The sequence below is a fragment of the Grampus griseus genome (assembly GCF_964374135.1).
Source record: "Grampus griseus genome assembly, chromosome: 16".
Classification (NCBI taxonomy): domain Eukaryota; kingdom Metazoa; phylum Chordata; class Mammalia; order Artiodactyla; family Delphinidae; genus Grampus; species Grampus griseus.
The window spans coordinates 38,969,612-39,040,026 of NC_139010.1; the positions used below are offsets into that span (position 1 = coordinate 38,969,612).

General features: G+C 50.5%; 4 protein-coding genes across 4 annotated transcripts in view; 1 reads left to right on the forward strand and 3 right to left on the reverse strand.

The window, feature by feature from the left end:
- Positions 1-15,279: 15,279 nt before the first annotated feature.
- ZNF488 (zinc finger protein 488) lies at positions 15,280-16,254 on the forward strand (the record flags this gene model as incomplete). The annotated part of the gene is made up of 1 exon (XM_082673548.1): positions 15,280-16,254. The coding sequence occupies one exon, from the start codon at positions 15,280-15,282 to the stop codon at positions 16,252-16,254; it is 975 nt and encodes a 324-aa protein (XP_082529674.1).
- An 8,719-nt stretch (positions 16,255-24,973) lies between these two features.
- Positions 24,974-45,879, reverse strand: RBP3 (retinol binding protein 3; the record flags this gene model as incomplete). The annotated part of the gene is made up of 6 exons (XM_082672940.1): positions 24,974-25,229; positions 26,158-26,632; positions 28,126-28,268; positions 30,131-30,321; positions 32,565-35,738; positions 45,643-45,879. The coding sequence occupies 6 exons, from the start codon at positions 45,877-45,879 to the stop codon at positions 24,974-24,976; spliced, it is 4,476 nt and encodes a 1,491-aa protein (XP_082529066.1).
- Positions 45,880-47,891: 2,012 nt separating this feature from the next.
- GDF2 (growth differentiation factor 2) lies at positions 47,892-53,694 on the reverse strand. The gene is made up of 2 exons (XM_082673696.1): positions 53,329-53,694; positions 47,892-50,391 (listed from the first exon to the last, which is right to left on the reverse strand). The coding sequence occupies exons 1-2, from the start codon at positions 53,672-53,674 to the stop codon at positions 49,442-49,444; spliced, it is 1,296 nt and encodes a 431-aa protein (XP_082529822.1). The 5' UTR covers positions 53,675-53,694; the 3' UTR covers positions 47,892-49,441.
- Positions 53,695-62,455: 8,761 nt separating this feature from the next.
- Positions 62,456-70,415, reverse strand: part of GDF10 (growth differentiation factor 10) — a gene marked incomplete at its 5' end in the record, with an annotated part of 12,361 nt that continues 4,401 nt past the window's right edge. The window contains 2 exons of the mRNA XM_082673753.1: positions 62,456-62,655; positions 64,584-65,509. Coding sequence (XP_082529879.1) covers positions 62,464-62,655; positions 64,584-65,509 — 1,118 coding nt within the window. The 3' untranslated portion in view covers positions 62,456-62,463. The remainder of the gene's footprint in view (positions 62,656-64,583; positions 65,510-70,415) is intronic.

Sequence of the window (70,415 nt, forward strand, 5' to 3'; positions counted from 1 at the left end):
AGAACAAGGACTTTTTCAAGTTTTGTTTGCTGCCTTATCCCCACTGCCCCAAACAGTGACTGGCATATAGAATTTTTCCAGTAATTATTTCAGTGAGTGGATGAACAAGGGAATGAGAGAATGGATAAGACTGCTCACCAATGGATGAAAGATCCAGAGAACCTTGGGAGTGCCACCAGCAGAGGTGTCTGACCCACATCCCACCTCCCCACAAAGGGCACATGCGGAGAGAGCGAGCCAAGCAGTAAGGGCTGGATCAGGGGCCCCTGCAGTGCTGGGGAGTTCCCAGGGTGTGTGACTCTGCCTTCCCTGGAAGTTTATTTTATGCTCCTCCTCCACGACTGCATCTGACACATGCTGGGCAAACCATATAAGCTCCCCTTCATCCCCATCACAACCTGGTAAGGTGGGTGTGAAGGCTCCATTGTACAGATGGGGACACTGAGGCAGACAGAGGTGAGGCGACTTGCCCTAGGCCGCATGACTGATGAGTGGAGTCTGCCTGACTGCAAAGCTGGGGCTGCCTCCTCAGTGGTCATTATTCCCCCCTCCCCAAGAGTAGCAGGGGACATCAGGAGGGAATTTGTCCTCAACCTCCAAATATTCTCATCAAGATGGTTTCGAAGACAGCAAGGCTTTCTATAACCAGACTGAATGAGCACAGTTCCCAGAGAGACAATGTTATTTCTCTGGAACTGAGGAATTTGCTGTGGCTTCAGACAAGCCTAGCCTGGCCCACTATGGCCGTGCTGTAGGCCTACTCTTCTCTGATGGCCTGGGGCTGGGAAATGGGTGTGTAGGTCCCTTCCCTGGACACCCTCAGCTCCTCCTCCCACTTGCAGCTCCTCCTCCCACTTGCAGAATCCAGCTCCTCCTCCCACTTGCAGAATCCAGCAGGATTCAGTCCTGTCACCCCCACCAGCTTCTGTCATACCTCATCCAACCTCTAGGAGTCTGTTCCCCTTTCCAGGTGATTGCATATGCATATATCTTCCCACTTTACTTCCCAGGATTGTTTTGAGGATAACAGATGTGCAGTGATGGACTTTGGAAATCATAAAATAGGTCAATGATATTAGAGTCATGCCACTGTTACTACTAAATAAGTAAACTTTATCCTCAGCCCCACAGAGGAGTTGAAAATGGAACCAAGGCAATCTCTCCAGCCTGAGGATTCACCCCTCCCTTTCCTTCTTTGAGGGCCAGAAGGTAGTTAATGCACAGCACAGGTTTCCCAGGGCCACACTCAGACAGACCAAACTGTTCTGAAAGTGCACACAAATTGTAACGTGGGTCTCCAAGTTGTCAAAGAAAGCAGCAAAGCAAAGGACTTTCTAAGCAGTGACACTGTGAGAATGCCTAACAGATGACATACCAATCTCTCTGGGGCCCAGTAAAAACAGAGGTTATTTGGGTAAAAAAAAAAAAAAAAAATAGAAAGAAAGAAAGAAAAGAAACCCAAATGCACTGTGAGCTTCTCACAACTGCTGAGAAGGCAGCTCCTAGCAATTGCCTGCCCCTCCAGCTGTTTAAGGGGCATGCAGGTCACAGATCCAGGCCAAGTTGATGGAGAGACTGAGAACCATTGAGAAACCTTATGGTGACCTTTTTCCTTTCCAGAAGTAAGAGCCCCAGGAAATAAATGCCTGGGGCTTTCTTTCTGTCCAGGAACAAGGAGGCCACAGAGGTCTGTTCCTTGGGTCTGACCAAGACTGTCCTTGCCTCCCCTCTCTCAGAGCCTGGGATCCCCCTGGACCACTTCTTGCCATCAGTAACCTTGGTGACAGTGGTGCCTTGAGAAGCATGGGGGCCAGATGGGGAAGCCACTCACGCATCCAAGACGAAGTAGAGATCGAAGACACCATTGCAGTCATGCAACTTTTTTGCTTTGCTCTTGTGATGATTGGTGCCCCTGTGGAAGCTTCTCCAGTCTGGGCTGAGGTAGCGGTGAATGGTTCTCCAGCCAAGGTCAAGGTGGTGTAAATTTCTCCAGTTCGGGATGCTATGCTGGAAGCTCCTTCCACTCAGCAGTGGAGGGGGCAGCAACAGCAACAGGAAGAGCCCAGGGCTGGGCATCCAGGGCCCGCCACTCTCCATTTACCTGGCTGTACCAACAGTCCCGTTGGACCCTCGCTACTCCAGGCCACCTCAGGCCGCAGCCTCCACCCCTCCAGCCCTCTAACGATGGGGCACTGTGAGCCTCCTCTTGTACCTGCCCTGAGGGCGGAAAAGGCAAAGATGGCTGGCCTTGGGGGATGGCCCACTACCTGCTCGGCCTGCCCCCAGACCCAAGGAGGCAGAATTCCCTGTGATGTCCCTTATGATGGACAGGAAGGTTGGCATGGTGACTTTGTGACCTGCAGCTCTGCTCAGTGTCCTGCCTGTTGACAATCCCAGGGGGGAGTCAGGGGCTCTTTGGAGGGGCAGTAAGATGAGGCCTCCGTTTGTTCCTCATCCCAGACCCTCTCAGGTGGCCATTAAAATCCTGGAGAAATCCTGCCTTTTTGTCAGCTGAAAGAGGGCAGCTGAGGTGGCTTAGATGAGGACATCGCTGTGGGGGAGGAGGTCCAGGAACTCGGAGTGTAGAGTGTTGCAGTCATTCGTGTGACCCAGTGGATGGAAGGATCTAGAAGGGGAAGAAGGTCCTGCAAGGATGTCAAAGTCCCTTGTGAATGAAGGGCATGCCAGTTATCTACTGCTGCTTAACAAACCACCACAAACTGAGTGACATAGAACAAGAACTTTTATATTATGCCCACAAATTCTGTGACTAGAAATCAGAAAGGGCTGAGCGGGGATGGCCTCTCTCTTCTCCATGGATCAACATTGGGCATTAACAACTTTAAGTCAAAAGTGTTTCAAAAACTCGGGCTGTGAATGTAAAAATTTTTAGAAATACTTTAACCAATTTATTTTGTTTTCTTTTGTATGCACAAAAGAAGAGTGATATATGCTAAAGGTCATTTGTAATAAGTCTAAAATAGATCTTTCAATATGTATAATGAAAATACAAAAATTACAAATGGTAAAATGCACTGTGTTGGTGATTTTTGTAGTTCTTGTTGTTTGAGTGATATTTTAAATAATGGAATATCTTAAATAAGTGATATTTGGAATTGATGGAATCTGGTGTACTTCTCCCTTAGAGGCTATTAGGTTTTCCTTGCTTCACATCCTTCATGACACTTGCTATTGTCATATTTTTATATATTTTTCTACTGATTCAACGTCTGTTTTGGTCTTAATTTGCATTCCCCTCATTACTGATGGGATTGGTCTTCTATTCAACAGATTTCAGGTCATTCATTTTCCCTCCTTTGTGAAATGCCTGTTTCTGCCTGTATCCATTCTCCAATTCAGTTGTTTTTCTTTCATATTGATTCCTTAGCATTCCTTGTATATTTAGGATATTAATCTTTTATCAATTGTTGCAAAGATCTTCTTCAGTGTGTGGCTCTTTTTTCACTCTATTTAATGCCTTTTAATAAAACAGAAGTTCTTAATTTTTTTATTGAAGTATAGTTGACACAGTGTTGTGTCAGTTTCAGGTGTACAGCAAAGTGATTCAGGAATACATATATTTACATATATGTATTTACATATATGTATTCCTGAATACATATATATATATGTATTCCTGAATACATATATATATGTATGTTCTTGTATTCTATGTATATATATGTATTATTTTACAAGTTCTTAATTTTAATGACAAATGTTGAATTTGTCACTTTTAAGTGAAACTGTTAAGATTTGCACTGTTTGTATCTTATTTAAGAAATCCTTCCCTGTTAAGCTGAAACAGATTTTATCTTAAAAGTTTTAAAGATTTAAAACTTAAAAGTTTTAAAGTTTTAAAAGATTTAAAGATTTTATCTTAAAAGTTTTAAAGAGTTCACACTGATGTCTTGAATCCATCTGGAATTAATTTATAAGTCTGATTCTTGCCAGGGATCTGATTTCATGTTTCCCATATTTAGAGTAAATTGTCCCAGCATCATTTGTTGTCTATTCCATGTTTTCCTTCATGATTTCTATGTCACCTCTGATGTGTTTCAAATTCCATATAGTTGTGGGCCTGGGTCTGTGCTCTCTGTTCCATTGTCTTTATCCGTCTATTGGTTTATACTGAAAGTGTCGAAACCTCACTGTCTAAATTATTGTGTATTGTGAACGATTGTATTACTGCTCCTCGCTGTCCCTTCCTCTTGCAGAGGAGGACTGCTTCCCTGCCACATTCATGGCAGGCTTGCCCTTGATTCCACCAAAGAAACGTTAATAGAAGTTACACGTGCCACTTCTGGACAGAATCTTCAAGAATCCAGGTGTGACTCAGGTGAATCCAACACCCTGGTAGCTGAGTAACTGTGATGTGCTGCTCCCTCTTGGGAACCTGGGATGGACATGTACATGTGGGACACTGAGATATACGAGTGGGAAATAAAGTTTGTGCTTTCAGCTGATTAGATTTGGTGGGTTTTGTTACAGAAGATAACCCACTAGAACCTGATACACACGGCGTTCAGTTACCTAACCTAACATACGCAGAGTGCTACAGCAAGCCTTGATAGTACAGGGTAAATCACCCCACCTAACTCTTCTTAGGGTAATTGTTGGCCATTTGCTCGTTCATGCAAATTTTAGAATCAACTCTTCAAGTCTCCACTCCACCAAAACCCTCTTGATGTTTGTTTATGATATCAACATATATACAGATACATTTGGAGGGATGTGAATCTGCAATCAGGACTCCTCCTATCAGTGAACATGGCATTGTCTTCATTTATTTAGGTCTTTTTCAATGCTTTTCATTTATATTTCCCTATGAAGATCTTCACTTCTTTTGTAAGTGCCTTCTCTAAATACCTTATATTTTTGCTGCTAGTGTAAATGGCATTTTGAAATAGAGTTTTAAACTGTTTATTGGTATTGTGAAGAAATGTATTTATTGGTTGATATATTCACTCAACTTGCTAAGCTCTCTCATTCTAAAAATTTAACTGTAAAATCCATTGGGTCAGTATAAAAATAAAAAAAACAACCACTGTCTTGATTATTTCTTCAACGAGTAGAGCTATGATGGAGGCATTTTTGATTTTAAAGAGAATGCCTCTAACACATCACCATTAAGAATGATATTTATTGGGCTTCCCTGGTGGTGCAGTGGTTGAGCGTCCGCCTGCCGATGCAGGGGACACGGGTTCGTGCCCCGGTCAGGGAAGATCCCACATGCAGCGGAGCGGCTGGGCCCGTGAGCCATGGCCGCTGAGCCTGCGTGTCCGGAGCCTGTGCTCCGCAACGGGAGAGGCCATGACAGTTGAGAGGCCTGCGTACCGCAAAAATAAATAAATAAATAAAAATTAAAAGAATGATATTTATTGAAAGCTTTTGGTAGAAATCCTTTATCAGATAACGGTATTTCACTAATATTCTTGGTGTGCTAGATATCATGAACAAGTCCTGGATTTTATCTAAAATTTTCTGTATATTTTGTGAGAAGTATATATTTTTCTCCAGTAATCTATTAATATGGCTAATTAAATTAATGCATCTGAAACAATATTAACATATTGTAAATAGACCCAGATTGGCCATGATATTTTTTAAACACTGCTGATTGAATTTAGTATTAGTTTAGATTTTTTTTGCCTATGCTCAGGAGAGAGGTTGGCCTGTAATTTCCTATTTTTGTGCTGCTCTTATCTGGATTTGATATTACATAAGTCTAGCCTCCTGAAATGCACTTGGGAGTGTTTTATGTTGTCTTTGGGAAGACTTTGAATGTGATCACAATCGTCTGCTTCTTGAATATTTGGTATGATATCTCCTATATCTGGTGTTTTCTTTGTGTAAAGTCTTTAAACTACTGATACAATTATTTAATATTTACTGAATGCTATGGACTGAATTGTGCCCTTCCTCCCAAATTCATATATTGAGCCCTAATCCTTAACGTCAGGCCTTTCAGGATATGATTAAGGTTAAGTGAGGTCATAAGTATTAGGCCCTAATCCTATAGGTCTAGTGTCCTCATAAGAAAAGGAAGAGACACCAGTGCTGTCCTTCACACAGTCACAGTGAAAAGGCAGTGGGTGACACAGAAGGAAGGTGGCCACCTGAAATCCAGGAAGAGAGGTCTCATCAGAAACCAACCCCGCTGACACCTTGATCTTGGACTTCCAGTCATGGTTTCTTGACTCTCTGTCCTTTCATCTGGGTTCAGTTTCCTTGCTTCTGAAATACATTCTTTAGTGGTTCCTTCACCAAGCTTGTAAGGGTGTTCAACTTAGGCTTTGTACCTCGAAAATATCTCTGTTCTGTGTTCACTCTTGAACAACAGTTCAGTTAGATACAGGATTCTAAGTGGACAGATTATTTCCAAGGTTTGTCCTAAACATCTATAATTTCACTAAGGCTGAGTGAGCGGCACATTTGGGATTTGATCTCTCATGTCCATATTCATTAATGGGTTCTCTTCACAGAAGAAAATTTTTGTTTTGGGGACCGTTACTCAGAGCTTTACCGTCTGTTCTGAATCTCACTTTGCCCACCTCAGACTCATCATAATTTTGTTCCTTTACAATCTTATCTGTGTGATATATGCTCCCAACCCTTTGGGAAAAGCACAGAGCTTTGTCTGCTTATGTCTCCACACCCTCTCCTCTCAGGGGCATCCGGAACAGTTACTGAGTGACTGAAGGAAGGAAGGAAGGAGCGGGGACTCAGGGCTCCCTCTCAGTCCCTCAAGGATTCTCTCTTCCCCTATCTAGCCTGCTCTGCCCCTCTTCTGGGCTCAAACAATGTGACTCATACACCTGGCTGCCACTGCAACAATTCTGGTTACTTGAGACCACCCCCCCCCACTCCTATCTCCTCTCACCCTCACTACAGGGAAATGTCCTAGGTAGTCCAAGACCTGGCATGAATGTAGTCACTTAGAAGGCATTCCCTCCTGTCCCCACGCTTTAGGCCCTGACCTGTCCCACCCTCCATGGGTAGTTAAGTTCCCTTACACCTTTGCATTCTGTGAAGTCACAGAACTCACCATTATTTGGCACAATGCTGCCATTTCAGAACTGAGGAGGCTCAGGAAAGGCTGAGAGGCCGAGGATCAGCTCCAGTGAAGTCTGGAAGTTTCTCAGTGCGCCACAAAGCTGGAGCTTTCGTGGCCGCTCAGCCTGGAGGCGGAAGGAGAGTCCAACGCGCTGATGGGGTCTCTGGGCTGCACGGAGGATCCGCAGTCGCAGGACACGGAACACCTGCACTGACAACCAGGCTGTTGCCCGGGTCCCCGAGACCCAAGAGGGTAGAAGTCGCGGCGCACAGGGCGAGTGAGCAGCGGTAAGTGCAGCCTCCGCCGTGGCCCGAGGGCCACCTCCAAAGGCAGGTCCGCGCCAGGGCACCCTCCTCAGTCCCGCACCTGGGAGGCGCGGGTCAAGGCCTGAACCAGCGGGGACGGCGGGCCGGGGTTTGCGGAGCTGGACTCGCGGGAGGGCTGGGCCCAGCCGAGTGGGCGCGGAGCCGGCGTGCATTCCGGCGTCCAGATCTGCTCCGGGTGGTGCCTGGGAAGCGGGTTTCCTAGGCGCCCCTTTCTGCGGGTTCAGCCCACTCACAGGCCCCTCCCCTAAGGCCCGCGGACCCCTAGGAACGGGGCGGTGCCCGAGGCCCCGCCCCAGAGGCGGGGGCAGCTCGGGAAGGCGGGGTCTGACCGGCCCCGCAGGGCTCGCGCGCTAAGTTCCGACCCGCGTGTCACTGCCCCGACCTGGAGGCGGCCGGGGCTGCCAGCGCGTCCCCAGCGCCCAGCGCCGCGCGAGAGCCGAGGTGAGACGCGCTGTCCTGCCCCCGGGACGGACCCGCGAGTGGGCGTGGGGGTCGGGAGTCATCTCATTTCTACTGGCTTTTCCCCAGGGCAGGTTCTCAGTTCTGCCCTCGACTGCCCGGTTCTTCTCTTTCCTCTGTCATCAGCTTTCTCCATCGCTCCTTCTTTTTTTTTTTCCTCCCGTGCTACTCCGGTCCCTGCCCTCTGCCTCTGTCTTTTGTCTCCTTGCCTCTTCTGTATTTTTCTCTCATCTGTCTCACTTTTTCCTACCAATCTTTTTATTACTTGTGTCCCCTGTCTTTCCCTTTCTCTGTTTTTTCTTCTTCTTCTCTCCCTCTCTCTCTCTCTCCTCCCCACTTCTTCCCTTTTTCCTTCCCCCCATCAAGAATTCCACCTTGGATTTTTGTTTTTTCTGCTAGGTCAACTTTTTTGGGCTGCAATTCTTTTAATTCTTCCATTCACCCACCCTGTGCCGCTCCATTATTCTCAGCCAGGGCTTGTACTGGGCACGAGGGTAATAATGATGCATTTGCCCCAGATCCTTTCTCCAACAGATTATATCCAAAGATCTGGGCATGTAACCTGTTCAGTGCCTGTTGTGGGAAAAATACATGAAGGATCAAGTTGTAAATCTCTGAGTTTTCAGGGTGAGCTGAAAGAAATACTTGGCTTTAGAGACAAGGCTTTGAATGAATCCTTTTCTTGGCATTTTGCCTTTAGTTACAGACACAGACAGCACCAGGAAGCTAAATCTTGCAGGATCATTTAGGGAACATGGGGCCCCACACCATCCTTCTGTGGAGGCAGTGCAAGGCTAGGTTGGTGGGGAGAATGAGGGTGGGACTCAGAGAGCAGTTGTGGGAAGACAATAGGCCAGGGCTTTGCATGTGAAACATTTGGGTGAGAGTTGAAATAAGAAATTAACTATAAATTTCTAAAGTATATACTTGTCAATGCTGGTGGTGTGCAAAAGTTAGGTTCCATAATTACTGTTAACTGATTCAGACTTTTTATAACAATTATTGTGGTATTTGGAAATTAATGTTTTTGTGTACACAGTGAAAATATTTCATCATCATATCAAAGATTGTCTTAGATACATACTAAGTGAAGAAATACAGAAAAACAAATCTGGTTCATTTGTGAGAAATAAAGTAGAAAGTATTAAATAGCAAAGCAATTTTTTGCTTCTTAAAAATATAATCTTATCAGAGAGACATGATTTCATTATTTGATGATATTCTTATGTCATGTATAACTGTATGTTCAAACACGCACATACATAATATATATATATTAAGCTGGAAAAAGAAAACTTGTTTGGTTTTAAAGCTGCTAATTACTGCTCAACACTTGAAGCTTTTTGTTCTTATAATTAATCTAACCTGTCCTTTGAGTTGGTTATGATTTTTAGTGATAATTCAGCTTATTTAACTTTTTGGTTGATATGCAAAAGGAAATTTGTCAATGGATAAATCACACAGAATTGAACAAAAATTAAAAATGATGGAAGAGGATTTCAGTGTGTTTATTGAAAGAAATTTTTTTCCACTTTGTATCAAAGAACGTTGGACACATTCATAGGTATAAGCATGATTTGGGAGACTGTTCTCTGGATTGAAGAGTTAAATTGTCTTTCACATCATTTAACCACTGACTTCCCATGTATTAGAATTTTGGGAGGGGAGGGGGAGGGAATGCTTTTCCAATGATTTAGAACCATCATGCCTGCTTTGCTTAGCAGATATCTTTTTCAAAAAATAGGTGACAACTTTTCTTTAAAACAGATGCTCACATCTTTTTTCTTTTTTTTTGGATTCAAGGCTAAGTCTTGAGCTGCAGTGCTTTTAGATTTTTTTTTCCTTCTTCAATAGGCTGCATCTCTTCTTTCTAGCTAATGATGCTATTGTAGAGTCTGGCTGAGTAGTCTATTGTACAAACCATGGCCTTTTCCTCTGAAGGCTGCCACAGGAATTGGTCCATGTGGCCAAGTGGTGTTAGGGCCACAGCTGACCCCACAGTGGGCCTGGGAGCTGGTTACATCCTGAGAATCCTGCATTTGGTTTTGCTTGGACATAGCAGGCATTGCTGCTAGGGGGATGTGGGCATAGATGAACATGGAGCCTTCGAGGGCTGCCTGGGAAGTCCTCTTTCCCACCTCGTGGCACCACCAGCCAGCCTCCAGGAAGGCCTGGACAACTCTGCAATTTTTCGTTTTCTCAGGGTTCTAGGGCTAGGAGGATGTCTAGAAAACATGTGTGTTTTCCTTTTCAGGAAAACACAGCACCTCACAGTCCACATGTAGAAGAGGTAGATGGATGATTAATTATCCTTAGAAATCTTCCAAAAAGGTGTGAGAAGCATCTCCAGAGTCTGGGGAAACCAAAGAATTGGGGCACAGGAGATTTTTTTCTGTTCTCACTTGTTTTAGCTGAAGAGGAAGGCAGTGCAGGAAGGCACTGTTGGTGTAGATGGTGTCACTAAATAAGACCTAATTTCTGAGCTGCAGCTTGGGACAGCTGGAGGCTGACCAGCTGACTTGGGGTGGTAAGTATCTGCAGACATCTCAGTAACATACTGTCGTTCAGTTGTTTGCAAAGAGTTCTTCTGTAAAGGGAGGGGGAAGGAGAAAACTGCCCAGGCCATTTGGTCACTTGTTAAACACTCTTGTGCACTGGTCCCTGGAGGGGCATGAATGGAGGGTAGGCAACCCTGAGGCTGTCTCTAACCTTCAGAACTAGTGCGATAATAAATTGATGCTACCTGTCATTTATTGAGCCAGGCTCTTTAGCACTCTAGACATGTTAATCCATTTAATCTTCACAAACACCTGATGAGGTGGGCACCAAGGTGATCCATGATGAGAAAACAGAGGCAGGGAGAAGATCAGCACCTTGCCCAAGGTCATGTGATTGGTAAGAGCAGAGCTGTATTTGATCCAGGCATTCTGACCCTAGAACCCACACACTTAACCTCGATGTGGATGTGAGGCTGGAAGGTTCCTGGGACGGCCTGGTTAGAACATGAACAGGAAGGTAGAATGTGGCCCGTGCTTCTCAGATGAAGCAATGATTCCTGTTTTCTAGGAATAGATAATAAACAGAGAAACAAGTGCTTTTATGCTATGGGGTGGGTGAGGTATCATTTCTCAGAGAACTTCATGTTTTGGTCAGTAGAATCATGGTTGGTGGCCCAGGAGGACTGAACCCCGAGGCGGAAGTATCCCCATCGACAGGGAAGATGGGACATGGTCAGACACCCTGTTGGCTTGGGGAGCTCAGTTTCAGAAGGTTGCCAAGATCATCTGAGGGCTGGGAAAAGGCTCAGAGCCTGGAATTGAAATCAGGTTCTTTCAATAGGAAGACTGTGGGTGGTACTGAAGGATGTCTGTGTGACTCAGAGGGTTGTCTTGCTGAGCTCAGACTGAAAGAACCAAGGAAGACAAGAAGAGTCCCTTCTCAGGACACACACAATAGAGCGACAAGGATGAGTAAATCGTGTCAGGGGGTGAGAGCCCAGAATGAACTGAGGCTATTGAGGGGACTGGAGGACAGCAAAGGTCTTTTAATACTGGATGGGAGCAAAAGAACAAGGGCTGCATAGATCCACTCGCTGCCAGAACCGCTGGTGTCTGTGGAGGGAGAAAGAGGAGGGAGCAGCTCTGCTTTGCCCAGCGATTGTCTGGACAGAGAACCAGCCTCCAGTTGCAAAGGGCGTTGGTAGGTCCATGTAGGAAAGGGGGACAGAGGCAGCCCTGAGCAGCTGTGCATGTGGTCTCCTGACCCAGAACTCACTGTCCAGGGCCAGGAGTGACCCACACATCTGCAGAGGTCACCTGAGAGGAGTTGAGGACCATGGCAGAGGTGCATGTAGCCTGGAGCTGGATGAGGCTCAAAGTCGGATGTTGACCCTGGGAGAGAGCCTGCGATCTCTCGACAAGAGGAGATGAGCATTAAGAGCTGGCAGGGCGGGGCTTCCCTGGTGGCGCAGTGGTTGAGAGTCCGTCTGCCGATGCAGGGGACACGGGTTCGTGCCCCGGTCCGGGAAGACCCCACATGCTGTGGAGTGGCTGGGCCCGTGGGCCATGGCCGCTGAGCCTGCGCGTCCAGAGCCTGCGCTCCACACGGGAGAGGCCACAACAGTGAGAGGCCCGCGTACCGCAAAAAAAAAAAAAAAAAGAGCTGGCAGGGCTCCCCAGGAACAAGCCACGGCAGACTCACATCATCTTCCACTGAAAGACTTCCATCTGGTGATGGCCGCAGATGGAGTGGACTGAGGTTAGATGGGGCCCCAGATGGAGTTTGGTAGGACATTCTTTGCGTTTGCCTGAGTGACCTTACCCAGCAGCGCTGGTGCATGTGAGAGTGGTGGCCCTCAGGGAGCGTGGGCAGCATGCTGGGGTCCCCTGGCAGGCCAGTACCTCGGTGTCCTCCTTTTCTTCCTCCTCCTCCTTGTTCTCATTATCATTATTAAGATTTGGACGGTAGCATTGACAGAAGCGATTTGGGGCGGATTCGGCAGTTGGCCAGATCTGCAACAAGCTGGAGGAGCACAGCGTTTAGCACTATAGCACTTGCAGGTTGGAGATGAACACATTTGGGTTGAGACCTGCAAATTTCCTCACGTGGTTGTTGTGAAAACTCCATGAAATAAGATGCGTTAAGCTCTTGGCATCTCTGGCATGTAGACGCTTACATAGTCAATAAGTGGTGAGTTGCATATTTATATCATGAAGCATCCTTTATAAATGAAGCAAACATTCCATCCTGAAGTAAGACCACATGTTCCAAATTTTGCCCCTGAGAAGGTTGTCCCATCTGTGGCTCAGGGCACTCTGGACGGTTCTGTCAATGGGGTCTACATGGCTGTGGTTGGACAAGGTTGCCTAAGCTGTGAGGGTAGTGCAGCGGGGCTGTGTGCAGAGGGCTGCAGGGGTGCAGCCGGACCAGGGTCAGCAGGGCAGCCTCCTGCCTGGGCGTGGGATACATCAGGTGGTTCTAAACTGTTATCTGGAGAGCAGTGAGAGACAGAGAGTGAGAGAGCGAGAGAAAGGGGGAGTTTGTGTGATGGTGTATGTGCATTTGAGTGTGTGATAGTATGTGTATGTGTTTGAGTGTGTGTGACTGTATGTATGTGAGTGTATGTGTATATGAGATTGTGAGTGTGTATGTGTTGTGAAAGTGTGTGAGGGTATGAGTGTGCCTGTGTGTGTGTGTGTCTTTGTGAGCTCAGCATTAGGGCTTCAAGCAGACCAGTTATTCTTTGACAAAGGGGGAGAAGTGGCTTCATCCTAGCTGGAGTCATACACTGGTACATCTGGAAAGGACTGTGGAGATAATTAAGCCCAATCCCAGGTGATGGGAATTCGAGGCTGAGAGAGGTGGGAAGGACATCTCAGGGTCAGCTGGTGGAGTGATGTGACTGCCTCTTCCTCTTCAAGGAACATTGGTGGGCACTGATCTCTGATGTCATTGGCATCCCCTTTGAGGACTCAGTTTGGAAAGGATGTTACAAGAGGCTCAGCTCTCCCTGGTGGCCAGTCTTGTAAGTCCTTACAGGTTGACAAAGCTCGAGACCAGGCTCACATAGGAATGGGCTGAAAGGTAGGTCTGGCATGTGTTTCCTCAGGAGCTGTTTAAAGCTCAGAGGTTAGACAAAGAATTTGACTTTTTGATGGGGTAAAAGCTTGGGAGAAGTCGGAGAGGAGGCAGGAAAAGGAGACCTAAACCCTCAACATGCCCTCATTTGGTGTTTGGGTCACATGGTTGACTTGGTGTTCACCTCTGGGGGCTCTGGGAGGGCGACATGGCCAGTGCAACCAAAGCAGGCTTGGCGACACACACTTGGGTTTCAATCCCAGCTGCGCCTCATCCTTGCAGGCGACATGGGGCAGGATGCTTAGTATTGCAGGACTTGGGTCCTCTTCATCTGTGAAAGAGGGTGATGACCCTCCATGTGTGCTGAAGATGGAAGGAGGTGACATATGCAAAACATGTGTCACAGACTCCTGTTGCCAAGATAGTGAGAAGGAGGGCAGGCACCTGTGCTTCCTTTTCCAGGTGGGGCAGGAGGCAGGGCAAGAGGAAGGAGCTAAGATGAACTCAAGTGATGTTCCTGTGAGGAAGGAGCAGAGCTGTCCCCTCCTCACGGTCCTCCTGGGCTCAGGAGACATATTTGTTAATGATGACAACTCGGAACACTCAGCTGAGTGTGGTCCAGCAAACCTCTCACAAGCTGAGGGAGCGCTTGAAGATGGGCTTGCAAGCCTTAAGAACTTGCTGGTGGAGCAGATCAGGGAAGGGCAGGGATGAATGTCTTCCCAGAAGGGCTGATGGCTCCCTTTCCTCCTGGGTACCACCCTCACTTATGGCCATTGTGTGTCTCCCCTGCAGCCGTGAGCGCCTCAAGGGCAAAGCAGAAGCTGATTCACCTGTTAGTGCCCAACAGGTGGTCACAAGAGGGCATTTGACAGTTGACAGGTGAGCAGAGGAGAAGCAAGTGGATGAATGTGTGAAGAACAGTTGTGGTCACTTCAGGAGAGTGGAGAGGGAGACCCACACTTGGTGCAGGGGCAGGGCCTGGTGGAGAGATGGCTGCCCCCAGGTGTGGGAGCAGGGAACAGGAACAGCTCCAGACCCAACCCGCCATGTCTGGATGTTACTGTCCAGCTTTTACCTTCTGGTCACCTGTGCTGCAGCAGCTCCCGTGTCCAGGGGTTTAAAGTGTCCAAGCACATGTGAGGATTTGTGAGGAAAGCTGGCATGCAGAGCAGCAAGGAAAATAATCTGCTGTGAATCAGGGTGCAAGCGTATTAGAGTTGTCAACCAAGTCAAAACTAACTGGTGGAAGCCTTGTGCCGCTGTTAAAAGATAGCAGCTGCTGCCTGGAGGTTGACAGATGGGGGGCAGTACTGAGCCTGGCCTCTGGGTGGGAGCATTGCGCGCTGTGGTCTTTCCCCCCCCCCGCCCCCCGATGGAGTCCTGGAGGTGAAAGCGTTGTCCTCTGAGTCAGGGTGAGTTGCTGCATCTGTAGTAGTCAGGGTTCTTTGGATGCAAAGGACAAAAACTGTCTCTTGCCAAGTTAGCCAAGAAGATTAATTAGAAGGGCTGCTTGTCTAATATCACACAGCTGAGGACTGGCCGAGCCTGGACTCACAGGGACACTTGTCTGCCCCGAGTTCATGCTCCTACCAGCACTTGCCCTGAGACACCAAGGTCCCAGGTGAGAGAAGGCTTTCTATAAGTTCCTACAACGTGCGTGCTCCTCCCTGAGTGGAGAGCACACTTCTCACTGCCTTTTGCTTCCTCTCTCTGCAGAGCCCTGTGGTCCGAGTGTGCCGACCCAAGCACCAGGGGAGCCCTTCAATCTCACGGCCCCTCTCCGGGCCCAGAAGCCTCAGAGACTGACAGCTGTTGGAGCATCCACCTGGCTCAGCCGGTCCAGGCCCTGCGGTCCCCATGGCTGCCGGGAAGGGAGCTCTGCGGAGCCCTTCAGCTGAAAACAGATGGCGGCTTAGTGAACCCGAGCAGGGCTGGGGCCGCAAGCCAGTGCTGCTGGAGAAAACAAACTGCCTGGGCTCTGAGGCTGCCCCGGGCAGCGGTGGCCGGGATGCGGCCTGTGCCGAGATGGCGCAGTCAGCAGCCCCGGGCAAGTTCAGGCTGGGAAAGCTGAGGCCCCGGAAGGCTTGCTGGGAACAGGGGCAGAGCGCCTTCATGGAGGTGCCTCGGCTCAAGAAGAGGCTTGGGGGCAGGCAGGCCCAGGAGAGGGTGCACAGTGGCCCTGCAGGCCAGCCGGGCCCCCAGCAGCTGACCCTGGACAACCCCAGGGACCCGGCTAGCATCACCTGCTTCTCAGTGGGGCCCAGTGGGGCCCATGGGGAGCAGAGAAGTGCCTTCAGCAAGCCAACCAGGAGTCCAGCAGGGAGACCGGGGCCAGCCTCCGTCTTCCAGGCAGGCGGACCCGTAGACACCCTGGGGGAGCTGCTGGGACTCATCAACACAGTGGATGTCAGTTGCTGGGGTCGACTTTCCAACTCCAAGCTTTTGGTGGGTGATTTCTGGAGCCTGCAAAGGGTGGCACCAAATGCTCCTCTCTGCGGCACTTTCCTGGGTGACCCCATGCTGTGGCTCAAGCATGCCACGGCCCAGGTGCCCACACCTCCGTCGTGCTCCTCCACCGCCTCTTGGGCCCTGCTGCCCCCCACGCTCACCTCCCTGGGTCTGTCCACCCAGAACTGGTGCGCCAAGTGCAACCTCTCCTTCCGCCTGACCTCCGACCTGGTCTTCCACATGCGGTCCCACCACAAAAAGGAGCACGTGGGGCCCGACCTGCATTCTAAGAGGCTGAGAGAAGAGGCCCTCACGTGCCCCGTTTGCCACGAGTACTTCCGCGAGCGCCACCATCTCTCCCGGCACATGACTTCTCACAGTTAACAGGTGGTTTGGAACAAAGGCGTCCAGCACGCGGTCCTGAGGCTGAGATGGCTCACGGGGCCTTCCCCCGAAAAGACTGGTCACAGTTGTCCGCAGGGCCGTCTCCTTGGGCGTTTGAGGATGAACAGCTCAGTCATAATTGGAAAAAGTCAACCCGCCCCCGGGACGTGCTTAAAGGAAGTAATGTCGTGAAATGATGTGCTTTGCTAATGGCAGGGTATGGTGACGAATGGCATCAAGTGCTTCTGACGTTTTCAAGAGTGAGGGCTCTGCTCCCGTCACCGTAACTCTCGCTCCATGTGGAAGCAAGGCTGGCACCCAGCACGGGCTTTGGAGGCAGACAGACCTGGACTGGGATCTTGGCCCTTTCACATACTGGCCCTGAGCCTGGGCAAATTGCTCTAGCTATCTGAGTCCCAGCGTACTTCTCTGCAAACATGGAGATGGTGACACCTGTGTCTGAGGGATGTTGTCAGGATTGTATGGGAAGACGTGTGGGAAATGGCCAGCATGTGCCCGGCAGTGTCATCACAGAGTAAACAGTACTATTAGCATGATCCAGATTAGTCAACTATTGTTAAGTGACAAAGTTTCAGTGGCCAACAATGCAGAGCCCCTGTGTCTCAGTCATGGGCCTGCGGGTTGCCTGGGGTTGAGCTGGGCTTGACTCCAAGGTTGCTTTCTCTCTCAGGACTGTTGGGCTGCCCGGTCATGCTTCTCTCATGGTTACGCCAAGAGCACAGCAGGACAAGTCCAAATATCCAAGCACAGCTCAAGCCTCTGCTTGGCTTGCTTCCGCTAATGTCCCCTCGGCCAATACAAGTAGGCGGCCAAGCCCAAAGTTAAGGGGTGAGGTGTGCATATGGCCAACGGGGAGGTCATGAGTGAGTGTATAATCCTACAGGGGCCGGCGGAATTGGGACCAATAATTCAACCAACACCTGGTCCCTGGTTCTTCATGTTCTGAATACGTGAAAATGGGAAAACGAAACAACGCATACATGCACACATACACGCACACACACCCCTTAACTCTCAGGAAGTGAGCGTGCACAAAACCTTAAGGCTTGAGACATTGTGAAGACTGGGAGAGTTCTGGGTACCGTTTACTATCTGATGCATGTTGAGTTTCAGTACCTATGCTGTTTATCCACATTTGTCCTTATTCCTAACAATGCAAACCTCAGGTCATACACTCTGCTGTAACACAAGCCAGTCTGTGTGAAAGCCCTTTGTTGGAATTTCTTTCAAGTCACTGCAGTTCTTTTGAGTGGTTTCCACCTCACTTTCAAGATTTGTTCACTTGACCTGCAGTTTCCAACCCCTCCTCTGGGGCCTCGGTCACAGAGTTCAGACTTGTGGGTGGGAAGGAGCTGGTGGGGGTCTCAGCCAGCAGCGAGCCAGCCATCCAAACACCCGCAGACTCCGCATCCCCTCTCCATCTCCACGGCAGGCTCCCACCTTGCCCGAGGCAGCTGCATGTCCCCCCTGGCCCAGCCCACACCTGTCCCTCTCTCTCCCACTCCCCCCACCTCCCACCCATTCTCCACAGCCAGAGGTATATTCATTCATTTCTTGGCCTCCCTGGGCACCTGTGCTGTGCCAGATTGTGTGCCAGGCCCTGCTGGGGGCACAGTGAGTTCGACCCACTGTGTGAGTCGAACATAGTCCTTGTTCAGGGTGTGAGATGATTAGGGTGCAGTGCGACAGATGCAGAACAGAGGCCTGTGCCGGGGTGCTGGGCACGTCGGGGGGCATGCCCAAGTCAGACCTGTGGGTAGGGGAGGAGGGTACCCCTGGAGGCCTCCTGGGGGGTGGGGATGTGAGCTGAGCCTCAGAGTCCAACAGGAGCTGGTGATTCAGACAGGGAGGGCAGTGCTGGGGAGAAGGTGGTCCTGAGCTGTAGTGTCCGAGGCTGCTCCAAGGCCCAGGTGGGGCAGACTTAGTGGGGAGGTGGGCCTCTGAGATGGAGACATAGGAAGGCATTGAAGGAAAGGAGTTCAGACCAGGGCCCTGGAGGGCCGGCTCCAAGAAACCCTTCCAGGGGGCCTCTGGCTGCAGCAGGAAAAGTGGGCTGGAGGAGAGGAGATGGACCCTCTGAGCCGTTTCCTCTGCATCTGGAAGGAAGCAGCAGTGCTCCACAGAGGCAACAAAGAAGCACCCCCATTTCTACAGTGAGGCTTGGAGGCCCCACCCTCCGTGAAGGAGGTCAGGAGCCCTGCAGGCCGGGCCCCTTTGGGAGCTGCGTGGGGCTACAATTTGCCCACCGGGAGGCTGTGCCCAGAAGGGGGCTGAAGCTTTGGGGAGCCTCCCTCTCCTGCCGTCCCACGTGGGGAAGAAGATTAATTAGAAGGGCTGCCGTCCCATGTGGGACAGGAGAGGGCACCTCATGGGCTTGGAATCTGAGACTCCACACCATGCAATGATGTATGTTATGTTATTTAATCCACATGATATGCCCAGGAGGTAGATACTTTTAAAAATTAATTAATTAATTGATTGATTTTTAAATTTTGGCTGTGTTGGGTCTTCATTGCGCGCAGGCTTTCTCTAGTTGCGGCGAGCGGGGCCTACTCTTTGTTGCAGTGCGCGGGCTTCTCACTGCAGTGGCTTCTCTTGTTGTGGAGCACAGGCTCTATGCGCACGGGCTTCAGTAGTTGTGGTGTGTGGGCTCAGTAGTTGCAGCACGTGGGCTCTAGAGCACAGGCTCAGTAGTTGTGGCACACGGGCTTAGTTGCTCCACGGCAGGTGGGATCTTCCCAGACCAGGGCTCGAACCCGTGTCCCCTGCATTGGCAGGCAGACTCCCAACCACTGCGCCACCAGAGAAGTCCCACAGGAGGTAGATACTTAATTCCCATTTTACTACAGAAGAAACTGAACTCCAAGAGGTCAGCTGACTTTCCTAAGACCATGGGTTCTGGAGAAGCAGTACAAGAATAAGACCCCAGGACTGCCCCACTTGTGCTCAGATCCTTCCCAGCTTGCCATGCGTCTGCTCAGCCCAGCCAGGTTGTGTGGCATTGTGGACGATGAAAAAACTGGGACTTAAGACAGGCATTGACTCCCTGTCTACAATTGCAACTTGCACCCTTCCTCCCCTCCCCAACATTTTCTATTGCCCTTCTCTTGAGCACTTTGCACCGTTTTGCTTACTCTTTTTTACTGATTTGTCTTGTTTCTTGTATTTCCCATCACTAGAAGGTAAGTTCCATAAGGGATCTTTGCTGTTTTGTTCGCTGCTGTATCCCCAGCAGCTAGAGCAATGTGGGCAAATAGCAGGCATTCGACAGACCTTCGTGGGAGGAATGAACGAAACGCCCGGTTCTGGCTTCATTCCTGACAGACCAGCTTCGCACAAGGGTTTCGACATCTGTTAAAATGGATGCACAGCTGTTCTCCTCTGACTTGTCGGATTGCTCTATAATTTCTTTGGAATCAGTTTGACAGGCATAAGTGCACTATACTAAAACAATAGAAATTTAGAATTGAAAGGGATTCTACATTTCTAGTCCATCCCCTGACTTTATGGCAGTGAGCATTGAGGTCCATGATGAGCTGATGTGCAAAGCGATGCAGGGCAAGAGGTGGTGAGGTCAAGCCTAGGACCCCTGGGATGTCTACACTGGTGTGTCTTCCCTGGCCCACCCACACTTCTCTGGGAACCTCGGCTATGGCCGCAAACAGAATGATTACTGATAGTGAGCACGTTGTTCATAAGCAAGAGAGACATTTTGAAAAAAAATTAGAGTTAATTAATTTTATGAAGAAGCACAAGAAAACATCTCCCAAGTCAACTTTTTAAGATGGAGTTCATTTTGGTAAAAATCGATGTAGATGCAAGTTGCTTTGTAGCCATTCAAATTGACAGACGCCAAGATGACTTATGGAGGTGACGACTTACAGTTTATTAATGTGGCAGTTCCTGCTTGTCACCAGGCCACGTTCCCAAAGTCCCCATGGCAGTTGAAGCCTGTCTCGTCCCTTTTCTCTCCTACTCTCCTATATCGACTTGAGATCAGTCACTTTTAATCATGACTTTGCCCACGTTCTCTCTGCCACCTTCCATCCCAGTTAAGAGCTGGCAGATAATGTTGCCACAGAACATCACATCAGCAGGTATGAATTTTACTCGACAATTCTGGGGTAAGAATCATCACATTCCTTAAATTCTCTATATCTAATTTAATCTGTTCTCTACCGTAATCCTATTCTGGTAGGACAGGCAGTCTGTCTTTTTAAAATCCCTCCCCTGTCTGTCCAGTTTACAGAACATTCCCCAGCACCTCCCACCTAGGAATACCCTCTCTTAGCATCAAGCAGCGTCCGCATGCCGTGTCGGTGTCTTCGCCTCTATCCTCCAACGTGCTCTGGATCTTCTCCCAGGATCTCAGCCCTGGTGGTTTTCTGGCAATACCATCATTAGGCAGGTAACACAGGAGCCACTGAGCCAATAAACAGAAAGTCTTGGCTTGCTTTTTGGACAATGGAAGAGAAAATACCTATAGTGGCTGGAAAAATAGCAAATTATATCTCAATATATGACCTCCCAGACAGCAGCCATTCCATTAAGGTTTCTAAAAGTCCCCCAAATGTGCTCATGCGGCTAAAATGAGACATTCTGATTTCAGATCCATTTGAGTTCTCAATTTTTACCGAGATTTGCTCTTCTTTCTGCTTTTATCTGGAGGAGAAGTAAAACCTTAACAAGGCCAGGGTCCTAGGTCCATATCTACGTCTGGCCAATTTCTGAATCTTAGACCGCAGATTCTACTCAAAAGACTATATAATTATGTTAATGAAAGTGTGTGTAGCCCACTGGGCTTGGGGAGAGCGGAGGGAAGGGGAGGTGAGGATCAACCTGACACCTGGAGCTCGTGTGTCCTAGGTGAAGGTTCCTTAGTGCCAGGCCAAGTGCAGCTCTCAAGAGAGGCCAGAAATCAGGACCGTATGTGGAATTGTCTCTCTAAAAAACTGATGACCAAAATGGCATGGACTTAAGGAAGCACGTTAGTGGTGGTGGCGTGGGGAGGGGCAGGAACCACCAGCTGGAGACCCCTAACTCTGTTATGCTCCCAGCCTTTGAACCAACTGGGTGGTGGGCCTGGCCCTGCTAACCTCACAGTACTGCCCTGTTACTCTAGGCACAGGGAGAGACCCTATAGAGGGGTGAAAGTCAGCAGGCGTTGTCCTAAGGTAAACCTCCCAGCCTTTCTTTCCTTGGGAGGTGCTGCCGCCCCCTGGTGGCAGCATGCCTTCCCTGCAGGCCGCTTCTCTTCAGAGAAGGCGTTTTACATGCCCTGCCTATATGTATAATTTTGTTTTTATTTTTTGTAGTAGAAGTCATGTGTGAGGTCTAAACATCATATAGTAAGATATGAAATCCATAGAATAAAACTTTTATTTTAAAAACAAATTATTCTCCAATGTGTTTTGATTTGTGCCGCGTCCTAGAAAAGAAGAATTTTTGGAAAGCAATTTTGTTTTTGTTTTTGTTTTTTTTGCGGTACGCGGGCCTCTCACTGTTGTGGCCTCTCCCGTTGCGGAGCACAGGCTCCGGACGCGCAGGCTCAGCGGCCATGGCTCACGGGCCCAGCCGCTGCACGGCATGTAGGATCTTCCCGAACCGGGGCACGAACGCGTGTCCCCTGCATCGGCAGGCGGACTCTCAACCACTGCGCCACCAGGGAAGCCCAGGAAAGCGATTTTGAATGGGCGTTGGGGAGACAGTGCCTTCTGGAAGGAGGGTAGCCGTTCTTGTTCTTTAAATGTAACTTTTTCTTCCCCGGTCACCTTATGTTTTCCTGGCGCAGGAGACAGGAAGCCAGTAGCCTCTGATACCCTTGCTATTCTAAGCTGCCTGGATTAGTAGGCTATTTTCACCGCCAGCCACCCTGATCTGCAAGGTAGCAAGGAGGTCCTTAGGCAGCTAATCCTATAGAAACCAGGAAGTGTGAGTTGAGCGCTCTCCACTAGGGACCTTGGAGGCAGGTTTCTTTGCCCACAGATGTGATTCGGGCTGTATCCTTTTTCTTTCGAAGTTGTATCCTTTCATTGCATTAAAGCTGTGTGGGTGGCCATGACCCTCACTGACACACAGACGGGGCATCTGCTTCGTGTTGGGCTGTTTGGCAAATGGAGGCACACAGGAAGCAGGAGGGTGAGTGAGATGGGAGAAGAGCTGGGGTCCTACCCTCTGGTGCTCCAGCATGGTGCCTGAGAGCTGGGTCAAGTCTCCAGCAACGATCCTGATGGTGAAGGTCCAGCCTGTCTGTGGCTGGGGCTACCCTGGGAAAGGGGGTGGAAGGCCTGGTCCAGCCCCTCTCACAGCACATCAGTGGGTGCCTTGAGGGGTCCTCAAGCAGGGGGACATGGGAGGAGGTTGCATGGCAGAGCAGTGGCCCTGGCTACAGGCCGGAACACAGAAATGGGGCAGGAGGCTGTGGTGGGGATTTAGGTACCGAGCCAGGACCTCAGGACAAGGCAGGGGGGATGGACGGTGCAGTTCATTGTAAGAAAGCAAAGTCTGTGGCTGGTTGAAGCGGAAAAGGATATCTTGAGAGGAGCCAGGGCTGCACCCAGTGTTGGGTGGGCAAGCAGGGGGCCCAGGCTGAATAGTAGGCAGAAGCAAGGAGCTACTCGGCAGGACCTCAGCTGTGGTCAGGCAGGGGAACCGCCTCTGGAAGGTGCTGCTTCTGCCCCTGATAAGTCGGGGCATGGCCATGCTGCCCTGCACGCTGGACATCTGGTCATTGCTGCTACCAAGCTTCCCTGGGTCACTTGCTCCATAAAAAAAAAAAAAAATGTCCTGCATAGGGGCCTCTGGTTGGCCCAGGCAGGACCACATGTCCCATGTCCATACCCCACAGCCAGAGAGCTGGAAAAGTGAGCGTCCAGGACATCTGGTTTCATGGTGGGGGAATGGTTACAGCTGACATTGGCCAAGTACTAGATTAATCATTCAATCTACACAGCCCCAAAAGTGCTATTATCTCGTCCATCGCATGGATGAGGAAACTGAGGCACAGAGATGTGAAGTAAGTTGCCCAGAGTCACACAGCCTGCAAGTGGCAGGGCTGGCCTTCCTATCTGGGCAGGCTCAAGCTGGAACCTGAGCTCCTAACCACCTCTCTGCTTCTGAGTAAGTCTGTTTCCCACAGGTTCATATGGGGAGCAATTCTCTGAACATCCAAAGGGGGTGCAAATGCTGGTGGCCTAAAGGAGGGCAAACATCCACTGTGTTAGGTGTGTGACCGCCAGTGAATAACTGATCCTGTCTAAGGCTCTGGGCGGAGCTGACTCTGGTGGAGGTGGTAACAATGGATGTCCATGTGGTGTGAAGCTCCGAAGAGAGATCTGTGTATGTCACCCACTCTAAACCGCTCCGCCCCTTCCCCTGTTTAAGACCCACCAGGGTATTTGCCATCTGTGACCCCACAGTGCCTGTGGGACACCTTAAACAAATTAAGCTGCAGGAAACACCAGTGGTGCAAATCAAGGAAATCCAAAAGATGTGAAAGGAAAACCCATAAAAAAATGAACAACCACTAATGATCACTAAGGTATAGATAGTGAGTCAGTTATATAATTTATGTTATCTTATTTATTATATTTTTGGAATAATGATGGCTGCATTTGAAAATAATGATATATGCTAATTATAAGGATTTAAGAAAAAGAGAAAGTATAAATAAGAAAGTTAGAACATCACCCCAGGGCTTCCCTGGTGGCGCAGTGGTTGAGAGTCCGCCTGCCGATGCAGGGGACACGGGTTCGTGCCCCGGTTCGGGAAGATCCCACATGCCGCGGAGCGGCTGGGCCCATGAGTCATGGCCGCTGAGCCTGCGCGTCCGGAGCCTGTGCTCCGCAACGGGAGAGGCCACAGCAGTGAGAGGCCCGCGTACCGCAAAAAAAAAAAAAAAAAAAAAAAAAAAAATCACCCCAAATGCTACCATCTAGAAGAAACCATTGTTTGATTTAGGTAATCATCTCATAGCTGTGTGTATATATATATTATATATATATATATATTATATATATTATATATTATATATATATATACACACACACACATACATATATATGCATGTATATATATGTATGTATCTCTTTGTGGGTGTATGTGAGAGAGAGAGAAAGAGGGAGGAGAGAGAGTCCTAGAGTGTAAGCATATAATGTGGTCACACATTTGCCTGGGTAGCAGTAGGTTTAATGAAGAAAACTGTGAGATCACAGTATGTATGATAACTACTAAAATACGATCATGCCATGAATCTTACTGGAATTTAGCAGGAGGAAAAGGAGCTGGAGAGAAATCTTGCTTTCCATCAGGGCTTTCCAGTTTAGACAGGGTTGTTTCGAGGTGTCCTAGTGGAGAAACCCCTACGGATGGTGGTGGCCCAGATTCCCCAGATCTCTGAGGTCTAGGGAGGGGGCTGATGAAGTCTAGGCCATGCCTGGTGCCCTGGGGAGTCGCCTGTGGCAGCTGCAGCCTGGACTCACCAGAGGGCCGGGCCAGACAGGACCAGAACTTCATCCTCACCCCGGCAGTCCTGGAGCCTGGAGCTCTGGGAGCAGGGATTGTGCGCTGGGATCTCACTGCCCTCCTGGGCTCGCCCCACCATGACTTTGGGCAGAGCCTCAGAGGTCTCTCATTTTTGGGTCCCTGTGACTCTAGCAGAGCAGAGTTGCATGGGCCCAGGGCACAAACCGGGGGCCTCTCATTCCCCCAGGTTACCCCCGGGCTCCAGGTCTCCTCCCAGGGCTGGCCCAACTCTGCGGGAGGTCTTGGGCTCTGCCTGTCTCAAACTGCTCACCCTGTTAGGAGTCAGCTTGGTCGCCAGAGCTGGCACAGTGACAGGCTGCACTTGGATGAGCAGGGCAGGTCCCCAGGCCACCACGCAGGGCCACTCTCCCCTCTGGTAGCAACGCTGCATGGCGGGATTCTGCGTGGCACCAGAGCTCACTTTTGGGTCCCTGGCAGAAGCAGGAGAACAAGGTCATGGAAGGAACGTGAAGGAAAGATAGACTTGCTGTGTAGAATTGGATTGCGAGGGTTTAGGGCAGGGAGGAGAGGGTTCTAAGTGAAACTGAACTTGTCTCCATGTGTCTGAGGGCTGCCACTTGGAGGAAAACATAGTTTTGCAGCTTCATAAGCATGAGTGTTTACTGTGTATCCACTGCCTGTGTCAGGTGCCATGCCAAGTGCTGGGCAGCAGGAGACGAGGATGCGTAGGACGGTTTCCACCCCTGAGGACTACACAGCGTGGCGGGGACAGAAATGATCCCGGGGCAGAGCGGGAGAGGTACACTACTGGGGAAGATGCAGGTGCAGGGAGGACAGAATGGGGACAGTGCAGTGGGGGAGTAGGGCTCCTGACCTCTGGGCCTGCACTGTCCCACATGGGAGCCACCAGCTGCAGCGTGGTTGCTGTGTGCTAGACACGTGACATGTGCCAATGGAGATGTACTGTAAGCGCGGGACACACACCGGATCTCAAAGACTTGGTGCAAAAGCATCTCATTCATAACAATTTTTATATTGAATGTGCACTGAAATGATACTACTGTGAATATAGTGCGTTAAATGAAGTATACTATTAAAATTAACTTCACCTGCTTCTTTATACTTTCCTTAAAAATGTAAAGTGACACGTGTGCCTGGCCTCCGTGGCTCACGTTATGACGTTATTGGACAGAGACGCTCTAGTTGACAGCATGAGGACCAGGGGTTGGTGATTAAGAAGCGTCGGTGGAGATAGATATGGACTTCACTTCCCAGGAGGGGTTTGACCTTGAAGGGGGTGAGCTTCCTGTCCTGAGGTGTTCCAACAGAGAGGATGTTGGCCATTGGGAAGAGACCAGGTATATGAGCTCCAAGGGTACCTCTGATTCTCAAGCCTACCCAGAGGGCAGCAGGCCCCTTTGCTGCCCTTTGGGGGCCTCAGTCGGGACCTCGTGCCTGGGTGCCCCTTGGACGTGTCCCGGAGGTCCCGGCCTTTTCTGGCTCTGACTGCGGTGGCCCTTGCGGCGGCCCTGCAGGCGTGGGCTCCGCCTCGCCCTTGGCAGAGTGTGCTGGAGCATCTCCTTGGCTCTGGCGAGGGCTGCCTCTGCAGGGACAGCCACGTCAGGCACCACGCCCACCCCTTCCCAGGAGCTGCCGTCTGCAGCCCCCACTGAGCGGGCAGTGGGGATGGTGATGTACAGGTCGGTGTCATCCACGTGGTAGGTTTGCGGCAGCTGGCAGCCCCCACTGGTCACTTCCCCGATGACCAGTGCCCGGCCCAGCCTCTTCAAGATGTAGGTAAATTCCTCTGCGGCGCCAGCTGTCAAACTGCTGGTCAGAATGACCATACTCTTCCTGGAGCCGTAGCGTTCACCTGCAGGATACAAGGCCCTTCAAAATAGGGAGTCAAGTCCCCACCCTGGGCACCTGCCTTCTCCATACTGCTTAGACTCCAGAGAGGAGGGCCAGGGATTTAGTTCTGTGTCCTTGTGTCCACAGGCAAGTCACCACCTTTCTGAGCCCCAGTTTCTGCATCTGCAAAATGGGGATAAGGATGTGTGCTGTATCCCGAGCATGCCAGTGCTTGAGAGATTTTATCACCAGTGATGGGAAGAGGCTGGACGGAGTTACACGAGAAAAGGGCTAACCTGACCAGACTCTCTTCACTTTGGACCCTCAGAAGAGCCAAGTTTGTGACTTAATGACGACAGCCCTCTAGGACAGTGATGTCCAATAGAAAAGCAACATGAGCCCGAATGCAAGCCACATACGTCATTTCAAGTTTTCTAGAAGCCACATTAAACAAGTTAAACAAAATTGATAAAAGGAATTTTAATACTGTTTTATCTAACTCAATAAATCCAAAATTTGTTCCTCTCAAAATGTCATCAATAAAATTATTGAGATATTTTACATCCTTTTTTTTCATAAAAAGTCTTCAAAATCTGGTGGGCACTGAACACTTTATGCCTCTCAATCCACGTGTGGCATGTGGCTTCCGTACTGGACATCGCAATTCCAAGACCCCATGATCTGCAGATCTGTTTTTAACGACTGGTCTTGAATGTCTATTTGAATTGAGAATTCATCTGGTCCTGTTTTATTTACATTTTGCAATATTATTGAATGTATATCTTGGAAGATTCCCTCCAAATGCTTGTGTGATAAGGACGTGTGCAAACGAAAATTGCAGGGTGCTTTTCTGATCGGATGAGGCACACCCCCCATTTGTTTCCCAACCTCCTCTTTTCAGATGGATGTGCAGGTTCCTTGGTTTTGCAAGCTAGGCAAGGGAGATGGAGCAAGGCTATCCACCTGGGATGTGGCTGGAGAGCCGTGGCTCTGTAAAGCGCGGGGCCTGTACTGCTTCCTCTCCCACTGCTCTGGGCCCAGGGCAGTTAACAGAAGCCCCATCAGAGTTATGAACTTCCTTTAGGTAGGTGTGCTGGGAAACTGCTGAGAGTTCAGGTGAGATGGAAAACCACTGGAAACGCTGTGGGATTTGGCGATGGCCCGAGGACCCTTCTAGTTTTACATTTGTCTTGCAGGCTGATGGTTGCTGTGGCAGGAATGGCAGGCATTTTGGTTTTAGACAAACCAGTGTTTGAGTTTGGGAGCTATCACTTATTAGCTGAGTGACCTTAGGCAAGCTATTTGACCTAGTTGGGACTCATTTTTCTCATCTAGAGAATATGTATAATGGTACATGTTTTGCAGGGATTAAAGGTCTTATGTACAGAGTACATGGCATAGGACGAGGGCTTTATATTCTAGCTACAGTTACTTTTACCCGAACGCAAACTGTCTTTCCTTGATTTCCCAGAAGCTTCCAGAATGATAATAGGAAGGAAAGGCTCCTGTACCCACCTTCGAGCTGTGCGTGGGTCCAGAGCTCGCTGACAGAGTCATTGGGCCGGTTATAGATTTTGTCCAGCAGAATAGGTGGGCCTTCGTCGAAAAAGTAGGAGCATATGGCGGAGATGGAGGAGGTGGGACCACCGATGTTGAACCTGAGGGAAGGGAAATGTTGCCCACTGAGGGGCGGAGCCCACAGGGAAGCCCTCGGTGCCCCTCTGGGTGCCCCAATCCTTGCCCTGTGGAGGGTTCTAATTCCAGGCAGCCTCAATCTGGTGTCCTTTCTTCCTCCTACAGAATTCTTTGGTTGGCATTTCCCAGAATACAAGATTCTTGAGAACCAGAGACTTTGTGGTCAAATTCATTTAGAAAATACTGCATAACTTACCCACCCCTTCTGTTCACACATTAATACATTATGTGGTACATATTGTATATGTTATATTAAAGGCCCTAAGTCCTGCAGCCTGGAACTTGTTGATAAATTTCCCCAGCTTACTGACCGTGGACTGTTCCCATGCACCCATGCTGCCTGCACATTTTGAGAGCACTGTCTTGCCTAGTTTCATGCTTGATAATTTCACAAAACCCACTAGGTATCTTAGTTGAGGTGTCCTAACACGGCTCTTAGTGTGGTGGAGTGTTCAGAGTTGTGGAACTGCATTGGGGGTGGGGGATCCTGTGATCATTCCAGGCTATTTGGATTTGTCCTGCTGTGTGACCTCGCTGGGCCCCTGTCTCCTTATTTGTGAAACGAGGAATCCTGGGCTGGCAGTGTATTAGGAGTCTCTTCCAGTTGATGGTCTAGGATGGGTTCAGGGCCCATGACTTCGGCATCTGAACCTCCAAACCTTGGCTTGGAAGGATCTTTAAGCAAAGCACCCCTATGGGCTGGGTCTCCTCTTTAGAAAAATGTGGATGACACAGTTAAGCAGAAAGGGACTTAGCATGAGGGCCATTTGGATGGTCAATAGAGCGTTTGAAGAATAAAGTCATCAGAGGTGCCACAGGAGTCCCCAAGCTCAAGTTCTGTGTATACCCAAACCCAAGCCCTGGGAGATGGTTCATCTTCCAGGGAGGAGAGTCCGCCTCTGGGATCCGGTGCCACCTAGTGACGACTACGAATCACAAGAGTTTTGCAGGCCAGAAGCCAGAGCTCCCTCTCAGTCAATCCAGCAGCTGGGGATGGGGGGCGGGGGGGAAAGTGTCCAATTCCCAGGGGAACTGGCTCCCCCCTTCCCAGTGCCCATGGAAGGTGCCCAGGGCACGTCTGCTGATGGCCCCGCGAGTGACAAGAGGTCTGGTTACTGAAGGACGTCCTTCTACCCATTACCCTCCCAAGTCCCCTTCCCCAGCTCTCGGAAGGAAACTCAACCTGTGTGAGGCATGCCTTCACAGAAGCAGATGAGAGGTCTAGCTGAAAGCATCCCCCCAACAATCATTTTGTAGTGTAAAGAGTTCTTTTTGCAACAATAGTGGCTAATTCGCAAATTCTCTCTGGGCCACTGGCTTTATGATTCTCATGACCAGGGCTGTCCTGGGCTGATTTCGTGAGATGTGAGACACAAGCACAGGTGGAAGCCTAGCTGTCGCAAACACGGCTGATCATCAGAGTCACCTGGACCATCCTGTTAAATATACAGTCCACTGGACCTCACTCCTGGGGCTCTGGATTCAGCAGGGAGGGGTCCTGGAATCAGTGTGTTCAAGGTCACCCTTCCCCTCTCTCCTCACTGAATCCTGTGACTAGGTAAGTTTGGGGACCACTGGATTAGCTCAGTGGTTCTCAGCCTTGGTCACCTGAGCTTAAAAAAACCAACAGTGGTGGGGCCCCACCTGGCTAATTAAACCAGAACCCCAGAATAGCTGGCCAGAGCCCTGAGAGCCAGGCGAGCTATTCCACTTGGGTTCTTCCCGGAGTCCCAAGGTCCTTTCATCCCTACTAGACTCATGGCTTTGACTGTCTTCCAGCAGCTGCCCCAGCCTCGCTGGGAACTGCTGAGCCCCGCCCACTGACCTCATGTCGACAATCAGGGCGTCCGTGTGTACAATCTTCTTCCAGACATGCTCCACCAGCAGCTCGGAGACCTGGGTGAGCAGCTCACAGTCCCCAAACATATCAAACCTCAAGTAGCCAACGTTGCCCTCAAGCACATTAGTGTGGAAGGAAAACTTGATCAGGTCTTCAAAGACTTCAGGGGAAGGGATCTGAAAGAGTGGGAGGTTGGCTCCGTGTCAGGAGAGGAGAGATTTGAAAGCTCAATTTTTTTTTTTTTTAAGGTTCTGAGTATCTTTATTTCATTATTGACCATAGTACTTAAATGGACAATTAGCTCCGCTAAAGAAGAAAGTCCAGGTCAAACTCTCCCATAGCCACGTTTCCCTGTTCTCCTGCCAAACCGTGCCCAGCATCCACCCACTGTCACTTCTGCCAGATACAGTGAAAGGTCAGATTTGAAAGTGGGTGTCACGGAGGTCCTTTATATCATGAGATATATTGAGCCCACGGGAAGGGAGCTAACATTTCCTAAGGAGGTTGTAGGTGCCAGGGACTTTCCTGATGGTATCCAGGAGGTTACATGGGTAGTGGGCCTGGGATATGAACCCCAATGAGTGGTCTGCAGCCTCCTTACAGGGAATGCTCATGGGTGCCAACCTCTCACCCTGGCGTCAGAGCTGAAAGGCCCAGGCACGGTCTCCCCTGAGCTCCCCTGAGCTCCCCAGACACTTTTTGTCTCTGAACTCATCATCTAAAGACATCATCATCTGAAGACATGAACTACTGGGCCCTTGAGTCTTTACCAGGGATCTGGCCCTGTGCTGAGCATGTTGTAGCAGTTACTGTAGAGAAGACACTATTATCCCCATCTTTTTACTGAAAAAAATGGAAGCACAGAGTGATTAAGTAACTTGCCCAAGGGCACACAGCCAGTAAGTGGAAGAGCCAGAATATGAATCCACACCAGGTGACTGCAAACCAGGAACACCCCTGCTGACTAGGACACCCGGCCTCCAGGCCTTGTGCTGACCTCAGTCACAAGCCCTTTGGCCACGGGCCGCTCTCCTCTGTATCCCTCCGGGCCTCAGTTCCTCTTTTTGTAAAATGGGATAACAATTCGGCAGTAGATGCTTTTGGTGCCCTCAGCCCTCCTCTGATTTCAGCCACAGCTTGACCCAGGCTGACAGGGCTTTGCCTCTAGCATACCCTTGTTTTTTACTCTCTACTTCAGGACCTTCTCCAAGCTGCCCCAGAATCTGAGAGCGTTCATGTCCCCAGGGGGACCTTCAGCTAACGGAGAGCGGGAGCCGCGGGGTCACGTCTGCAGAGGCATTCCTCACACTCGTCAGGGTGCTGTTGCAGTCTTCAGAGGCAACAGGCTCCATGATGCGCCCACACTTCCTGTCCCACTTTCCCCGCTCCCTCACTGCTGCTTCAGTGACCACCTCCCACATCAACGGACCGCACCTAAGCCCCTGTCTCAGGTCCTGGCTTCGAGGGAACCAGGACAAATGCTTCCCTGCCTACTTGTTGTGACTACGCAGTTATATCATAGACGATAAACACCATGGAGAGGTGTTGGAAAGGTGCTTTAGATCCAGCTCTTTGCTGATGGGAGTGCTTGGTGAGTCCTGCGGTGTGCTTTGGCCCTTGGTCGGGAGAACTCTTCCCTCATCTACCCTGCAGCAAAACTCCTCAGCCTTGATTTACCTTTTCAGTGTTCCCCAGACCTGCAGGGCTGGCTTCAACTATCTTGACCACACAGCCTGGCCCAGAATTTCCCATTCAGTTGGCCCTTGTATTGTGGTGCACGCCCACCCGGCGCAACTCCTTTGGGAGACAGTACTTGGCATTGCGGGAGGGGAGGAGAAGGCAATCGGCGCCTAACCAAGGCAGCCTCACTGCAGGGGTTGTTCAGGCTGTGCGTGGACGCTCCTGGACCTGTCCCCAGGCTCCATGCTCTAGATCCAAGGCAACTGTGATGCCAGGACCTGTGCTGATTCCCTGTCTCCATCCCCCGACTCATTCACACAAACTGCAAACCCCTGAGGCAGGCAGGTGACGTGGGTACACACACACCCCACGTTTCCAGAACAGGAAATCACGGGGACCCATGTGACTTACCAACCTCTTTCTCCAACACTGACAACGAGAAGCCCTACAAACCCTTGCATTCAACCCAACCAAGAGTGAAGCTCCTGCTATACTAGCACTTTTCAAACTGAGCTCCTGTGGGTACCGATGTTCTGCTGAGGTGCTTAGGGACCTCGTGGGCATATGAGGGACTGGAGGACAGGGTGAGAGAGAGGAAAAGGTGTGACTGGTGAAAAATTTAACATGAAAACACGTCTGGAAGCCGTTGCTTTGCACCCTGCACAGAGCCCTGGATGTGCGGACCGTTGGTTGACTCTCTCCTGGGACTGTGCTGGACCAAGTCTCCCTTGTAACTCACCTGCATGGGTACAATCCCAGGAATGCGGTCCTTGGCATCCTCAGGGATATGGGCTGTCTTCAGGTGTGGGTCCCCGGACAGCACCTGCAGGTCAGCCTCCAGCATCTCGGCCAGGGCAGCTTCTGAGGTCACCCTGGCATAGCGGCTCTGCAGACGGCTCAGTTTGGATGCCATCTTGGCTCCCAGCTCGGGGGAGGCGTAGTTATCTGCCACGAGCTTCCCAGCTGTCTGCAGCACAGTGGGCACCTTGGCACGCAGGGCCACTATGTCCTGGGCTGTGGAGAGGGCCACGCTCATGGGCACGGTGATGTCTGGCTCCACCCCAGCCAGGTCCCAGGCCTCGCCGGTGCTGGCGCTCAGGGCCATCTGCGTGGGCATGGAGGCATATAAGGGGCTGCTGCCCACCTGGTAGATGCCCACAGAGAGCGCCCCTCCAGCCGTGGGCTCCCCGATGATGGTGGCGCGCTGCAGGTCCTGCATGGTGTGGGCGAAAGCCTCAGCCGCCGACCCGCTGGTGTGGCTCACCAGGATGTAGAGGTCCTTGTGGGAGCCGTAGCGCTGGCCTGCCACCTGGGGCAGGGTCCACACCTCTGTGACCCTCGACGTGGCCCTGTCAAAGACGGAGTAGAGGTGCTGGCGGGGCTCTGCCTCGAAGAAGTAGGAGCAGAGCAGCGGCACGGCCGTGGAGTAGCTGCCAGGGTTGTAGCGCAGGTCGACCACAAGCGCGGGCGTGTCTACCAGCTTCTGCCACACCAACTGTACCAGCTGCGGCCCGATGGCCCTCACCGTCTCCAGCTCAGCCATGGCGTCGAAACGCAGGTAGCCCAGCCGGCCCGGCAGCACCTCTGTCTTGAACAGGGCCTCGATGAGGTAGGAGAGCTCCTCTGGGGAGGGGACGATGGGAGGTGGTAGGGGCACTTCCTCAGCCACCATCTCGCCGGGGCTGTGGAACACCAGCAGACGGTGGTCTCCAGACATCTCCTGCAGGTCTGCCGTGAGCTGGGAGGCCAGCGACTCCAGGTCCACTGCTGTGCGGTAGGCCCCCTGGGCCAGCTTGGCTTGCAACACGGCGCCTGTCTGCCCCACGACCTCTGGCCGAGCATAGTGGGCCTCCAGCAGGTGCCCCGTGCCCTCCACCAGCTCCCCCAGGCTTCGGTGGAACTCCAGCACCTCCTGGGCTCTGTCCAGGGCTTCCTCAGCCAGTACGATGGCATCGGGGACCACGCCGCCCCCCAGCCAGCACTCGCCATGGTTGTCGATGAAGGTGAGCACGGGCACTGTGAGCGCCAGGCCGCCCTCGGGCGTCTCCAGCAGGGGCACCGTGTGCGTGTGCAGCAGGCTGCCCGCCGTGATCTCGCCCACCAGCGTGGCCCAGCCGAGCGACTGCATGAAGAAGGCCAGCTCCTCGGCTGCGGTGGCGGTACGGTGGCTGGTGAGCAGGTACACCCCGCGCTGGGTGCCGTATGGCTGGCCCAGCAGCTCGGTCTGGCTGAAGTGCTCCTGCGTGACATTGGTGCGCCGGTCGTAGGTGGTGAAGAGACGCACGGGGCCGGCGTCGGGTCCCTGGAAATAGGAGAGCAGCAGGGGCACGGCGGAGGACGGCCCCCCAGGGTTCTGCCGCAGGTCCATGATGAGGTGCTCCGTGTCCTGCAGGGGCTCCCACACCTGGCGCAAGATGTACGGGGCCAGCACTCCCAGCACTGAGGCGTCAGCAAACCTGTCAAAGCGCAGGTAGCCCACGTTGCCCGGCAGCACGGACACCTGGAACACGGAGTCCACCAGGGCCCGCCGGGCAGCCTCGTCCTCAGGCACTTCGGAGACCATCTCCGGGGGGTCTTCAGCTTCGTCCTCGGGCCCAGAAGAGGTTTCCTTGGACCTGACCACCTGCACCAGGAGCCTGGGGTCCTCGGACACGGCCTGCAGGCCGGTGTTGAGCTTAGTGACCAGATCCTCCTCGGAGACCACCGAGGACAGGTCCATGTTGGCCAGGTGGTGCAGCAGGGCGGGCACGCGGTCCACCAGCGTGTAGTATTCCCGCAGGGCCTCCTGCAGGCGCTGGATGACCCCCGGCAGGGCGCGGCGCAGCGTGAGGATGGCCAGGGCCTTCTCCAGGGCCTGCTCGGCCGGTGTCCCCACACAAGGCAGCACCCCGCTGCCCTCCCAAGTCTGGCTGCCCTTGCCCAGGGGCCCCAGGGACCTGGACACGGGCACTGTGAGAAAGAAGTCAGACTGGCCTATCCTCAGCTTCTGGAGGTCCAAGGCCCCCCCCACAGTCCGCTCGCCCACCACGATGGCCCTGCGCATCTGTTTGAGGATATAAGCGATGTCCTCAGCCACACCCCCCGTGCGACCACTGGTGAGGACCACCACATCCTTATCGGCACCGTAGTTGTCTCCTAGGACTTCGGGGAGGGTCCAGATCTCAGTGGTCGTATTAGAGGGGCGATCGTAGATGGTATCCACATGCAGGACTGTGTTCCCTGGGTGCAGGTAGGAGATGACATAGGGGATGCCGGAAATGTGGCCCCCAGTGCAGTGGCGGAGGTCCAGCACCAAGGCAGAGGTGCCCATGAGCTTCCTCCAGACGTTGGCCGCCAGGAAGCTCCTCAGCTTGCTCATCACCTCCTGGCCCGGGATGTCGTCCACCCGCAGGTAGCCCACATTGCCTTCCAGAACCTCATGGCGGAAGCCGTTCTGCAGTCCCGCAATGAGTTCCTCTAGCGTGAGGTTCTTGAGTGCTGGGGCTTGCCGGGGAGCCTCGAGGGTGCTGGGCTCGTAGGAGATGACCAGGCGAGGGTCGTTCAGGGAGCTCTGCACGCCAGCTGTCAGCACATGGGCCAGCGTCTGAGGGTCTGAGATGGCCAGGATCTCACGACTCTTGATGGCCTGCTCGATGGCTTCCTGCATCCCCATCAGGTTCTCTGGGAAGCAGTAGTTATCCAGGAGGACCTTGGCCATGTCCAGCACCAGGCTCGGCTGGAATAGGTGTGTAGGGCCAGCCAGGCTGCAGAGCAGCATGGGCAGGAGCAGGGCCCATTTTCTTGACATGGGGATCCAGAGGGAGGGCTGGCTCCTGCACAAAAGCTCTCGACACCGTGCGCCAGGCAACAGCACTGCCCCGCGCGGCTGCCTTTCTCCTGCGTCCTTCTCAGCCAGCGGACAGAAGGTCTGGGGCTAAACACGGGAGTTGGGGTGCAGCTTCCAGCTCCGGTAAGCCTTTAATCCTGTCTAATTCAAGCGCATCAGCCCTGGGGACTGGGGAGAAGCAGCGGAAGTGGTTTGACTCAGAAGGTATGTGGGGTCTCATCTTGCTGCGCCACCTCTGGTAGACTAACGTGAGTAACTACCGTTTGAGTTCCTGCCACGTGCCACGCACTGTGTTCCATGCTTTACAGGCTGACAGTCTCCACCTTGCAAAGCAGAGTTATTAACCTGCAAGTAAATAGCATTTCCCCACTGCACTGGGCGACACACCCCTCTGGAATTAGGGAGAACTTGGGGGCCTGGTGTTGCCACACTTTACTCTGTGGCCTTAGGGAAGTGTCTTACTTATTGTGTAGATTAAGTGACAAAATATGGGCAAGGCATTGACAGCATCAGGGAAGAAGGAAGCACTCAATTACTGATAAGTTCTCCGTGTCAGATAGTTGCTCTGTTTTGTAGCTGAAGAAACAGAGTTCAGTAGCTAACGGAAGCCCACCATCCTAGGTGGGGGGATGTGAGGGCAGCCAGAAGAAGCCTGTGGGGTCATCGTCACTTAGACGGTGCCAAGGTTGAGTCTGAGGCTCCATCTACTTCACGGCTTGAAGTTTATTCCCCTGTCTTGCTAATGCATCCAGGTAACCGAAGTGGCTCCCCCCGACAGCTTTCAGATGATAGGAGAGAAATGTCTGAACTGCATTGTGGGGCATGATGAACGGGATTGGTGATTCCAGGGCAGATGAAGTTAGCGCTGAGATCTAACAAGCACCCATTATCCTGGCTAAAGAAGACCCTCGCCGGTTGAGGGCTCGGCCCCTGGCCCACTGCTTGCAAGGAGAACTGAGTTGGAGGACTTAGGTGTCTGTGGTCCAGACCCCACAGGTTTCCAGATCACCAGTCCCCAGAGAACTGCTGGACGCCTGCTCCTTCACATAGAAGTGACGTGGGTCCAGCTGCTGACTGATTTGGCACAGATTTCCAAGAATACCTACCACGGAGCCTAGACCCTAGAACCCCTGCTTTGTCTCCCCGTCCCTCTGGGAGTGGGCATTGCCCTCACTTAACAGATGAGACAGCTATGGCTCAGAGTGTGGTCACATAGCCAGGGATGAGCGCTGGGAGAGCCGCCTGGCTGCCCTCTTTTCCCTTCGCCCCGTTACCGCCAGTGCACGCTCCTGGGACCGGGTGGCCACAGGCAGGCGCGCACGTGTGCCTCAGCCGGCAGCCGGAGGAGGTGGTCTTGGGGCCGGGGGACCTTCTCAGCACGCTAGACAGCCACAATCCGCTCTCTGGAAATCATTATCTGAGGATGTTTACCAAGTGGTTGATGAAGGCCAAAGAGGTCAATTAGCTAAAACAAACATATTCTTAGCTCATTAGGATTTGTTTAATGCCCAAGTGACATATGGTCACATCACTCCACCGTTTGCAGCCAATCAAGTGAGACTGATTTATTATAATAGTAAGGCCTCCTTAGTCCCCACTGGGAAGGCTGAGCCCTCTGCTCCACCGCCGCTCGGGGAATCACAACTCGGGACATGCCAGTCTCATCCTCTGAGGGCACTTTTCCATCATCGCTTGAGCCCAGGCAAAGCCTCTGGACCAGGAAAGGTGCAGATGAAGATGAGCAGGAATAAGTATCTCTCTGGGGAAAGTGTTTCCCCTGGACTCATTAAAATGCAGCCTCAGGATGCGATGCCTGGAGCTGGTGTGGGGCTTTGATTTCTGTGGATGGCCCAGAGCCTCAGGGAGGATGTAGAAGCAGGCCTGGCGTCTGTTGCAAGTCCCCGAGGTGCCCAGGTTAGTGCCTGCAAGGGGAGATGATGTGTCCTCCTGTGGGTGTGGCCTGAGGCCAGTGGGAGGAGATTCTGTCCCCAGAGTTCCCCAAGCTCTCCAGGAGGAAGGGGTGTCCTGGCCCCCAGATGAGGGGGGCATAAGCAGGTGGCAGCTGTCTAAGGTGAGCACGTTCTGGGCAAGTCCCATTGCGGGAGCCAGGAGGAGCTTCCACGCAGCCTCGGCCAGCTGTCGGCCCGGGGCTACAGAGAGTCCCATTGTGATCTTGGGCGTTGAGTTTGGAGTTGGGATGCAGTCAAAGCCCCTGCCTCCCCCTCACTTGTACAAGCAGCCATGTGGGCAGAGGTGTTAAGAGCACGGGCTCAGGAGCCGTCCCCAAACCCTACTGCTTTCTAAAGTACAGACCCAGATTAAGTGACATGACTGCTCCGTGCCTTGGCTTCCTCAAAAGGGAAACAGGATAAGGAGAAGAGCCTCACAGTATTGTTGTGACAGTGTCAGTAGGTATGATGAAGAAGCCGAGGTCACAGTAGCAGCTGACGAGTGGCAGACAGCCTGTGATCAGAGCTCCCTGGTGGGGTTGGGGAGAGATAACCCAAGAGGCAGGGGTTGTCTTAGGGACCCTGGGGGTACCAAGTGCTTCTGAAGACCCAAACCTTCCATGGGCTTCTGTGTATCTGGAGAGTCTGTACACCTGAGAAAGGTCCTGACACAGTGTTCACTCCAGAGCACACTCCAGGGAGATTAAAAGGGGGACAGTGGCACAGATGGTGTGCTACTGAGAGTCAAATGGAGCACACCTGGAGCCTGGGCAATCCCAGAAAAAGCTAATCTCCTGCTACATTACGGATTCCCTTTTTGCAGTGGTCAGAGGCCTTGTCTGTCTGGTTATTTATCCATTCATCTTCCTATCTATCTATCTACATACCTACCTATCTATTGTTTTATGTTAGTTTTCCCCTCAGTGTTCATTATGGTCATTTTCAAGTGGCACAGCAAATATCCATGACCTATTCTCCTAGATTCTACCATTGACATTTTATTACCCTTCCTTTCTCTCACCTCTGTCTCTCTGGTCCCCTCTCTAACCCTCAAGCCAACATATTTTGGGGATGTATTTCAAAGCAAGTTGAATCTTGACTTTATTTTAATCCTTTTTCTTTTTACTTTTCTAAAAATAAAAAGAAAACATACTCATATTTGCAAGTTAAATAATTCATAAACGTATGAACAATCTTCTCCCAAAGCCTTTCTCATCCAGCCAATAATAACAGTTTAATGTGTAGCTGTCCTCACTTCACTTTTCTCTGTGTTCATATGTGGAAGCACATATGTAGGAGATCTATCTGTCCATCCATCCATGGATCTGCCCATCTATGATGCTCATCTCTCCGTCCGTCTACCTAGTGTCACCTCATAATAGCACACAGGATAATTTGCATTTTGTTTTACTCACTTAAGCATACAGCAGAAACAACCTTCCAAGTTGAAGCATAAAGTTTGTTCTTTTAATGGCTGCATAATTGTCCTTGACAATTTACTGATCCGTTTCCCTAGCAAAAGATATTTTAAGTTGTTTCTGTTTTTGCTTCTATAAACAATACTGTGATAAGTGTTCTCAAATACATGTTCTTAGGACTAGTACTTCTTGCTTCTGTAGAAAAATTTCCAAACCTGGGCTTGCTGAATCAAATGGTTGGACACTTGTTTATTTATTTTTTCTTTATTATATTTTTAGTAACTTTACAATTATATAATAAATGTCTATTTTTTCTTTTTATATTTTTACAACTTTGTTATGTACGATTGACATACAATAAACTGCCCATCTTTGAAATGTACAATTTGGTGAGTGTTGACATGTGTATACACCCATGAAACTATCACCACAGGAAGGTAATGTATCTTGCCCTCATCCTCAAATTTTCCTCATGCCCCTTTGTTATCCATCCCCTTGCGTCTCCATCTCCAGGCAAACACTGACAAACAGACATGCTGCTGAGTGTACCATTGGGTCACTTATTTTATTGCTGAGTAGTGTTCCATTGTATAGATATACCACAATTTACTATCCACTCACATGTTGATAGAACTACAGTTTGCTTCCAGAGTGTAACTATTACAAATACAGCTGCTGTGAATATTTGAGTATAAGTTTCTGCGTGGATGTATGTTTTTATTTTCACTAGGACAAGAATGCATGTTTAACATTTTAAGAAACAATCTAAATGTTTTCCAAACTTGAAATTTCTACCAGCAACATATGAGACTTTCAATTCCCCCACATTAATGCCAGCAATTTGTATGCATGGTTAGACTTTTAAATTTTGACTATTATAATGGGTATATAGTACCTTCTCATTGTGATTTTAATTGGGACTTCCTTGATGACTAATTGTGTTGAGCATCTGTTTGTATATTTATTGACCATTTGTATATATTCTGTAGTAAAATGTCTGTTTAAACCTTTTTCCCATTTGTAGGGGGTAGGGAGAGGAGGCTGTTTTTGTCTTACTATTGATCAAGTAAGAATTATTTGTACATTTTAGATATGAGTCGTTTGCCTGATGTATGTATTGCAAATATTTTTTCGCAATCTGTGGCTTGTCTTTTCATGTCCTTAACAGTGTCTTTTGAAGATTAAAAGTTCTTGATGAATTCCAATTTATCATTTTTTTCTTTTATGATTCATACTCTTGGTGCTATATCTAAGAAATCTTTGCCTATTCCAAGGTCACCAAGCTTTTCTTTAATATTTTGTTCTAGAAGTTCCATAGTTTTAGTTTTTACATTTATAATCCATTTTGAGTTAATTTTTGTGTATGTGTGTATTTATTTTATTGTACGAGGAAGGGGTCAAGATTTTCTTTTTCCATGTCAATATCCAGTTGCCAGCACTAGTTGTTGAAAAAACTTTCCTGTCCCATTGAATTGCCTTGGCATTAGGTCAAAAAGTGATTAACCACATTAATTGAGTGGGTCTATTTCTCTACTCTCTGTTCTGCTGTATTCTGTCTGTTTTTTCACCAATACCACACTGTTTTGGTTACTATAGTTTATAGTATGTCTTGAAATCATGTAGTGTAATCCCTTGAACTTAGTTATTCTTCATCAAAATTATTTTGGTTATTCTAGTTCCTTTGGATTTATATGGATTTATCTAAAGCCATGTACATTTCAGATACCAATAATTGATTTTAGAATCAGACAATTGATTTGGATTGAATTGAAGCTATAGATCAGTTAGGGGACAATTGACATCTTAACAATACTGAGTCTTCCAATCTTTGAAAATGGTATAACTCCATTTATTTATGTCTTCATTGATTTATCAGTGTTGTATGGTTTCAGTATATAAATTATGTAAATATTTTGTTAGTTTTATTTTTATTGTTTTTGTTCTCAAAAGTATTTTTATTTATTAAAAGACACTGGTATTTAACTACAGAATGGGAGAAAATATTTGAAAATCATTTATCTGATAAGGGTCTAGTATCTAGAACATATAAAGAACACTTACAACTCAACAATAAAAAGACAAATAACCTAACTTTTATTTATTTATTTGTTTTTAATTTTTTTGAACATCTTTATTGGAGTATAATTGCTTTACAATGGTGTGTTAGTTTCTGCTTTATAACCAAGTGAATCAGCTATACATATACATATATCCCCATATCTCTTCCCTCTTGTGTCTCCCTCCCACCCACCCTCCCTATCCCACCCCTCTAGGTGGTCACAAAGCACCGAGCTGATCACCCTGTGCTATGCGGCTGCTTCCCACTAGATATCTATTCTACATTTGGTAGTGTATATATGTCCATGCCACTCTCTCACTTCGTCCCAGCTTACCGTTCCCCTTCCCCGTGTCCTCAAGTCCATTCTCTAGTAGGTCTGCGTCTTTATTCCCATCCTGTCCCTAGGTTCTTCATGACCATTTTGTTTTTTGTTTTTTTTAGATTCCATATATATGTGTTAGCATACGGTATTTGTTTTTCTCTTTCTGACTTACTTCACTCTGTATGACAGACTCTAGGTCCATCCAACTCACTACAAATAACTCAATTTCGTTTCTTTTTATGGCTGAGTAGTATTCCATTGTATACATGTGCCACATCTTCTTTATCCATTCGTCTGTCAGTGGACACTTAGGTTGCTTCCATGTCCTGGCTATTGTAAACAGAGCTGCAATGAACATTTTGGTACATGACTGTTTTTGAATTATGGTTTTCTCAGGGTATATGCCCAGTAGTGGGATTGCTGGGTCGTATGGTAGCTCTATTTTTAGTTTTTTAAGGAACCTCCATACTGTTCTCCATAGTGGCTGTATCAATTTACATTCCCACCAGCAGTGCAAGAGGGTTCCCTTTGCTCCACACCCTCTCTAGCATTTATTATTTGTAGATTTTTTGATGATGGCCATTCTGACTGGTGTGAGATGATATCTCATTGTAGTTTTGATTTGCATTTCTCTGATGATTAATGATGTTGAGCATTCTTTCATGTGTTTGTTGGCAATCTGTATATCTTCTTTGGAGAAATGTCTATTTAGGTCTTCTGCTCATTTTTGGATTGAGTTGTTTGTTTTTTTGATATTGAGCTGCATGAGCTGCTTATAAATTTTGGAGATCAATCCTTTGTCAGTTGCTTCATTTGCAAATATTTTCTCCCATTCAGTATTTTGTTAGTTTTATACTTAAGTATTTCTCATTATTTTCAGGTGCTATTGCAAATGATATGTTTTTCTTACAATTTTAATTTCTAGTTATTCATTGTATATTAATCTTATATCCTGCAACCTTGTTAAACTCATTTATTCATCCACTATGTTTTTAATAGATTCCTTAGAGTTTTCTAGAGGGGTATTCATATTGTATTTCTTTCTCTCCCATCTACAGACTTCATTTCTTATCCTTGCCTTACTGCACTCCTTAGGACCTCTGGGGTCTTGATCCTGATCCTAGGGGGAAATAATTCAGTCTTTCATCATCAGTGTGATGTTAACTGTATATTTGTTTTTTTTGATAGATGCTCTTTATCAGTTTAAGAAAATTCTCTTATATTCCTAGTATTTAAGAATTAAAAAGAAAATCATGAACAGATGTTAAATATTGTAAATGCATCTTTTGAGATGATCGTGTTTTTTCCTCTTTAGTTTGTTAATATGATTGATTACATTGATTGGTTTTCTAATATTTAACCAGTCTTATTTGTGGGATAAATTTCTCTTGGTCATTATGTATTATCCTATTATATGTTGTTGGATTCAACTTTCTGGTGTTTTTTTGAGGATTTTTGCATGCTCATGAGGGATATCCATATGTAGTCTTTTCTTTTGGCTTTGCTTTCAAGGTAGTTCTGACCTCATAAAATGAGTTGGAAAGGATTTTTTCTCTTCCTATTCCTTAAGTTTTTCTATTTTATGGGACAGTTCATGTAGAATCGATATTATTTTAATTATTTGAAGAGTTAAGAAGTACTGTTCTAGGCAAGGAAGGGCTGGTTCTGTTTATTCCTTATTCCCACTTCCCAACAAAGCATGTTTACGGTTTTGTGCCACGAAAGGAAAACAATAACTGAAGTCCCAGAATAAAGATCATTCCAGCTGTTAATCACTCACATAAGAAGTGTTCAGAGCCCCCGGATAACATCATTTGTCTGATGTAGAAGAGACCTAGGGTAACTGTGGGTGCAGCTCCCACTGGCACCTCCAGGGGCCGCTGTGTGCCAGACAATGAGCCGGGCGGGGCGGGGCGTGGGTGCTGCTTTGAACTGGGATCAGTTCTGAGGTGTGTCTGGCGCTCTGAGTAGTGACCAAGGTCCTAACGGCAGTGGGAACATCACCCACATGCTTTCTCTGCAGGGGGTAAACCTCTATGAAGCGCGTGGCTGCCTTGACTCTTCCCTGCATCAAACATATTCTGTGCAGTGAGGACAGAAATTCAAGTTTACAGACAATGAAAGTTGTGGCCAGAACCAGCCTAAAGACAAAGCACAGGCGTGCAGGGCCTAAAGAGGTTCTGGGAACGCATGCTTTTTACAAATAAATGAGATTTATTTTTTATTTCATTTTATTTTATTTTATTTTATTTTGCGGTATGCGGGCCTCTCATTGTTGTGGCCTCTCCCGTTGCGGAGCACAGGCTCTGGACGCACAGGCTCAGCGGCCATGGCTCACGGGCCCAGTCGCTCCGCGGCACGTGGAATCTTCCCGGACCGGGGCACGAACCCGTGTCCCCAGCATAGGCAGGCAGACTCTCAACCACTGCGCCACCAGGGAAGCCCTGAGATTTATTTTAAATTAAATCTGGAGAGAATTTATGCCTAAGCAGTCATTTTTACCAGAGACGTAAAACCATAAGAATAGTAAACAAGGGTCAAGTAGGTTTCCTGCTGCCCCAAGTCTGCAAGGTCTCGTGCAGTAAGTATTTGTTCACGGGTGATGCCTTCATTCATAGGTCTTGTTCACATCCTGCTTCTAAGGTGATTTCTCCTAAACCATCCTTCCTCCTATTTTATGGGTGAGGAAGCTGGGGCTTGGGGAGGTTACAGGACATGCCCAAGATCACAGAGCTGAGGAGCAGTGGATTGGCCGAAGGAAGGGAGGACATTGCCATCCTCCCTTACCTGGGCTTTGGTTCCTCTCTCTGTGTCGAAACCCCAGGCGTGGACTTGTGGTGAGAGGTGGGGTTGGGGACATGAGTAGGGCCTAGATCCCCTATGGCTTTAGTAACCCCAGCAATGCCATGTCTCTGTGACTCTAGGGAAGATAGTCTGCTGGATGCTGATGTGAAGCCTGAACCCAGAACATCTCCCCCAATCCCATGGGAATCCACAGAATAAGACAGATAAGATGGGAGTGGTGGGAATGGTGAATGGAACACAACCTTGGAAATCTAAGAGCAGGTCCACCAGGAGGCCTTGGAACAGGTCATGGGGCAGACCCTGGAAGGCCTGGGGCTCTGCTCAGGCCACTGGGCTCAGCTGTCCTCAACCTTTGATGTCCCTTGAGCATCTACCCTCCAGGAGGGCCGTCTCCTGCTCTCTCCTGTTCATTCCTCTCTCTCTCTCTTTCTCTTTCTCTCTCCCCTCTTTCTCTTTCTCTCTCTCCAGGCACTAAGAAAAGTCTCTCTTTTCTTGTGCCAGCTCTTTTCTGGAAGACCAGGGAGCTAGCACCCCTCATACTATAGTTCTTCCAGCTTTCCCTCTCAATGGTGCTCTTTGGCCTGGTGTACCTGTAGTCCTCTCTGTCCAGTTGTGTTGCCTGGGGTGGCCTCACCCTGTGTCTGGGGTCATCGGTACATTGCTGGTGAGCAGGGCCTGTGCTTCAGATGCTGACCTCACTTTTCCCCCATGACTTAGCCATTCTTCTTGCATTGCTTTCTCCAGGTTTATCAGACACGTCTGTATATGTATGAACCCCAATAATTAAGAGGCATCAAGATTTTCTCCATGAGACCCCTGGGTCCAGGCAAATCAAGGAAGTAGAGAGTTGTCTTTGCAGTTCCCAGATGTCTGGCTACATTTCAGGTTTGGGTGCCCAGCACATGGAGGACCTCTGGTGCATGTGCATGGAGAGGGCACATGTAGGCAGAGGTGACTCTTGCTTCCAACCCAGGTACAGGTAGGAAGGCCGAAGATACTGGGAGAGAATGGGAAAAAATGAAGAGGAGGGAAATAAAAAAAGATAATGAGGAAAGAAATGAAGATTCAGAGTGAAAGAGTGTAATAAAAGGTAATAGTGTAGCTCTAACGTTTTTCCAAATATTACTCAGAAAGAGAAACAAGAACCTACATGAACTTTTCCAAAGTACCCGGGAAGCATTTGCATGTCATTTTGGGGGTGATAAGCAAGGACCTCAAGACTCAGTGACCATTGATGTGACCATGAACCAGTGAGCGACCTGGTCAGGACCTGAGCCCAGGCCAGGCAACCCCACACCCGGTGCTCTTCCAGCCACTCTGCTGTTCCCAACTGTCCTCTGTTATTGGCCCCTGAGCTGTCCCTGACTATGGACACCATATAACCTGTCATCCAAACAGAGGCCCTAATTTCAATTATACATGGACAACACATGTTAACCAGGACCAGCCCAGGCAAATCAGGGCGGTGGTCACTGAGCCAGAGGAAGAAGTCGGCCAAGCACTGCCCAGTAGGAACATGGTCCAGGCGAAGGAAGGACAGTTGGGCACTGATGTGGATGACCTGGAAAGCACTGGAGGTGCGGCCCCAAATGGCCTCCCGAATGCAAGTGTGATACTGGGGTCCTGAGAGGGCCACGAAGCTCACATGTTCACTGTCCAGCTCCTTAGCCCCCATCAAGACAGCTCAGGTGTCAGGCTCTCTGGGAGGAAGGGAACCCTCATCCAGAACAGAAGCTCACGGGAGAGAGCCGCAGAGGAGCAGCTGTTTGCTGCAGGCCCAGGGACATCTTTCTGAGGACCGGAGTCGTCTGCTGATGAAAAGGGTTCCCTCGGGGAGGGGTGCTCGTCCTAGTGAGAGGTGTCAGGGAAGCTGAGACAACGGTGTGAGATTTCTACCTGAGTTAGACGATCTGATTTGAAAAGGAAAGAAGTTCCAAAAGGTTTCTTCAGTCTGGTCTCACAGAAGCCATCTGTGTGCCACCAGTGCTGCCTGTCTAGTGTATAGTCTCTGGCTTCCTCTTTAAGGCGCATCTGGGAAAAGTGGGACCCCCTTTGTATCAGGCTGCTCCCATGGGAGCTGACATATAGATGGAATGCACCAGCCTTTGAGAGCCAAACAGTGTTGCTGCCTTTGATCACAGACCAGAGAAGCCCCTGGGCCCCCTCGGCGTGGGCCAGGGAGAAGGGGTCGGGCTGGTCCTTTCACTCAGACCCCGGGGAAGCTCTCAGCAGCCAGGCTCCAACACCCTGTTCTACAGGATCTTGTCAGTGTCTGGGCCTGAAGCAGCTTCCAGAGTGTCCCTGGGACTCGGGAAACCAAGATGCCACCCCACACAAGCATCTAGAACCAGCTGCATCGTTTGCGGGGCCAGGCACAGAACGAAAATGTGGATCCCTTGTTTAAAATTTGTTATGAATTTCGAGATGGCAAGAGCAGAACATGACACCAAGCGGCCCTGTGGGACTGCCACTTCATATCCATGATCATCACCCTGAGAGGGTAAAAATGAGAATGCTTCAGGACACACTACAAATGCAGCACTGACTGTGGCAGTCATTAGTCATTAGTCATTAGGGCTGAGTGGCCACGTAACAGAGTGTCCAGAGGATGGGACTGTTGGATTTCATTCTCTGGCTGGGGCTGGCCAAGCTTTGGAGGGTCTGGTGGAAAGAACACAGTGAAATGGAAGGCAGAGGGCATTTCTCCAGATCTCCTTGCAAGTTCTGTCCCAGCACATCCATCCTAATCACTTTGTCCTGAGCCACAACCCACATCAGCCCTCCAGGGAGTGACTGAGGCTAGAGGCCCTTGGGCCTTGTCCCCAGAGGACTCGGTGCCCCAGAGGGCTCAAGATAAGAGGTCAGTAGGACCCCACACCAGGCCAATGGCAACCAGGAGACAAGAGCACTGTAATGTCCCTTAGAGCCAAGAAGTTCAGAATGGGAGCATCAAGAGTGGGGCCAAGGGGTGTGTGTGGGCAGCACTAGAGCTGGGCCTTCATGGAAGGTGGACTTGGGCTGCAGAGCTGGGGGCGGGGTGGCCACGGCAGTCACCTGAGGGCTGAGAACAGCGGGTGGCCTTGGGTATATCTGGCTGGAGCTGGGCGTCTGAGCAGGGATGTAGAGGGAGCAGAGGCTGGAAGGGTTGTGCAGGCCCCAGGACACCGGGCAGACAGGATTTACGGCCGGATGTGTCTCTCTGACAGAGCCCAGCCTCCGGCCCCTGACGTGTGGGGAGGTCAAGGAAGGCATGGGGCTGACTGTCATTGTCCACTTGCAAGTATCCACTTCACACCTGCTCACACCCAGGCCCGCATACCCACACACGGGCTCTTACACAGACGCACCCATTCCCCCCAACCTGCAGAGACACCGCCCACAGGTGTCTACTCCTCTCCGTGGCTCTCCTTTCCACTTCCCCCCAGGGAAAGAAGGGCCTGAAGGGGGGCGGTGGGCGGGGTGTGGGGCTAGGGGACCATCAGGCCCAGGCCTCACACTCCAGAAAGGCCACAGATTAGACTCTGAGTTTATTTCCAAGTGAAACTTTGATGCAGACACAGAAATACACCACCGGGACTAAAAGACGTCTGTCATCCCTCCTTACAATTGAGCAACATTGTCGTACCAGGAATTAGCATTTTCTGTAACTCCAGTAATTAAACAATAATGTTTTTATTGCATTTTTGTGTTAAAGCTGTTCTTTGGTTCCATGTAAACATTTAACACAAACCATTAAAAAAAAATATTCTGGGAACTTCAACCAGTGGGAATGGCCCAGGTCTCTCCAGGCCTCCTATAGGCTCTGCTCTGGTCAGCGGTCAGAACTTCCTAGTCCACCCCATTCCATGTGTGACCTCAAGAGTCAGAGGTCCTCTTTTGCGGTCAGTGGGGAAGGGGCCTGGTCCCAAGGCCCAAGCCCAGGACCAGGGCTGGACACACATTGCTCAGGAAAGCCAGCGAGTACAGCCGTAGCCAATGCGGCCAATAAGGACCCGAGTTCGCCAGTGGCCAGGAGCCCTCACCCAGGAGGACTGGACGTCTTCACCTGAGTACATGGAGTAAGAATAGGGATGTTGCAAATACCGAAGCAAGAGCACATTTATCCCAACACATTCAAATCCAGGTCTTGTCATCCACCGAGTCCTTGTGGGAGGGGAGCCCATGGTGTGTGATGCTGGTGAACTGGTGGTGCTAAGTAACTGCAGAGACACAGGCCATGGGCTGCCCCATCCCTCAGGGTTAACTGTGCACCCCCTTCCAAACCATCTTGCGGTTTGAGTCCATGGCGGAGAGTGACCCTGTATGAACAAGCAGGTCAAAGTACCTCCAGCCAACAGCGTTCACTGCAACCTGAGGGCTTCCGTCCTGACTCTCTCCATCCCGCAGTTGCTTTAGGGGATAGTTTTCAGTGACTTAGGGGTCATCTTAAAAAGCACTTGGACACTGAATCAGCACAGGTGCGGAGCAGTCGAAACATTCCCTGGATGTGACCAGCAGCCCAGTCATCCTGCTGGGTACTGGCCGGCCTCAGTTCCGTTTGCCCCGCACTCCCCAGCCACCAAAGTCTAATTTTCCTCAGCTACCAGGCGACCTGCTAAACCTCAGTGGGATACTTGGGGAGGTCCCGGGCTTCGGTGATCAACAGACCTATGGAGACCCGTGGGTTGGAATCATGCCATTGACTGTTGCTACTTGAACTGCCCGAGTTTTGGCTTCCGAGTGTGTGAATTGGGAGTCACGACGCCCATCTCACAGGTTGTGGGAATAACGTGGAGTGGGTGTGGCGCACACAGCCCATTCCTTTCCCCTTCACTCCCTGAGGTTATTGGAATAAACCCCATGCCTCTCACGTCCTTTAATTTCCATTAATCTCTGTGCATCTCCCGTCTATACTCCTTGGCCTCGTTTTCGCTCAGTTTTCTGCTGACTCTGGATAATTTTTCTCTTGTCCCCTTTTCTTCATCTCCCCTTCCACCCCAGCAACACTTCCAGGCTTTCCTCTTCTCCCCAAACCCCCATTGCCCGTCGGCATCCCCTCCCCTGCAGTTCAACCCAGTGGTGTGTGCTTGGGGTGGGCCGTGAGAGGGAGAGCAGGTCTTTACCACAAGGACCTGGTGGCTCCCCTTCCTTCTCCAGGCTGCCACCCAGGTGGACTTAGTCTCTGTCATGCCCAGCAGGACACAGGACCTCTCACTAGGAGCCCCCTCCACCCTGCCTCCCCCACCCACGGGCCAGCACTACCTGCACCCACACTCGGCCACGCTCATCCCTTCATAGTGGTACTTGAGGGTGGGGACCCCCATGTCATCCTTGTAGAGGATGGAGATGGGGCTCAGTTTGGTGGGCACACAGCAGGCCTTGCCCACCTTCATGGGGAACTTGAGATGCACCAGGGTCTGCACGATGGCGTGTTTCGTCGGGGTCACATCGTCAGCGAGGGGGAAGAAGCAGCCGCCTTTACATTCAAAGGCATCGTACTCCTTGGGCGCGATGATCCAGCTGTCCCAGCCGATGTCCTCAAAGTTCACCCGCAGGGAGGTCTTCTGACAGTGGTTGTTGGCCCCAGCACTCCTCTTCCGCCTGGCCGAAGACGAGCTCACAGCCGTGTGGCTTTGCACATCCTCCTCCTCGTCGTCCTTGTTCTCACCTGCCTCCATCAGGCCGTTCTTGAACAGCTTCTTGAGCACACTCTCCTGCTCGTGGCCGATCATCTCCCTGAGCTCCAGCCTGGTCTCCTTGGTGCCATTGCTGCGGTCATTGGAGAAGACGACAAAGAACGGCAGGTTTTTGGAGCTGGGGGGGACACTGATATCCAGCTTGTCACAGCCCTTCCTGTGACTCTCCACTGTCACTTCCAGTTTGTTTTTGCTCTTAGTGGGGTCTGCTCGGACCCACCTCTTCACAGCACTGGACACCTCAAAGTTCTCCCAGCCCTCGTCCCGGATATCCTGGGACACCAGGAAGGTCTTGGTTCCCCCAGAAGCATCCCAGGTATTGGCTCCATCCAGAACATCATAAATGACCATGTTTCCTTTCAGCTCGTGAGAGGAGTCCACGTGACTTTGACAGGAGAGGTAGAGTCGGAGCTCGGCCCTGGTGATCTGCTCATGCCTGGGAATGGAGATGTTGAAGAGCAAGATGTGTTTCTGGAAAGGGAAGTCTTCTGTGGCGGCTATAGAGATGGCATCTGAAATGCAAATACACGGTGACAGTCATCTGCTGGGAGAGTCTGTTTTCATGACACCAAAGCTGAGACTCATGGTTTAGATGAAAGGGCATTTGGCATGACACTGTCTATCTCTATCAAGTCTGTTTGTTTTCACTTAAGCCCTTAATGTAGAAGGGTATTTTATTTTATTTAAAAGCTTTTTTTATTTTTATTTTTTGCGGTACACGGGCCTCTCACTGTTGTGGCTTCTCCCGTTGCAGAGCACAGGCTCCAGACGCACAGGCCCAGCGGCCATGGCTCATGGGCGCAGCCGCTCCACGGCATGTGGAATCTTCCCGGACCGGGGCACGAACACGTGTCCCCTGCATCGGCAGGCGGACTCTTAACCGCTGCGCCACCAGGGAAGCCCTAGAAGGATATTTTAAAACGTACGTTTGGCATCTTCCAAAGAAAAACAGGCAGGAGATGCATCGCATTGAAATTGACAGCTCCAGCTGTTTACTGAGCATTTACTACGTGCCCAGCTTTGCACCAGGAGCTTTGCATACTATATTTCACTTTTCTCTTCACACTGACCCCCAGAAGATCTAATTATTATTCCACTTTTACAGACGTGGAGACTGGGACTTAGGGTGTTTAACTGCCAAACTGCATACATCCTATGTATGCATCCAAAGTGCATATATAACGATCCTCACTTTATAAAAAAAAGAAAGAATCAAATAAACAAAACAGAAAAGCACACTGTCAGCCTCAGAGTGCAGATCCTGAGTGTATGATTTTAAAGGAGAGATCATGGGAGGGGATGGTAAAATTCCAACATTATGGCAATGCTAAAAATCTCAGCACCTAAATGGTGTAAAAAACCATTCAGAATTGTAACTTCTGAGCAAAATGAAAGTGGATGATTTTTTTTAATGTTTGAGGGAAAAATATATTAACCTCAACGGCTTGGTCATGTTAGGCATACATAGGCCTTGCCTTTTAGCCGCACAACTGTTTCACTTTCCTACTCCCCTTGCTGACACCCGGCCATTAGCACATCTCTATTATACCATGGCCTGGTCGCAAAGAGGGAAGAGAAGTTGTGTTTTTTGAGCACCTACTATGTGCCAACATGAGGGGATACTGTGTGCTGTCGTGAAACCCGGCAGTATCTGACAGACTGAAGTGCTAATCCTGACTCTCTCCCTTCTAGGCTTGTGACCTTGGAGAAGTCCTGAGTCTCTCTGGGCCTCAGTTTCCTCATCTGTAGAATGGGACTCATCCTACCAACCTCCCAGTGTTGGTGTGAGCCTTCAACAAGAAGGCACATGGAACTTACCCAACACTGTCCCTGGTTCACAGCAGATGCTCAATCAGTATTTCTGTGTCCTCCTAAGACCGTCTTCCCTACTTGGGCACAGCTCCCCCACCCCCAAGCACGTGACCTTTCCCACAGCTCTCTGTGTCCCCTCACCCAGCATGGATGTGTCAGTCCAGCTCCTGCAGCATGTGGTGAGCCACCGTGGCATATGTGAGTCATGAGTGGGGTCCATGAGCAGTGCATTAACCACCTGCTGTGCTCTTACTGTGGCACACCTAGAAGATGCCCCTGGGACTGCATCAGACACTTAGAGAACAAGTACCCTCCCCCTCTGAGCCGTACTCAGGCCATCTGTGAAGGGAAGCATAATTGGCCTTCACAGAAGTACTGGCCACAGGCAGGGCTGGGATCAGATCAGAGCACTTGTTTCCAGGACATGGACAATGATGGGGGGAGTGGGGAGGGGTCACTGAGATGGCTGTGAATGCTGGACTCCCAGACTACAGGATTTGGTGATTAGGTCCAGCCAAAGAAGCCTGGCCTTTCCCTAAAGCAGAGGTTACAGACGCGCCCCATGGGCATAGTGAGACACTGGCAGTATCTGTATGACCTGCAGACCACATTAAAAAACAAAAAATTAAGCCCTGCAGACTTCATTTCAAAAAAATTAAGTCAGTGTTTTAGAAACCAGACAAGTTCACATAAAATTCAGAATTTTCTTCTTCTTTTGGGCCATCAGAAAATACAGCCTTGCCGGGCACGCAGCATGACCACAGCATCCTTTAGCTAGGGCGTGTACCTGTTAAGAGTCTGCAGGTCTCAAGCCCAGGAGGGATGAAGCCCTGAGTGCCTGGCTGGTTAGAGAGAGGCTGCAGCTGTAGGGAAAGTGAGCTGTGCAGACAGGTGGGCCTGGGTCAGAATCCAGCTGCGTAACTAAAATGTGAACTGGGCAAGTTCCCTCAGAGTCTGCAAGCCTTGGCTTCCCTGCTCACAAGATCATGTCACCTACATTGTGTGAATTAGTGGACATAAGCCCTAAGCTGACATTCGTTATCTTCTAGTCCTCCTAAATCAGTGAAATTAATTTATATTTAGGAAATAATTAAGTTGTCCTCGGACAACTTCTTCTTGTTGTTAATGCCTCTCTCTCGGAGGAATTTATCTGAATTTTAAACACCTTCTGATGAGAGAGAAATAGACATTCCTTCGGTGTTTAAAAATATACCAGTTAGTTGGAGGCTAAATAAGTTGTCTGTGTCTAAGTAGGAAGGGGACAGTATGGGAAGGGGGAGGTAGGGAAGGGATGGAAGGAAGGGAACTGGCATTCCTTCAGCACCTACTGTGTTAAATGTGGCTCTGGGCTCAGGGAGGGAGAATCTTCTAGAGCAGAGCTGTCCAGTAGAACTTTCTGCAATAATGGAACTGTTCTATAATCTCCACTGTCCTATAGGGTAGCCATAGTCATGCATGATCGCTGAGCACTTGCAGCCAAGCTAGTGAGACTAAATTATTAATTTTATTTCATTTAAATTAATTTAAATTGAAACGTAAAGTCCCACGTGTCCAGTGGCCGCCATACTGGGCAGCGCAGCCTTGGACCACTGAGTCCCCCACCCCGACCCGGGGCGCCCCGGTGGAGCCGACTCTACCTTCCATGCTGAAGCTGCGCACGATATTGGATGCGGGGGTGGATGTCTTGTCGGTGGTGTATCTGTTGTACAGGTCGATCATGTACTGCGGCGGCTCGGCTCGGGTTTTATCCTGGGAAGGGACCCCGCTCAGGTTGAGGCTGCGCAGGAAATCCACCTTCATGTTCTCCAGGAACATCCTCAGGTCGAAGGTGCCCCGCTCCCGCTCACCTCTGGGCCCGCCTAGCAGGCGGTGGGCATCTGCCCCAGCCGACCCCCGCCCCCGGATCTCCAGTGGCTTGCCCTGCGCGGAGCAGGCCAGCAGGGAGAGCACAGGCAGGGCCACCCAGAGCGCCCCGCGGCACATCTTGGGATGCTCTAGCCCTGCTCCGGAGACTGCGGCAGCCGCGGTGTGTTAGCGGGTGCGGGGAGGAGCCGGGAAGGAGCCGGCCCGCATTGTCCTGCCCACCGCTCTGCACTGCGCACCCGGGCCAGTTCACAGGCTCTCACCCGCCTGCCGTCCCCGAAGTGCCCTCCGCTTGTTCTTATCTGGCCCTTGATGCTGTACTCAGGCCTCTTATCTAAGGGAGCTCTCCGTTAATGAAGGCTCTATAAACATCTGACAAACACACAGGGCTTGTGGGAAGGACACGGCCTGCTGCAAAAATCTGAATTTCTCCGTGGGGTTATCGCCCCCTAATTAGGATCCTTTCTCATTTCCTTGCCAGCTCTGTTCAGAAGAATCTCGAGACAGGGTGACATGTGCTCCATCTCCTGGGCCACACAAACAAAGGATCCAGGAAACAAACAAGACCAAAAAGTCCTCCAAATATAGAAACAACAGCACAAAACTCCCAGAAGCCCCCTGGCTAACCACTGGAGCCAGGGTGGGTGGTAGAGTGGAGGCTGTATCGGAGTTAGTAAGAAGCCTGGTTCCTGTGGAACTGGGATGTGCATTTGTGGCTCAAGCGCTCGGTGCCTTGGTTTCTCATCTGTCAAGCGAGTTCCCGAGCCTTAGAGATCATGGGTGAAGGTGGTACGTATAATTTAGTGAGGTGGTGGGGACTTTGGAGTCAGACCAGATGTGGGTTCAAATCCCATCTCCCTCACTTATACCTCACAAGCATGACCTGGAGCAAGTCGCTTCACCTCTCTGAGCCTCAGGTTCAGAAGAGACTTGCGAGGATTCAGGTGATTATGTGCTAACCATCATGGCGGTTGCCTTAAGCCCCAGTCAGTTGGGTGGCTGCATTCCGGCTGCAACTTCTCCACCCCAGGGTCTGACTGACCTGGGAGCTGGGGAGGAAGCCCTGTGCCGGGCTGCTCTATGAAAACACCACTTACACACAGAATCCTGCTGGCCCTGGGACCCCAGAAGAGCCCTGTCACTGGTCTGGGCGGTGCGGTCTTGGCTCACGTCAGCTGAGTGGCTGCTTGGACCACACTTGTCAGTCAGGAGAACCATATGACCTGGGAGACAAAGGAGGAGGGAAGCTCTGAGGCCAGTACATGCCCAGGAGATGCTCCCCCCTGAGGAAGCTGACAAGCCGTGGCCCAGTCGGGCCCTGCGAGACCCCAGAGTCTGTGTTGTTTTAAGGGCAGTGGGCACACACTCAGATCTGTCCATTTCCATCATGTGTGGGTTTGACCACAGCAAAGAATGAGCATAAACATATTCTGGGAGTCTACTCTGAGGAGGATTTGAATGTGAAGTTTTTTCAAGCTGGCAGGGTCCTGGGGAGAGGGTTCAGGTTCAGGAAGATGGACAAGGGGCCAGGGCGGTCGGAGTCAGAGATCCCGGGTGTGCACCCAGCTTTTCCCCACCCCTGGTGGGGGGTGGAGTGAAAACAGGAATCCCCAGTGGCCAGGCCCGGACGGAACTTGCTGTCCCCGTACTTTGGGGCCACTGCCAGGGAGGATGGATGGGAAGGGTGCAGCTTCAGGAGTGCTGCTTGCAGAGGGGGCAGGAAGCATGCTGGGCTTTGAGCCAGTTTAGTGCAAGAACTCCCTGAGGCAGGGAAAAATGAACGGGTGCACAGCCCAGGAAGCAGGACTGCAGCTTCGCAGCAGGGGAGGGCTGGGAGGAGCTGGGGAGCTGGGCAGGCATCCCCCACAGGGCTCTAGTCCCTGGAGGCAGCCCAGAAGCCTGTCACATTCAAGAGGTGGAGTCAAGGGATGTAACTGGGGGTGGCCTGAATGTGCTCTTGAAGCTGGAGGAGTTGCTATCTGACGTTTTCTTAAAAACATGACAAATATTTTTTTCTGATTATAACAGTAATATGCAGTGCAGATAATTTGGGACGTGCAAAGTATTAGAAAGGAGATAAAAATAACTTGCAATCTCACCACCCAGTGATGGCCACTGTTACCATTTTGAGATTACATGCAGCTCCACAATCCCCTATTGAAAACCCTTGTGGCCAGGGGTGTTTTGAAGTTCAGAAAGCTTCAGATGTGGGTAATTTGGCATGGAGTGTATACTGTAATATCCCCAGTGGGCTTGGGGGTGATCCCCTATACTCAAAGACATTGACATTTCTGCAGTGAAACAAAAAAAAAACCCACAGATATCCATTCAGGTCAGGTTTTATCATGAAAGGAATTGAAAGAAACTTCAGGTTTTCTCTTTTGGATTTGGGGATCTCAGATATAGGACTGCAGACCTGTTTACATATGGCCGTCACCACATCTGGCCGTGGAGGCTGCATGTGAACACTGCCTGGAGGTCCTGGTCACATAGACTGTGATGAGGATGGCGCCCCCAGAACTGTGCAGGACAACATGCCTCTGTATTTCTGGAATGATCTGCCCCACAAATTCAGAGTATCAATATGTCCACATCTCCTTTATTGTTTTGAAGTAATTGCATGAGACCTCCTGATCCATATTATTGGAAAGTCTGTTTTTCTCTCTCAGGTCATCCCTTTCCTGAATTGTCCAAGAGCCCTGTAGGTTTATTTAGTCCAAAGGAGATGGAGGTGGAATGGTATCAGTCCAACTTCTTAATGCTGGAAGCGGGAAGTGGGATAGAGGTCCTGGCAGGTCCCACCTGCTGTTGCTTCTCAGTGACACTCAGCTCTGCTGCTGGGGTGGGTGTCACACATCTTATAGCTGTTGGTGCACAGCTGCTGGGATGCCCTGGCTGGTCCAGGTTTCTGCCCGGGTGCCCCATGGTGTCCCCCGTTGGGCACCAAGGTAACAGCTTTCTTAGACATCCTCCTAGGCTTACCCTTTCTCTAGAAGGCACTCTCCTGTGGCAGGTGGCTGGGTTGAGAGAAGAGGTCAGCTGTGATCACACTCTCATCCCATCCTGCCATCTCCCACAAATTTCTAGGTCCTTATGGGGACCCTGAGTTACCAGCCTAAACTCCCACTTTCCTCAAGGTGATCTAGAGACCTTGCTACCTTTCTGAACATATGGGCCTTGGTCCCTCTGGACAGATCCCCTTAACTCTAGATCCCCTTAACTCTAGATCCACTTAACTCTAGGTCTTGTTCTAGGGAACAAGGTTTGGGTCTTGTTTTGTCTTTCCCAGATGACGTGGGGTCCTCATACAAAAGGACCCGCTCCCTCTCCTTCCACCAGCTTTCCCTTCTTGGGGAAGGGCTGCCTTAATTGAGCCACAAATGGTCTTATTTACCACTCCTCTCCCCCTCTTCTCTTCCCCCAAGTAGTGTAGCATGTGATGTATCAATTCCACTTCTGTGTATATATCCAAAAGAATTGAAAGCAGGGTCTCAAAAAGATATTTGTATACCCATGTTCATAACAGCATTACTCACAATAGCCAAAGGGTGGAAGCTACCCTAGAGTCTATTGATCAATGAATGGATAAACAAAATATAGTACATCCATGCAATGGAATATTACTCAACCTTAAAAAGGGAGGGAATTCTGACACATGCCGCAATGTGCATGACCTTGAGGATATGCTAAATAAAATAAGCCGGTCACAAAACGACAAATATTGTATGACTCTGCTTATATGAGGTACTTACAGTAGTCAAATGCATAGAGATAGAGAGTAGAATGGTGGTGGCCAGGGGCTGGGGGGAGGGGGGAATGGTGAGTTACTGATTAACTGTGATATAGCTGCCTCTGCGGGGTCAGGAGCCCCTTCCATCACAAGACACTTGACTACAAGACACCTGTCCTTCCGTTAACTTCTCAAGCTCCACTCTCACCCACACATTGCTCAGAGGAAGGAAAACTGGACTGACCTTGAGGCTGTAAGGGGAGAGCATGAACCAGGCAGAGCAGCAGGTACGTCATTTCCCAGCTCTGGGCCTCGCCTCCCTGAGATCCTGCTTCCTCTTGGCACACGGTAAGTACTCAGCCAATGTGCACTCTGTCTCTGGACTGTGCCCAGGTGGTCAGCACATTTATTAGAACAGTTGTTCTTAAAGCGTGGTCCCTGAACCACAGCAGTAGCAGCACCTGGAAACTGGTTAAAAACGCTAAGTCTTGCCCCGAATCAGAAAGTCTGATTCAGCCCAGCAACCTGGTCAAGGCTTCCAGGTGATTCTGATGCACATTCAAGTTTGCACATTGGTTTTAATAAAAGAGGAAATTCGTATGAGCCTTCCAAGAGATCAGGTGTGTGTATACTGTCTGGTATGGTATTTGGCACAGAGTAGATGCTAAATCACTGAATGAATAAACAGTTCATTCGTTCCCTTGCTCACCCCCCCTTATACATACAGACAGGACTGCTATGAGAGATTGGAGGAATCTAGGATTGGATTAGGCTTGAGCGAGAAGTAAAAGTAGACCAAAGCTTGAAAGAGCGCCGTCATCTTAGGGAGTAGAAGAGAGGAGACTTGGAAGTCTCAGAAGCATCAGTTTATCAGTGAAGGAGATTTTATGTTTGCAGCTTTGGGTAAAAAGAAATAGTCCTCGGCTCTAACTTCCATGTTTTGGTGCACAGCTAGGAGCCAGTGCCGCCAGGCTGGTTCTGCCCTCCTAGATTTCCCGCCGAAGCCCACTCCAGCCCACCTTGGCCCGGGCTGCCATTAAACACATCTTGCACAAGCTGGTGCCTGCAGTGGCTTTATGCCACCAGCTAAGTCCAGCTCTTCCATCCTGGTGGAGTCATCTCCACTCCTCTTCCCTTGGAGTCCTCTCCTCAAACCCTCCCACTCCAGCCCCAGACTTCTGTAGGCTTCCCCATCATGGCCCTGACTCCATCCTGGCCACAGAAGGAGCCTGACTTACAGGCTACGGCTCTGATGACATTTTTCGAGTGACTTAGACATACAGAGGCACCTATCGGGACGCCTCAGGCAAGACACCTGGTAGTATCCAGGTTCAGTGTCCCTGCTTGTGGAGTAAAAGGGTTACATCCAAAATTTTTCAAAGTTTTCTCCCAGCCTTAACGTTTCCAGCTCGCAGCTGTACCATTTATATTTGTCACATGAACTAAGGCTCTGCCCATCCAGAGGATGTATAACTTCAGGATTAGGGCTCAGCGGCAGGCCACCACACTGCCCCCTCCAGACTGACCCAGATGCAGTTAGTGAGCTCAGGGACCCGCGCACACCTGGGCTGGATCCTGGGACCTCTTGCTCTTGTGATCATGTGATGTTGATATTTTGGTTTTAAGGGGAAAAAAACACGTTATTGAACGTTATAAAGCCTTGCTTTATTGTAAGGCCACTTAGGGCCATTGGGACAACCTTAACTGGCTGGTGGTGGGGGTCACTGCTCAGGAAGCTGGGAGGCAACACCAGCTGCACAGGCCTTGAAACAGGCAGCCTTGCGTGTCAAAGCCGATGTTACCTGTGGTCTTGGTTAAGACACTGGTGCTATATTACTCACTTGTCTTGAGCCTGCTTTTCTGAAGCACCAGCAGGGAGTAAGTTGCAAGGCTGCTGTGAGGCTAAATGAAGTGTCGTATCGAAATGCATGATGCTCTGTAAATGTGAGGGGACCCTGCTGACGCTAGTTCCTTTCGTCATACGGCAAAGTCATCACCACTGGGTACCACCCAACCTGGCACAAGCACGAAGCCCCTGTCCATGGCTGGACACAGGGGTGATCCTCCCGGCCCGCTCCCTCTACCCTTGTAATCCAGAAGTGAGGGCTCAGAGAAGTTGTAGCCTTCCACAGTGACCTAGGAGATCTCCCAGAAATTGCAAATGCCAGAAAGAATGAGATAGAAGTATTATAAGACATGCCACCTTCACCAAAAAATGGAAAGGGAGCAGTTGGATGAGAAAAAAATTGAGGGGGAGAAGGGAATATGAAGAATCTAATATTGAGAAGAAAGGCATTTGGAAACTCATCAAGCCCTAATGTTTTTACTTATTTTGCTAGTAATTTATATCCTGTCATATTTCAAAAAGGATTAGACATGGCAAACCAAGCCATGACCGATTTGCAGACCAATTTGAGACATCCCAGCAATCCAATGAAAGAATCATTTAGTCCCAGTACGAGTCCTGCAGGAATAAGGCAGTGTGTGCCTTAAGGACCGCCCCCCTCGCCTCACCTGATCTCTGCCAAGAGGCAGGGCCACGTGCCCAGGGCAGCTGTTCACACACATGTCCCACAACCATTTGGAGCACCTCAGAGGGGATGCTGAGCATATGCTGCTGGGTCCCAGCCAGGTGTGTCCAGTATTTTTGCTGTAAACATCTTCGCCGCAAGCGGTTTTGTAGCACGACTAATTGGCCTTAAGGCCATGTTGCTGTAAAAAAAAAATCACTGCTTGACAGTTATACTACACTAGAAAATGATAACACATCAATTTTTGCAAACGCTTGGTTGAGCTAATCTAAGCCAGCTTTTGTTAAAATGCTCACCATTTTCGAGAGACTTCTACTCATCAGGAATCACATAAACATTTGTTTTGGCAGGGATAGGAGGAGTGGATTCTTCTTTTGCCTCCAACTTCTAATACGGCATAATAAATTTGGTAGAGACAGCTTAAGAGAACAAGGTGTCATATCTGAGCTAAAGAATCCATCACTAATGCTCTCGAAGACTTGTTAGTAGCTGCCTCTTTTATATCTTTGATAAATCGGTAAACTTTTGGTTTTGATGGGTGGGAGGTATGACTGTGCTCACGGAAGAATTTGTAAAAACTGATGTTATATTTTCTAGTGTAATGGAACTGTCACCCAGTTATTTTATCTTTTATGGCAAAATGGCCTCATGGCCAAATAGTTGTGCAGCAAGAATGCTTGTGAAGAAACTGCTTACAGTAGAGACGTTTATGGGGAAAATACCTAGACCCCAACCCAGGTACCCTCAGCCCTCCTTACCTACCTGTTCTGGGTACTCTCTTCAGTGTCGGCCGCTTTGCCTCCAGTGGCTGCAGTTGTAGCCTTCTTCAGAGGCTGCCTGGGCTTCCTAAGCCACAGTGGCTGGTTGTGTAGAGGGCCAGAGAACGGAGAGTTTCCATCTCTCCACTGGGGGCAGCCTGGGGAGGGGGTGTGAACATCCAGCATCCTTGCTTTGAAGCTGGACTAATCCAGAGGTATAGCTTAAGTGCCAGAGCTCCCCATAGGATCCAGGCAAGGTTGGGATGCTTGGTTTCTTGCCCTCCTGTCCTGCTGTACCCACTCCTTGCCTGTTTCTCCTGGGAGCACTTCCTCATCCATGCCTTGCACAGGAACCCTGGTTTCAGGACCCTGACCTAAGACAGATGCCTTGGGCTCCTTTTCTCCTTCTAAGTCCCATCCTGGAGAACTGCTCATGGCTTTTCAACCTTCTCCAAGTAAGAGAAGACTGGGGGCCATGGCATCCTCTGAGTTCCCAGCCGAGGGACTGTTATACACCTGCCCCCAGTTGGACCCAGGTTCTCCTTCAGAAATGCCGGTCAATCAGCTTCAGGTACTACAACTGTAAGGCAATGTCAACTCAGGGATAAGGGAGCCACTTGGGGGAGACTATCTGGGGACAGGGATGCTGACTAGCAAGCAGGGAGAAGCAGACGTTCCAGTTCCTCAGGAGCCCCCAAATCTCTGGAGAGACCCCTGACTTCTTCTACTGAATCTCTTGCTTGAACTACCCCAAGTAGAAGCCCTCTGACCAGGCTACCATAGATGTTCCTTTAAATATCTCAGGCACCTCCCCATCACTTGACATCCCCTCTGAGGCTAAGGAGTCGAGGTCACTGTGCCTGCCTGGGCCATGTCCTTCCTGGACGAGCCCAGGGTGGGGACCTGTGGTGTGATGTGAGTGGGCAGGACCCTGGAAGGCATAGGAGTGGCCGGTGTCTGGAGCTTAGGATGAAGATGAGAGAGTGTGGAGACGGCCTACAGGGGCCTTGGCTCCTAAAGAAGGCTGTGACCCCAGCAGCCACCCAGATGTCATACTTACACGTGGAGATCCATCCATATTTTGCAATGGGTGACATTCAGCTTTTGAAGATACCACTGTCCCTTTAATTTATTAGCTTTCCATAAAAACACATACCGTACACAATCTACAGTATAGAAAGTATAATTTACAAAAATATAAAATCTTGGTTATGTTTTAGTATTCCCGCGTATCACCGTATGGGTTATTTCAATAAGCACGTTTAAACAATGCACGCTCAGCCAGCTTGACTACCTCTGTGGGGAACGGTGTCAACGCCCTCCTTTTTGTTTTAAAATAAAACATATATTAAGAAAAAGAAACCAACATTGGTTATATGTGCATACTGTATGTATAAAAGCGTCTGCAGTGGATTTTGAGAGAAAACATCCATTTATACCATCATTTAGGCCCTGTTTTGCAGCGTCACACTGTGGCCCGAAGTGTTTTAAACTGATTGTTTAAACAGAGGTTCTTTCCTTGTGAAGGGAGTGAGTGCCTTCAGGTCTGTAGTCTTCTTTCCAGGTTATGAGATGATAGTCACAAAACCCAGCCTGTGGACATGTCCGGTTTTCAGGCCTTCAGAGCACAGCGGACACGTTGTGGGCAACCGTCAGGCCAGGGCTAATGCCCAGATCCCTTCAAAGGATTCGGACTGGCATTGAGGGGGCTGAGTCACCAGCAGTGAAAGACCCCAGAATGATGCCCTGGGGTGACAGATGGTTGCCTGCAAGCTGTGCCCTGCATTTGCAGCTGCACCCTGAGTCAAGTGCTCACTCCAGAAGGTTCCGAGAATGCTGCCCTGCTGTGTGCAGGCGGGGCAGGTTCTTTCCACTCCAGGGCGGCTGGTCTTACCGGCAGGCACAGGTCTCCACAGACATGTTGGGGTACACCTTCAGAACCACATTCCGGTTCTCATCCAGGAAGAGGACCCCAAGAGAGTTCATCTTGTCGGGAACGCAGCAAGGCTCTGGGATGCCCGGGACGATGCCCACGGCCCTGACGATGCTCTGGATGGTGGCGTGGTTGGAGGGGCGGACGATCTGCAAGGGGGAAAGGAGCATGGTCACCTCCGAACTCTGCCCACCCTGCAGTCCTCACCCACCCACCACGCTGCCTGCATGCCCTTGACTGAGGCCACAGAAAAGGCACTGACCTAGAAGAAAAGGTGAGATCACAGGGTTGGGCACACATTTCTTCTGAAATCAGTGGCAGACTGAGTCCTAGGGACTTTTGCAAAAGGCCTTCCTGCCCTTCGGGCTCCCAGAGGGAAGGCACATCCCCTACATGGCACTGGCCACTTGGGGGCACCTGCGCGTCACACATCCCCGAGGAGCACCAGGAACTGGGCAGGAGCCCCAGAGGGAAGGCAGTGGAGAAGATTGGAGGTTCTGCCTGGGGCCATAGCTGCCCAGACTTTACAGTCCAGGGAGCACCGACACGCTTGCCATGTGATCATGTTCTCAGCACAGGAGGGGAAGCCCTCCAGGCACAAGTGCATCAGTGTGATGGGGCTGGAAACTCGCAGTTCCCAGGTGGGTCTGATTTTGGGGTGTCAGGCGCTGCTTCACCTGCATCACCCCATTTTGTCATTGAATCAACCTTATGGGGTGGGTACGACTTTAATTTTCCTGGTGAAACTGAGGCTTCAAATGACTAAATAACTGGACCAGGAGCCCTCAGCTAGAAAGTAGTCTGGCTTGGAAACTGCGCTCGCTGGGCCCACACCAGCTCTCTTCCCCGCCCTCCCCAGGCAGCCTCTCACATCCAGAAGAGTCTGGGTCCCAGCAGCAAACACGGCACCTCCCACAAGATGAAGAGGACCCCGTCACAGGCGCTTCAGCTCATTGTTGGCCAGAGTTTTATATGCACAGTGCCTCTGGTGGGGAGGTGGGAGGAGAGGGACACCGGCATTTGGGGAGTTCAGGCTGGTGTCAGGGAAGGTGGAAAGACAGCCAGGCAGACTGATAAGGTAAGCGCAGGGTCAGCCAGCAGGAGCCTGCTGTACTCACCCTGCGTCCCCCGGGCCGGGCCCTTCCAGCAGACGCCTGTCTCTCTGTCAGACACCTCCCTTCCTCTCTCCTGCACATGCACGGCTTTGAGCAGAAGCCTCTTAATTCCCAAACAGGTTAATGCGGCCCCGCGTCTGGGTCTGGGATTTCCCAGCTGGCTGATTTATTTACGTTCACAGTGGATTTACGCGCTGACTTCCTTTCTTGGAGAGGAAGGCATGACCTGGAACTCAGCAGAGGAGCTAAGTAGGAGGAAAGTGTGTGCTCTGTGCCGAGGTCGACATCAGCAGGCAGCCAGCCCACGGTGGTTCAGGATGTGGGGAGATGGATGGACAGAACCATGGCCCAGCCTGGAGGGAAGGCGAGCATCTGAAAACCCGGGCCAGTGCAATGGGGAAAGCAGCCCCGTGCTGTGTGTCCTGCCGACTCGTGTGCAATGAGAGCTGGCTGCCCTGTGAGTTCCTGCCCTGAGTCGGGGGTGGGGGATGGACGGTGACACTGGGAAGCCACTGAGGCCAGCTCTGTGCTGGTCACAGACACCAACGCCCTGAGATCCAGGCCAGGTTTCTAGAAGAGCCTTGGTGAGGAGGGGCTTAAGAGACCTGACCTGTGTGCACGGGGCCAGGCTCTCCTCAGCCTCTGTGGGTATTGCTATGTGGGAACACACCTAAGGAGATGGATCTCCTGTTTTGCAAAAGAAGAAAGGTTTTGATTTAAAACTCAAATTCACTGAAGGCACAGCCAGACCCCATCCATCTGTGGGCTGTATCCACCCGACAGGCTGACATTTTGGCACGTCTGTCTACCTATTCTCTGCCTTGAGTAGATGGGAGGTGTCATTATCCCTATTTACAGACAGGAAACAGTGAGGAGGCAGAGGGACTTGCCTGCAGGGGCAGAGCTGAGAGTCACAATTAGCCCAGGGGCAGAACACAGCGGGGCGACCCCATACACTCTACCTTGGGCATGGGGAACTCGCAGGCTCCTGAGCAGTAGTAAGCGTCGAACGACTTGGGTGAGATGATCCATTCGTTCCACCCGATGTCTGCAAAGTCCACCTTCAGATACCTCCGGGAGCAAACCCGCGGCTCGTCCCACTGCTTCCTCCGGGCTTTCTGCATCGTCTTCTCGTCAAAGTCCAGCACCTGCGAGGAGGCCATGAACACATCCTGGCCCTTCTTCCTGCGGTCCTTGCGGCCCGGCCGAGGCTTCAGTGAACGGAAGGGGCTGGGCCACAGCTCGTGCTTGTGGTAGTGCTGGGCGTGGGGGGCATGTGCCGGCCTCTCGTCCAGCCCCGGCAGCTCGTTGTTCTGCAGCGGCCCCATGGCCTGCGTGGCCCGGCGCACGCGGGGGTCTGCCGAGCTGTTGGGGGCTGCTCCAGGCTCCTGGTCCCCAGCCTGGAAGGGGTCATATCTCTGCAGTGTCACTGCCACGCTGTTGGGCTCTGAGATGGCCAGGTCGTTGGCGTAGATGAGGATGTAGGGTGCGTGGGGGCCGGGCCTGGGTACCCCCGGGTCCTCCTCCCCGGAATCCAGCTGGGCGGACAGGAGCAGCTCGCCATCCCGGCGGGCCGCCTTGATGATGGGGGAGATGTCCTTGGCCCGCCACAGGCCCCGTGGCGGGGGCAGCAGGGCCATGGCCCCACGGAGCAGCCCCTGTGTAGCCATGTTCTGCGAGAGGCTTCGGAAGAGCAGGTGCTGGCGTGCAGGCGGGCCCGGGGGCAGCAGGCGGCAGGATGCATTCTTGGCCCGCTGCTTGCATGGTGCCTCGCGTGCCCGGGGCCACCGCGGCTCTGAGTAGAAGTGGAATGTGGCCATGAGGATCATTTCTGAGTCCTGCATGGAAGTCAGGTTGAAGAAATACACGGTCTTCTGGTTGACCACTTCTGCGAGGGAAGGACAGACCACAGCCTGTTAGGTTGTCTCCTGAACAGGGCCCCATGCTCATAGGGTGTCCCGTCCAGGAAGTGGAGGAGGAACGCCCATTGAGGGAGCACTTTCAGGCCAGCAGGCTTTCCTCATCTCCTGTAATCCTCACATGGAACTGATGAGGGCACCCTTTGCTATTTTCAGGGACCAGATGAGGATGAGGGATTGAAGTCAGAGAGGTTGGGGGCTGTCATATCCCATTGCAAAGAAAGGAAGAAAAAAACGGTGGCAGACAGGGTAGATGCTCAGGGCTGCTGGACCCTGAAGCTCCAGTTCCTGCCTCTGCACTCTAACGCCTCTCAATGAACAAATGATCTCCCCCATCTTCATTCATGAGATAAGATGGAATCAGGTATTCGGGATACTTGGGTTGGGTCTGAGCCCTGCTGACAGTAGCCCCCCGTATCTGCACAGCTTTCTATTTTATAGACATTAAATGCAGTCCTTCTTCCAAATGAGGTAAATTAGAGTGCCTCACGCTGTCTCAGCCTTCTGAGCGGCTTCTGAGAGAAACTGGGCTTAAGAACACAGCCATTTGGGTGTCTGCTAGTTATTCTGCCCAAGCCCTTTTAAACTTGTTTTTACAAAGAAAAAGCACTATCAGGGTTGTACCAGGTCACTCAATAAAATCTCCAACATCCAGGTTGCTCTCCAGAGGCCGGAACCACGATGAGGACCGGCCTCAAACATCACATGGGTCACTCCCATCTCCCTCAAACATCACACCTGCAGCTCGAGGATACTCTTGGCCCCTGCATCCCTGGGGCTGTCAACCACTCTTTCCTTTCTCTCTTGGTTCTACCAGGTGTACACCAGGACCCCAGGGCAGAAAGCTCCCCCAGGCCCTGGCAGCATGAGGTCTGGGAATAGCAAGCCCTCTCTGGGGTTTGGACGGGAGGGAGGCATCATCTCCCTGAGATGCTGCAGGAGAGCCGGAGACCAGAGCTGTCAGGTGGGCTGTCTCCCTCCCACTGCCCTATTTCCTGTTGCCAGGGGTCTGTCTGCTGGGTGAAGCTGGGAGAGGTACAGGGCTTCCAAGAGCGGGAATGTGTGTGTGTGTGTGTAGAAAATGGGTCACAGTTTCTCTGACACCTGCGTCCACAGATTCAGCTGGCATTTTTTTAACCAAAATCTTCAGTTTAAGGTTATTTGTTTCTATTGGGATGAAGGCATAATTCTACTGGGAAGAAGGCATAATTCAATTGGGAACTTTCATGTACTTTTAAGGGACTACAAGAAAGAGGAAGGGAGGAAAAGTCAGAGGGCCCAAAAAATGTCAGTCAAAGCTTGGGTGACGTTCTAAAGACACGACCGTACCTAATTCTCAGAAAAAAACCCTCAGCATGTCCACAGCAGCCCCTCAATACGTCCACACATAAGGAGAAGCACGAGTCTTGATGCACATCTAAACCTAGCTTCCCCAAACACTGCGGCCTTGAGTGTCATGGTCCTCGAGTCCTGCATTTCCCAAAGCTCAAAGATCACTGCTTTCCTCCTCTGGAGATGCTGATTCAGAGGGTCTGGGACAATGCGGCCCAGGAATTCTTATTCTAACCAGCATTCTAAGGGATTCTAAGTTTGGGAAGCAACGATGGGCGGTGGCTGTGTATCTGCAACATCTGGGGTTGACTTGTGGATGGGGTGCAAGTTCACCAACAAGGCAGCCCCTCCCCCCCAAGCTGGGAAAGGCTCTAGGAACCAGGCTCCCAGGCCTCAACGGGACCATGCCTTGCTCATCTGCCTCAGAGAGACAAGAGAATCTCTATCTCACCCGAATGCTTGGAGGATTAAATAAATAACATATGTAATGTGCCAGGCACAAAGGGGGAAGCCCCCAAATGTGCTTCTGTGCCACTTTTGTCTAAATGACCAAGGCCGGCAGAGCAAGCTCCTCCTGCACCAGTTCGGGCCCCTCTTACTCAATGGTCCAGCTAACACAGCAGAAAAAGTGTTTTTCTTTTATCCAATTCAAGTCAACTCCATTGTTCCGCTAACAGGTTCTTTGTGCAAGAACACTCTAGGCTCTAAAACAGACATGTCTGACTCCTTCCAAAGAGCTGGCCCTTCACAGCGGGATGCAAGCATCTTTGGCCTAGAAGCCTGTGGCTCTCGGTGAGAAGGAAAACAGCAGACTGGGGGGACCGAGATGGGGCTTCCCAGAGAAAAGCACCTTGGCCCCCCTTCCAGTGACAAGGTAAAGAACGAGAGAGGATATAAAGAAGGATAACTGTGACCACCAAGGCAGGGACAGCAACCTTGGCTTGAGGTGGGTGCGGCCCAATGAAGGTGCTGGGAGGGCCGCCCCAGGGTGGCAAAACGTGTTGTGGAGGAGGACGGGGTGCCCTCCCCTGGAGGTTATTTCTGCACGGGGTGCAGGAGAGGGACAGCAAATGCTGCCCTTCCCTTAGGATGGAGAACCACAGAGAGCACGCTCAGGAACTCAGAGCGGGAAGAACCTTAGAGGTCAGGCAGCCTGATTAATTACACTCAGGGCAGGAGTTTTTCCTCCATTTGTCTTGAATGCCTTTGGCCACAGGCAGCTCGCTCCTCACAAGGCAGTCTGATGCGTGATGACCCTCCCCGCTGGGAACCGTGGAGGTGGAGATGGGTCACTCCCATCTCCAGGGCACGAAGGGCCACAGGCTGGCCCAGCTCTCTGATTGTACCTGCATGCCTGCATTGCAGGGGGCTCCAGGCTGTGGCTGAGAGAAGGCCACCTACCTGAAGCCTCCCAGCTTGGATGAGCCCAGGTCACAAAGGAGAATCTCCAAACAGAAGTCCCTATTTGCTATGAACCGTGCTGGTGCCTGTGGCTCCCATCTCACGGTCAGCTAGAAAAGATCCTTCCTTCCTCCCTCCTATCATTCCTCTCCCCCTTCCTTCGCCCCTCCCCGCCTCCCTCCCTTTTCCAGATAAATATTTGGGAAACTCCTACTCTGGGCTAAGTGCTGCGCTGAGCAGGGTCCTAGCAAAGGTGATTCCAGGCACTCAGAGGAGCTCAGCCCAGGGACGAGACAGACAGTGATGTGGGGACGCCCACCTGCAGTGCCCGTCGCAGCTTCACAGAGCTGTGTCCAGGAGAGGCCCCCGGCGGGCTGGGTGCTTTTGACCTCAGGTCAGCATCCTGCTCAGAGCTCTCTATTGCCCCCCAAATAAAACTCAACCCTTTACCAAGGCCCTACTTGATCTGGCCTGCTTACCTCCCCAACTCCATCTGCTCCCCGCACCCCCATCTCTGCCCTAGTCACCCTGGCCTTCCTGTCCTTACAAACATGAAGCTCCATGTCAGGGCTTTGTCCCAGCTCTTCCTTCTGCTGTCATCACCTCTCCTCTAGGAACCACTCCTCTCTCCTTTGGGCCTTTGCTCAAGCAGCATCCCTAACAAAGGGTACCACTGACTCCCTTGGCTGAAGGAACAGCCCCATCGCTCTGTCTGTCCCTGGCTTCATTTGTCTTCACGTCACTCTGGGACATCCTGATATAATATATTTCCTTGCGATTGTTTCTCTTTCCCTCTAGAACACAAACTCCAAGAGGGCGGGGCTTTGCCAGCTGTGTGCACTGCTGTATCCCTAGATCCTAGCACGAGGCCTGAGTGATCATCAGCGCTCAGAAATGTGCGCTGAATGGCAGGGGAGGGGAGGGGTCTTTGCTAGATCTGTCTGCTTCACTTAACAAAGGGGGTTCCTGGCCTGCTGCCCTGGGGCTCAGTGAATATCCTGAAAGAAGTCCAGAAAGTCTCCTTTGGAAAGATGTAGCCGATTATGCAAATCCAGCTGGAGGCACTGCACAGCAGGATGTTTGTCCAGTCACTTCCCCTTGAGCCTTAGTTTTCTCATCTTTAAAATGGGAATAATATTGTTTACTGATTAGGAAGCTCCAAGTTCCAAGCATATATGCATGCTTGATTCCTCGTGTTCACAATGAGGGCAGCAGACATGGCAAATGGACAAAGAGATGGAGCTTCAGAGAGGGTACAAGACTACATAACTGCATAACTTGCTTAAAGTGCTCAAAGTCCCCCAGCTGGTAAGGGGCGGAGCCAGGGCGTGCTTCCAGGCCTGTCTGACCCCAAGCCCACGCCGTTCCCCACCCTCCCCAACCAGGTGCTCTGGATAGAATCCGGGTCTGCTTAACAGCTAATGTAACAAAGATCATGTGCTGTGAACTCTAAAATATTTTGCAAACACAAGTCATTATTTGGATTATTTTGTATTCTGACTCTCCAGGAAAGAAAGGACTGATCTTATTTAGACAAGTTGATCTCTCTATGGTCTTTGGAAATCTGAGAACCCTAGTGAGGTCCACTCTACTGGGCACTCAACCTCCTTCCCAACTCTTTAGGGATGGGACTAGAGAGGAAAGAGGTAGGGAAGCGGTCCTAGTCCAAGGGTGCCCCCAAGCTCCCTGCTGACCAGCTCTCAGGCCAAGACGACCCTCAGACTGCTCTGCTCTGTAGAAACAGAATCCAAGTCACCTGGAGATCTGTCCCTTCACTCATTGCCCCTGAAACAGCCATCAGGGTGACCAGAGCAAGAATGCCGGGCTGAAGATGCAAGCACCAACAAAATAAACTGAAGAAAGGAAGTGGTGGGCCACCAGTGGTGGTGCAGAGAAGGAAAGAGAACTAACGTGTACCGAGTGTCTGTTTTTAGGCAGGCTCCAGAGTCAGGGTTTAAACCCTGCTTCATCACCGACTGGCTGTGGGGCCTTAGGAAGTCACACAACTTCTCTGCCCCATCTGCTAATCAAACAGAACACGTGTACGTGCCTCCTGAAGTTGTGAGCTCATCTCTGCAGTGCTCTCAGCAAGGTGTCTGGCACCCAGCACATGCTCAGAACACAGTGGTCATGTGGTGTCAC

Excerpts from the sequence above, each read along its gene's own strand:
- GDF2 (XM_082673696.1), bottom strand. The coding sequence starts at position 53,674 with ATGTGCCGCGGGGCGCTCTGGGTGGCCCTGCCTGTGCTCTCCCTGCTG. Across the intron at positions 50,392-53,328 it reads GCGCAGCTTCAGCATGGAAG|ATGCCATCTCTATAGCCGCC; the intron begins GTAGAGTCGGCT and ends TTTGCATTTCAG.